General features: G+C 42.3%; 1 protein-coding gene and 1 non-coding gene across 3 annotated transcripts; one reads left to right on the top strand and one right to left on the bottom strand.

Moving 5' to 3' along the window:
- Positions 1 to 18,964: 18,964 nt before the first annotated feature.
- On the top strand, positions 18,965 to 62,683 carry zfand4 (zinc finger, AN1-type domain 4). Of its 2 annotated transcripts, none has more exons than XM_052041428.1 (10): positions 18,965 to 19,087; positions 21,893 to 22,204; positions 40,544 to 40,619; positions 41,060 to 41,127; positions 45,824 to 45,908; positions 46,509 to 46,656; positions 51,224 to 52,417; positions 57,558 to 57,612; positions 59,361 to 59,487; positions 61,690 to 62,683. In XM_052041428.1, exons 2-10 carry the CDS (start codon positions 22,021 to 22,023, stop codon positions 61,823 to 61,825), a joined length of 2,073 nt encoding a protein of 690 aa, XP_051897388.1. In that variant the 5' UTR covers positions 18,965 to 19,087; positions 21,893 to 22,020; the 3' UTR covers positions 61,826 to 62,683. The 2 variants fall into 2 exon arrangements, with proteins under 2 accessions (XP_051897388.1, XP_051897385.1); XM_052041425.1 differs by having other exon boundaries at positions 45,824 to 46,010.
- Positions 39,615 to 39,688, bottom strand: trnat-agu (transfer RNA threonine (anticodon AGU)). The gene has a single exon. It is a non-coding gene; the product is annotated as a tRNA-Thr (tRNA).
- Positions 62,684 to 68,672: the final 5,989 nt, after the last annotated feature.

Genomic DNA, 68,672 nt, shown 5'->3' with positions numbered 1-68,672 from the left:
TGCAGATGTTTCTTTATAGTAACATCATAAAATGAGCATCTTCTGTAAAAAGTGGAGTTTGAGATGAGTTTGAAATGAAATTGAGGCAGTTTATTGCCTATTTGGTATCGCTGAATTTACACTGAATGAAACTTGCAGTAGAAATTACCAAATAAAATTGCAGTTATTTCTTTTGGTATTGGACGAATAAATTGGGTCTGTTGGCATTTAGTTGGTACTTTTAGTATAGAGACAGCTGATATTCAACAAGACCTTCCATTTTAAGGTGGGATAAAATGTACAGAACCACACCTGATCTTGTTTCTCAATCTACTTGAAAGCAGCTGAGTTAAGGGTGGTGCGGCAGAGCTGAGCAACTGGACCTGTTGCCTGACTCCTGTGCAAGATGTATCAGTAGTGTCAAGAATTTGCTGCAAGAGAGCCTCTCCAGAGAGAGAAGGAAAAGGTTTCTTACATGTATGCCAAAATCCTCCTGTATGACATTGTATTTTTGGACCTTTAGAGAGCTAGCTTACAAGTGTTGGTGAAGGGGGAAATTTGGCCCAGACAACTCCCAGCAGATTAATCCTAACAGCCTGCATGATAACACCTCATCCACCACCCTAAATATTCATTCCCTCCACTGCTAGGCACACTGTGGCTCCAATATGTACCATCTAGAAAATGCTCTGCAGTTACTTGTCCAAGTTTTCCAGCCAGCACCTCCTAAACCCATGACCTCTACTGCCAAGAAGAACAAGGGAACACCACTCCCTGTAGGTCTCCCTCCAAGCCACACACCATCCTGACCTGGAAGTATCTAAGGGGTGACTTTAGAGGTGTTTAAAATCGTGAAGGGCATAGATAGAGTGAATGCACACAGTCTTTTTCCCACGGGAAGGAAACCAAAAACATGGGCTTAAGATGAATGGGGAAAGGTTTAAAAGGGACCTGAGGGACAACAACTTCATGCAAAGGTTGGTGTACATCTGGAACCGGGGAAGTGTTTGAGGCAAGTTCAATAATGACATTTAAACGGCATTTGGATAAGTACATGGGTAAGAAAGGTTCAGAGGGATATGGGCCAAACGTGGGTAAATGGGCATCTTGGTCGGCATGGACAAGTTGAGCCGAAGTGCCTGTTTCCGTGCTGTGTTACTCTGATATACCCCACTATATTATGTTTGGCTTATGCAGATAAATATGTCTCATGGTCAGATCAGTTTCAAACCATATGTCTTGAGCAGCCTTCTGCTGTGGGGAGTGTTCTATAGACAGCACTTTTTTTCTTCACGAAGCTGTGCTTTTTAAACACTGATCACTTCTTGCAATTTACATTCGAACCGGTTCTCCTGAAGACTGGTTCTCGTTTGAAGTAATGCCTACTCAATCCACAATTTCTTAACTCCTGAATCCCTAGCAATCATGACTCCTAAATGGAGGACATTATTCCCTCATATGATGTGAGCATCACTGGGAAAGTCACCACATAATCCATTCTAAATTGCCCTCAGGTGGTGGTGAGTGCCAGCTTGAAATCCAACAGTCCTTTGCTATTAGATGCAGAGTAATTTGGCAATTTGCTTGGAGACAGCTAAGGGCAACCACATTATCCTTGTGTAGAGTTATATATAGGTCACACTGGAAAGGAGTGCAGGTTTCCTCAAGACTTTAGTGAACCAGATGGATTTTTACAACAGTCTCAAAAGTTCCATGAATACCATCACTGATACTAACTTTTTACTTTGATTATTTCACTATTCATTTAAGCTTCTGAATTACTTGCCAATAACCTGCAAAATCATTTTCTAAATCAATACCTAAGCAAGTATTTTCACAAAAAATACCAGTGGCTCTTACATATTGCAGCAACTATGTTACTATGTACACAATACCCCCATTCTAATTTACAGGTATTAACAAATGGATTAATTTAAAACAGTTGGGATTGTGATTGAATATTCTGCAGTGTATGGGCTTCAGTTTAGGACCTGCCACGGGAATACTCTTATCGGGGTGGAGTTGAAGACTACATTTGTTCTCTTTCGCCTTTCTCCTTGGCAGTTGTCTACTGTAACTTCACTGAAGTCTACACAGGGGTTGTCATTTGAAAACCTATAGTCTTGACAAGTTGGGACAGATAGGGTTAATCAACAAACTGGGTGGAGATGGTTTGGCCTAAGCACCAGTCCCTCCTGTAAAACCGCTTAAGATGTACAATTCTAAATAACGATCTGGATTTTTAAAATATATTGAGATATAAAAATGTTATATGAATTCCTGGAGACAATCACTGCTTTGGAAAATGTAGCTGCCAAAACTACAGTATCAGAGAACAAAATGAATGGAAGGAATAAGGTGAATGGGCATTTACTGTTTTCACAGGCTTACTTGAGTTGAATATTCTGTAGTTATGAGTAGAACCATGGGATTTTTTTTTGCATCTATTGACCATCAGTTTGCCATCTCATCTTGAAGGACAGCACATTGGATAATGCACTCATCCACAGGAATTAGGAAATCTAGCAAAGTTATTGTTTATTGCTGAGAGAATTGAATACAAAAATAGGGAGATTATGTCAGGTATTGAAACCACATCAGGAAAGCTGTGCACAGTATTGGTGTCCTTGTTTAAGGAAAGACGTTAATGCATTGGAAGCAGTTCAGTGAAGGTTTACTAAACTGATAACTGGAATGGGCCAGATTACTAATGAGGTGGGCACTTGACTCAAACATGCAAGATCTAGAGGGGTCCTGCCAGGGTGGATGTGGAGAGAATGATCTGGGAGTCACTGCGTACAAGTAAGTGGTCGCCCTCTTATGACCAAGGTGAGGCAATGTTTTTTCTCTGAGGGTTGTGGGTCTTTGGAATGTTCTTAATGTAATCTTATTAACTGATTGAGCTGGCTTGGGGATGTTACATTTCTTTAAGGAGGTAATGAGTGCATTCATTAATCTTTCCTCCTCTACCCGCCTGGCAATCTCTTCCTTGACAGAATAGTATTTTGAGAAGAATTGATCCCTGAATTGCAGTGTGGATTCTGTCCATATCGAGGCATGGTCTTCATTGCTCACCAGGGAGCAGCACCAAACACTACACATGGTCTTCAACCTCATTGAAGTCTTCAACTCCATCATTTGGGAGATACTGTGGAACAACTTCCTCAAATTTAGCTGCCCACAGAAATGCCTCTCAGTTTTTATGTTTGCTTCATGATGGCATGCAAGACAGAGTACTAACCAACCAGCAACATTTCTCACTCTTTCTCACTGCAATGTTCTACCTCACCCCCAACGAGCTTCCTGTGGGATTGGAAATAATCAGAACTAATAGGAAGCTGTTCAATTTACAGCGACCACATTCTAGAAGCAAGGTAACCCGAACCTCTTGAGCTGCAGCATGCAAATGACACCTGCAGTTACACATGTTCATAAGCCCACCTCTAGGCCATTGTCAACTCATTCACTGATGTGAGAGGTTAGAGCACCCACTGATGGCATTGCGGAAGTCAATTGTCTGACAAAGGATCTGTAAACTACCTTGGAATGATTAAGATATAGATGCCAGCTAGAACTCTGCAGTGAAGAGTGTGGTCTCTGTAATCAAAGCATCTCTCATGCTCTTAACCAGTACCTGCCTTGTACATCAGTGGGTGAATTAACTTTGCCTCCACAGTTGTGAATGATGAGCTTTTGACGGAGAACTTGGAACACGAAGAATCATTTGTAAACACAGTGAACTTCCGTGTTTATATGAAAGGAACCTTCTCGTTCAGCAACAGCTCCTCTTTCAGCCCCTCCACTGCCTGTGGTATCAGGATGTTTGTCTGACACCTAGTGTTGAATGAATAGAAATTACCTCCAGTTGAATATTGGGAAGATTTGGGTATTGTCTTCGCCTCCTTCATGGAGGTTCATTGATCTGACATATTTAGTTCTTCACAGATGCTGCCTGACCTCCTGAATATTTTCACCAATTTTTTGTCTTATTTCAAGTTACTGATCTTAAGTCTAGTACTGTACTACAGTCTGGAAAAACAGTCAATTTTTTTTTGCCCTTGGCTAATCTTGTATCCACACTGTTTTTTCCCATGAGATCCAGTTTTGTTAACCCTAACCCCATTATTGGGCTATGTAAATTTACCATGGCTTGTATCAATTTTTGATTAAACTTTTGCAAAGCTCTTCATTAGCATTAAATGCGCTATTTAAAAAAAAACCTGAAGGTTATTTTATAAAATGTGCACCCTATAGTATCAAAGGCGCCATTTACAAGAGAAAATAAGCAATAACCAGTAGTTTGTGTAAAAGGTTGATGAGAGTGTATGAAGTTTAAAAGTCTATACCTCTCAATTGGCATTAGTTGATAAGTTGTTCATCACCTTGGGTCTCTGGAGGCCCCTGGACAAGTGATGTCTTCATTCAGTTCTCTGTCCTGTGTTCCCACATGGTCCTTAAACTTCAGGAGAGGCCACTTGATTTCGTTGGCTATGTTGGTCGAAGTGCCACAATCATTGCAGACCCCAGGTGTCCATTTTGCTCCAGGCAGGTCACCACCTCTTGGTAGTTTGGCCATTATTTACTGCTGTTCTCCTCGCATGAATGATTGACACCCGTCCTTCCCCACTCTACCTGCAGAACCTCTGATCTCCTGAGGAATTGCACAGATCACATCGTCTCCACCAACTTATTGACACAGGCTTTGTCTGGCTCTGTCTTTGTATTATTTCTAAATTGCAGACAGACAGCTGATTGTATTATCAGTTCCTGAACAGAAAGGCTACTTTAATGAAAAGGCATTTATAGCTCATCTCAGTTCTGCAATATTCCCCTGGGTAATTACAGAACTAAAGATCCTATCACAGTTAACAGAAATAATGTGGATGGTTTACTTATTAGCTGCACAATCCTGTAAACCTTATTTTGCTAAGCTTCCTATCATGTCCTTATAGTTTTACAAGTGTTCACAAATAAACAATGTGTTGAATTCGTACAGCAATCACCACATGGGAGATAATCCTGACCCACGACGTTGCACTCTCATCGTCCTGCTGTTCTTTCTTTCCTTGAATGATTTCATCCCTGATCACATTGTGACCGTTGATATTACATTAATATTTTAAAATATTTTTCCTTGGTATTTCTTCCTGCTCTGCTGTGAGACAGCACAGTGACCAGCAGAGCTGCTGCTTCACAGCTCCAATCACCCAGGTTTGATCCTGACCTTCGGTGCTGTGTGTGTGTGGAGTTTGCACGTTCTCCCTGTCACCGCGTGCAGACAAAGCAAAACACAATCGCTCGTTGCAGAATTGGACAGAAAATTTCACAGGGTTCTTTCTTTAAATAATCCTGTAATTGCTCATTGCAAATTTTTAACTCTCCTTGCTGTCCTTGGTGAGGAAACACATGCTATTCAATCATTCATTTGATTCAAAGGTACTCAGGTGTTTCAACTTTTGTCCATTATTTTAAAATGAGTTTGTCTATGGACTGTGTCAGTGCATTGATGATTCAGTCTGTTAACACCCTCCCTCTCCTGAGACACGTTAACTATTTCACAGTACACTATTGTCAAGTAGCAATGCCTCTTCATGACCCGGTCTTCCATGCACGTTTGCTGTGTTTTACACAAGCTTGTTGTCTTACAATCATGTTTGCACATTTTGCTATCCTAGTATCATGCCACAGGTGGAATCAGTGTTCAGGTGATCTTCAAATGAACATGAAGAGTCTGGAGCTCTGATGTGGGAGGCACAGTGGTGCAGCCAGTAGAGCCACCGCCTCACAGCTCCTGTACTGCTGGTTTGATCCCGACCTCCAGTGCTGTCTGGCTGGAGTTTACATCCTCCCTGCAACCACATGGGTTTCCTCTGGGTGCTCCCGTTTACTCCCACATCCCAAAGACATGAGGATTGGTAAATTAATTGGCTGCTGTAAATTGCCACTAATAGGTGTGTGGTAAAATCTGGGAGGGAGGGAGGGGAGTTGATGGGGAATGTGGGAAGGATAAAATGGGTTATGGTAGGATTGACATAAAAATAGGTGCTTGATTGTCATTGCAGACCTAAGGGTCTTATTTCCATGCTGTATCTCTCTGATCTTGGCTTGTCTCTGTTTGTCTGAGGCAGTAGTCAGGTTCATCAAAAGTAATTCCTTTAAAATGTGCACAGACAAGGAAATAAGGGAAAATAATTAGTTATTCTTATCCTACCCCTTTTATTGATATTGACTTGAAATTAAAATTAAACATCCGTTGGTGAATTATATTCAGGCAGTTTAATCCCATTCAAAAACAATTCAGGAAATCTTCCCCCTTGGCAGAGTAACATCCCCCTTTGTGATTGAAATTATCACTTCATCTTATTCAGAAGCTCTGGGAAAAACTTTACTGTCCATTACACCTTTAAAGCATTAATTGGATATTTCCACAAAGGTCCAAACTTCTCTTAATTAAGTAGTTTAAATCCCAGAAAACGCCAAATATTGCAAACTGATGTACCATTGTGACTTTTTAATTTCAAAATCCCAAATGTAAACATTGTTAGCCTGGTGGATTTTATCCAAGTTCAGTTCTATTTGAACTCTATACCTTGTTCTTCTCTCAGTCTTGACGGAGGGTTTTCGACCTGAACGGTGAATTGTTTCTCTCTCCACTGACGCTGACTGACCAGCTGGATGTCTTCAACATTTTGTTTTTTGTTCAGATTTCCAACATCTGCAGTTTTTTTTGATTTTCAAACTCATCAGAGTGCACTTATCTCAAACGAGATTTGATTATTCCTTCAGACTTCAGGTAACTTTCTCCTTGTGATTTGTTTTGGGAGACAGAAGACTGCAGACGCTGGAGGAACTCAGCAGCTCAGGCAGCATCTGTGGAGGGAAATGGACAGTTGACCCTTCACTGGGGGGGGGATATAGACAGTATAAAGAGGTGAGGGGGTGGGGTGGGGCAAGTGATAGTGGATCCTGCTGAAGAGGGATTGATGGGCAGACAGAGTCAGGTGGGGGAGGGAAGGGTGGAGATAGCGACAGGCTGGGAGGGGACAGGTGGAGGTAACTAAGGGCTGCGGATGATGGAATCTGACAGGAGAGGAAGGTTAAAAGAGGATTAAAGAGGAACCAAATAAGGGAGGTGGGGCGGGCAGATGGGAACAGTGGGGGGAAGGGACCCAGTGGGAGCGGTGTGTGGGAGATGGAGATGGCGTGGGGAGGGGAAAGAAACTGGGTGATGGGTGGCTCGAAAGAAGGGCGTGTGAGAGAGGAGCTGGGTAGATCAGGAGGAGAGAGAAAGGGGCAATTAGGGGGAGCGGGTTACCTGAAACTGGGGAATCCAATGTTCATGCTGTTGGGTTGCAGACCCACAGGTGGAATATCAGGTGCTGGTCCTCCAGTTTGCCTTGGCCTCCTCCACTGCCATCATGAGGCCACAGGACAGACAGGTCCTATGGGAATGGGGAGGGGAATTAAAATGGTTTGCAACTGGGAGCTCCAGATGTCTGTGGCAGACAAGAACGCAGGTGCTCGGCAAAGCAGTTGCCTAATCTGTGCTTGGTCTCACTGATGTGGAGATAATTTGGGAAGTGTGTGCGCTAACCACGTTAGTGTTCCCAAAATGCATCACTTTTCATTAATCAGGATTAAACTCCATCTGCCATTGTGTTGTTTGACCTCTGCAAATAACTGATTACATTTCTGACCTCTTGCTTTGCTTGTTGAAGGTCAAAACATTAATGCCGGCGACTAGTAAAAGAAACTAAGTCCAGTGTGGCTCTGTCTGGAGGCGCAAGTGGTTAATCTGTCACTGTGTGCCTGTGTATTCACTGACAGCAACTGTTAAAGCCTTGCCCAAATTTTCCTCAAGTCAAAAAATGTCAAAATAATCCTCTCAAATGCCACAAGATGCCAAATGATTCAACTGTTCCAATATTTAATGTGCAGGGATCTTGTACTGGGAATTAGATTCCCACATAACTTCCAACATTAACAGAAATTGTGTATCACCAATATGAAGTTGCAGAGGTGTGGCAGTGGGTTCCTGCTATGACAGGACAAAGTCGAGTTTATTCTCATGTGCATAAGTCCATGTGTGCACAGGCGCAATGAAAAACTTACTTGCAGCAGCATCACAGGCACACAGCATCAGATAAGCAGCATTCACAAGAAAAACATAAACTAAGCATAAACTACACATTTTTTACAAGGAAGAATACAATTAGAACAAAAAAGAAGTCCATTTTAGTGCAAAGTGGTCATAGTGTTGCTAAACTGTAGTGATTAGGGTTATGTCAGTTGGTTCATGACCAAATTGTTGAAGGGAGGTAGCTGTTCTTGAACCTGGTGGTGTGGGACTTCAGGACCACCTGCCCAATGGTGACTGCGAAAAGATGGCATGGCCCGGATGGTGCGGATCTTTGATGGATCGATTTCAATCAGGTGACAACAGTCTTTACTTTATATCTTCTGTACTTGGTAACGGTCTTTTCACCAGGGTAGGGGAGTCCAAAACTAGGGGGCAGAGGTTTAGGGTGAGAGGGGAAAGATTTAAAAGGGACCTGAGGGGCAACTTTCTCCACACAGAGGGTGGTGAGTATATGGAACGAGCTGCCAAAGGAAGTGGGTGAGGCAGGTACAACAGTATCATTTAAGAAGCACTTGGATAGGTACATGGAGGGGTGGGACTGAGAGGGATATGTGCTGAACACAGGAAATTGGGACCAGCTGGGTGGGCACTGTGGTCAGCATGGACTGGTGGGCTGAAGGGTCTGTATCTGTGCTGTGTTGCTCTATGACAGTCAGGAAGGACCTTATTTCTTCTGAAATTAATTCAATAACAGAAGTCATCAATTAAAACAGAATATTTCTCAAAACATTGGCAAAATAAAAGAAACGAAAGAGCTGGTGCTTAAGACAAAAAAAACAAAATCCAGGCACGAAAATAAAAAAATACAGATGCTGGAAATCTAAAATAAAAACAGAAAATGCTCAGCTTGTCAGAATCCAACAAAAGGTCTTTGACCTGAAATGTTGCCACAGTTTCTCTTCCCACAGATGTGGCCTGACCTGCTGAGTATTTTTGGCAATTTCTGTTTTTATTTTAAAATTCAGGAATGCATTTTCTTTCTTTAGGAGCCTTTGCAAACAACCATAAGACTTAAAATAATATTCATTGTGAAATAAAACCTCGATACTAATGCCAGAGCTAAAGAAAAGAAGTTGCTGGAGCCTCAGACTGGTCTAATGTTCATACAGCTTTGTAAAGAGACATCGTCTCTTAAATATGGGAGATTTCACAACTTTATTTCACATTAAGTGGCACAGGATCCTTCCCTAAGTCACATCCAAAATACACTAAATTAATTTAGAAAGGAAAATATTCAGGGATTAAATTGGCAGAACAATTCAAAACGTGGAAACTTCATGAAGGCTTTTGAAGTTTGAAACAAAGGTCAGCTGCAAGTTCTAGATGGTATCGCTTTGTCAGGCAGATCCCTGGGCTGGTGGATGACTGACTCCCATTCTGGTTTAGTGGGTCCTGAGGTGACTGATGAGGCCAAAGTGGGAACTGTTTCCACCAATGGGGCAGGAGGTGTCTATTGGGTCACACAGCTGGGTGGTTTATGAGGTGGTGCACTCCTTGCACTGATTACACAAGGCCTCTGTGTGCTCCTGATGCAAGGACACGAGCTTCTCAATACCGTCCCCGATGCTGCTCCTCTGTGGGTCAATTATTTCCAGGAGTCAGTGGGATTTTGCATTTCTTCAAGGAAGCTTTGAGCACATCCTTTAATCATTTCCTCTGACCACCACCACACCATCACCCCCCCCCCCCCCTGTAATGTCTTCCCTTGACAGAGCTTGGAATAGTGTCAATTTTGGGAATCTGGTGTCAGGCATGTAAATGACATGACCTGTCCAATGTAGCTGACTGAATGTAACCAGGATCTCCGTGCTGGGGCTGTTGGCCTGGGAGGGGTTACTGACACTGATGCATGTCCTTCCATTTAAGTTGGAGGGTTTTGCAGAGATATGTAAACACACAGTTCAAACATCCCACATCAACAGGAGCATTCAAGTTTTCTCCCTTACTAACCTCTGACAGAACTCTTTATATAACCCGTTTGCCCTACAATCCAGGGTAATGTAACAGACAGCCACAAGTAAAACGCTTTCCCAAGGATACCCTTTATTCCCGGCTCTTGATTCCATTTACGTGTGAAATACGTGTCAGACTTCTCTATGAGCATTGCTTCCCGGTAATCATTCCAAATGGTTGAACTCCACTGACTACAGACCATGTCTCCAATCCTGTGTGGGTGGTATGGGTGGGGACTAATCCCTCCTGAACCGTGGACGTTGTTTCCTCTAAGTGGTGCGTGTGGTGTACAGGAGATCTCATACCACTGACACTGTCAGGATTTTTGAAAGTGCCGTGACCAACCACATTTCCCAGTACTGGCACTGAGGCCTCAGGGATAAGTGACCCTTAGATCATCATTATAACATGGAAGACTACAGCACAGTACAGGCCCTTTGGTGCACAATGCTGTGCCGACACTTTATCCTGCTCTAAGATCTATCTAACCCTTCCCTCCCACATAGCCCCCTATTTTTCTATCATTCATGTGTCTATCTAAGAGCCTCTTAAATGTCACCAATGTATCTGCCCCCACAACCTCTGCCGGCAGTGCGTTCCACGCACCCACCACTCTCTGTGTAAAAAAAAATTAACCCTGACATCCCCCTTATACCTTCCTCCAATCACCTTAAAATTATATCCCCTCGTGTTAGCCATTGTCGCCCTGGGATCTTCTTCAATCCACAGAATCTCTAAGTTCACTTATACCCCCACTAAACCCAGGTGGAGATCTCTTTACCATGATCACTACTTCCTGTTCTGTGCCTGACCTCTCCATTAGCTCTGAAACCCTGAGCTTACAGAAAGACTGGTCTGTCCTTCCTTGTGGTTGCTTGATGGCTTTCCTGAGCACCTCTCTTCATCCTCCATCTCTGCTATTTCAGCCTGGCACTCTTTCCATACATATTTCATGGCTCACAATTCCCGAAAAGGCTATTACACTCTGCTGTATAACAGGTGTAGAACATCCCATTTAGATTTTCAGGGCAGAAATGGGAAGATTTGTGATGAGCAATAAGGTGAAAGGTCATCAGAAGAGGTGGCAAAATGGTGGTGTGGTTACATTCAAATTGACCATGATCTCAATGAATGGCAGGCCGAGTGGGCTACTAACTTATGTGCCCATGTGTAAAATTCTGTACCTAACAGCAGCAGTTAATGGGTAGCCCACAACCCCTGGTCTCTGTAATTCCTCAGACACAGATGATGTTGTCTTCAATCTGTCCTCTCATCCCACGCGCTCCCTAAACTTGTGTGAGCCCAGTGATCCCCACCTGCTTCTCTTCATCCCTCAACTCTTAGGCAAGGTCACTCAATCAATGACCATATATGGACCTTATCAGAGTCCACTTGATTTTGTTGGTACTGGTGTAAATAAAACTGCCACAGTCACGTAACCCAGAGGACCTGTTAACTCCACCCACTGGTAGTTCGGTCATTGTTTATTACTACTGCCCTCAGACAGATCAGTCACACCTTCCTCCGCCCTAGTCGTTCGGCAGACTTCTGACGTTGTGAACAATTGCTCATATCCTCTCATCTCCGTCAACCTAGTGAGCACACAGGCTTGGCCTGGCTCATCTTTCTAAATAACAGACCAGACAGACAACTGATTGCGTTAACAGCTACTGCAGAAAGGCTACTTCAACAAGGAGGCATTTTCAGCTCATCTCAGTTCTGCCACCTCACCTCGGGGAATTACAAAAGCAAAGAACCCTATGGAAGTTAACAAGAAGACAAGCATGTGTATGGTTTACAAATCAGCCACACAATCTGACAACCCTTCCTGTACCTAACTCTCTTCATCAAGACTCATGATGAGAATTTTCGTGCTTCAGTCTTTCTTCTTCTCGTAGAGTCACACAACACAGGTAGAGCACTCTTTCCCAAATAAAATTCACCACCTCTTTAAAGGGTCAGTCTCCTCCCAAGAGGCACCCTGTACCTCTCTAACGCAGCTCTGATGCTGGCTCTTGACCCAAAACGTCTACTATCCCTTTGCCTCCATAGATGCTGCCTGACCCACCGAGTTCCTCCAGTAGCTTGTTTTCTGCTCCAGATCCCAGGATCCACAGTCTCTTGTATGTCCTTGGTTTAACATATCTATATGCAGCCATAACACTTTTATCCAACGTTCTACAATTTCTTAGGAGATCTCAGCACTAAAATGATCTGTGCACAGACTCCTACCTCACAGTCTCCGGGTTAGAGCAATCCCTTTCTCAGTGTGGATGTTAATCAGCAGCCATCCCCGAACTCTGATCTCACCATCCTGGCTACCTGGTCCTGTCCTGTCCGTGGTGCCAGCTGTCAAAACTGGAGCAGATCGTGGACCTTCACTTTGTGTAAAAGATTGAGAGTTTATTAAATATAAGTAACTGTTAAATCAGGAGTAGAGTTCAGTTAATTTCATTGGCTCTGAAGCTCAAAAATGCCTCAGCCGCTGTAGATCCCAGGTGACCTTGTAGCTCCATCCCAGACAGCACCAACTAGTACTCCCACCTTCCTCAGACAAATTCCACCCCACTCCTTCCCATCCAAGATTTCCTGTAGATCTCTTATCTCATAAACAATTGTTCATATCCCCACGTCTCTGTCAACCTAACAGTTTGGTCTGTCATGTCTTTTTTCGCAATGTTTCTAAACTGTAGACCGATGACTTGATTGCATTATTGGTTCATACACAGAAAGGCCATTTTAATGAAGAGACATTTACAGCTCATCTTAGTTCTGCAGCATCCCCTCAGGTAGTTACAAAACCAGAATTTTATCGCAGTTAACAGAAACACCAGCATGTGTAAGGATTACGTGGAGTGATAGAAAGATACAACACAGGAACAAGCACTTGGACCTACCCCGCTGAACATCAATCATTTATTTACACTAATCCTACATTAATCCCAATTTTTTGTATTCTCCCCACACTCTCATCAACTCCCCCCAGATTCTACCCCTCACCTACACACCTGGGGCAATTTACAGTGGCCAATTAATCTACCAACCCCCACGTCTTTGGGATGTGGGAGGAAACCGGAGCACCCGGGGGAAACTCACACGGTCACAGGGAGGACGTGCAAACTCCACACGGACGGGATTGAATTTGGGTCAGCGAGGCGGCGGTTCAAACTTCAACTTTGTCAGTTATTCAGCAATGGAAACAGGCCCTTCTGCCCACTGAGTCCGCACTGACCATCAAGCACCCATTTACACCAATCCCCTGCTGATCTCTTTTTATCCTCCCCAGATTCAGATCCACCTCCAGATTGTACCCCTCACCTACACACTAGGGGCAATCTACAGTGGCCAATTAACCTACCATCCTGCACATGTTTGGGATGTGGGAGGAAAACATAGCACCCGGAAGAGACCCATGAGGTCGCAGGGAGAACATGCAAACTCCACACAGACAGTACTGGAGGTTGGGGCTGTGGGGAGCAGCCGTACTCACTGTGTCACCCATTACATATTAGCTACACAATTCTACAACTTGAAGCTCCCCATTATGCCTCCTGATTACAATTCTGCAGCCAGTCACAAACAACAGAGGGAAGGGTTATTCCATAAACGCCACTAAAAAGCCATGATTCCTCCTTATTGGCACTCTGCCGCACACATTTCAATTTAAATAGCCATGAAAACAAACTGACTGTTGTTGGCAAGATGTATTATAAAGAATGGGTCTGATGACAACTCAGTTAAACATTCGGAACTTTATTTACTTTAAGAATAAAAGACTTTTCATAAAAAATACAGTTGGTAAATGTTCATTTACTTGGCTTGGTGTAAAATACTCTGGTTGGGATCTTGGTAACATTTAACACATGATAATAGTTTTCTCAGTTTCAATGCTTTGGCTTTAAATCCCAAATTCACGCAGCTCTGATTTAATCCCAGTTCCTGACTCATGAATAAATTCAGTGGCGGGATGAGGCTTCATTCGTGGTGATGAAAATCTCAAAGTTCCAATCATGGGCTGCCTCAGGGAATATGTACAGAAGCAACCAGTAAGAAACCGTAGCATCCTGCTCTACAATAAGATAGCTTCCTTCCAATATTTGTCCTGATGCAGGGTTTTGACCCAACATGTTAACAATACCCTTTCCTCCCACAGATGCTGCTTGACCTGCTGAGTTCCTCCAGCAGATAGTTTTTAGCTCCAGATTCCAGCATCTGCAGTCTCTTGTTTCTCCTTCCAAAATTTTCCCTTCTTTGCTCATAATGGTTCTCCTTAACACGGTGGTAATCTTTGACTCTTCTGTATGAGAAAGCCGTGGCTGCTCACAGCTCTAGTGAACCGGGTTCAATCCTGACCTCTGCTGCTGTCTTGTGAAGCGTGCACAGGGTGCTTAGCTTTTCAGTTGAAATAGATTCATAGAGTTATACAGCATGGAAACAGGCCCTTGGGCCCAACTCGTCCAAGCTGACCGAAGTGCCAATCTACAATAATTCCACTTCCCTGCCTATGGCCCATATCCCTCTGAACTTTTATTATCCATGTACCTGTCCAAACATCTTCGAAACTTTGTAATTGTACCTGTTTCTACTACTTCCTCTGGCAGCTCATTCAACATACACATCACCCTCTGAAAAACCTGCCCCTCAGATCCCCTTTAAATCTTTCCCCTCTCACCTTAAACGTAATGCTATTACAGCACCAGCGACCCGGGTTCAATTCTGGCCACTGTCTGTAAGCAGTTTGTACGTTCTCCCCCGTGTCTGTATGGGGGTTTCCTCCGGGTGCTCCGGTTTTCCTCCCACATTCCAAAGGCGTACGGGTTAGGAAGTCGTGGGTGTGTATGTTGGCGCAGGAAGCGTGGCGACATTTGCGGGCTGCCCCCAGAACACTCTACGCAAAAGATGCATTTCACTGTGTATTTCAATGTACATGTGACTAATAAAGAAATCTTACCTTAAATCCTTGCCCTCCAGCTTTAGACTCCCCTACCCTGGGAAAAAGCCTGTGACTATCTGCCCTATCTATGCCCCTCATAATTTTATGAACCTCTAAGAGGATGCCCCTCAGCCTCATTTACTCCAGGGAGAACAGTCCCAACCTAAGCAATCTCTCTATATAACTCAACTCCTTCAGTCCAGGCAACTGTGAATCTTTTTTGCACCTTCTCTAGCTTAATCACATTTTTATGCGACTTATTTTCTGTCTGGAGTGACCGTGAGGTCAGACTGGAGAACTTGCTGTGGGATGGAGTCGAGGACTTTGTGGTGAGGACATAACTGTCAAGCTCAGAGTTGCTTCCATTGCACTCACTGCCTCTTTTATAACCTGTTCCAGTGGGGACAATCTCCTGTGTGCTTGGGCCATTGATGGGTTCAACAGTGCTCTACTTGCCATGGTTATCAGTGAGCTTCTGGTTCTCCTGCTCACCTTCCACCTACCTTCTGGGCCTTGGGTCGCAGGTTTCCCCGGGTACCTGCAGAGTGTTGGTGAAGATTACAATTCATGGACATCTTGCATTTGTGGTTAATTAGCCTTTGGATTTCCTGGTCATTCTCATCAAACCCCTGCTGAGAAAAGGGAGGGGAGATGGGGAGCAAGGAGGTGGTAGGGTGGGTTGCAAGGCAGGGTGCAACAGAGAGGGTGGAAGGAGCACAGATTGGTAGGAGGGAGGTTGGGACGTGAGGGAGTAGGGGACGTACTTACACAGAGGGGACTCGGGGATGGGGATATTTGACCAGAGCTGAGGTTCCACTTGTTTGTGCACACTTAGGTTGCACAATTTGTGTCCACAAGAATGAGGTACCTATAAGCTCTTAACTGTGCAGTGAATATAGCAGGACATCTGGTGAACAGCAGAACAAAGAGTGAATCTATTTAAGTAGGGACCGTTGGAGATTGAGAAACTAAGAGAGTAGAGGGATGGGAGGATGAATTAGGGACAGAAAAATATTTTGATTTTTCCTTACAATGCAGAACGAGACCATTCTGCCCATCAAGTCTGCGCTGACACTTAAAGCAATTCTACCAACCTATAAGCCCACTTATTCTCCTATAACCTATGTCTCTTGCATGCCATGACTGATGCTTCATACCACCCACTACATTTGGGGTCATTCACAGAAACCAATTAACCTACCAACCTGTCTGTCTGGAGCACCCGATGAAAACCCATGTGGTCACAGGGAGAATGGGCAAACTCCACACTCACAGCACTGGAGGTCGGGATGAAACCCAGGTCATTGGAGCTGTGAGGCTCCAATACTACCTGCAGTGTCACTGTGCCGCCGCAGATGCAGGAAAAGAGACCAGGTTAATCTTTCAAGAGGGAATGGAAAATAAGATAAATATTCAAAATTTAACATTTCAAAATTTAAAGGCAATTCACTGTAGGCAATGAGACTCAACATTGTTTGCCTTCTGGCCAAATGAAGTTGATTGGTAGTCATAGCGTCATACAGCACGGGAACAGGTCCTTGGGCCTAACTCGTCCATGCTGACCAAGTTGTCTGCCTAAGCCAGTCCCATTTGCCTGTGTTTGGCCCATATCCCTCTAAACCTTTCCTTTCCATGTACCTGTCTTAATGTCTTTTAGGCATAACTGTACCTGCCTCTAGAACTTCTTCTGGCAGCTTGTTCCATATACCAACCATGCTCTGTGTGAAAAAGTTGCCCCTCAGATCCCTTTTAAATCTTTCCCCTTGCACATTAAACTTATGCGTCAAGATTTAGACTCCCCTATCCTGGGAAAAAGATCATGACCATTCATCATATCTATGTCCCTCATGATTTCAGATGTAAGGTCACCCCTCAGCCTCCTACACTCTAGGGGAAAAAGTCCCAGCCAATCCAGCTTCCCCTTATAACTTAAGCCCTTCAGTCCTGGTAACATTCTTGGTGAATCTTTTCTGCACCCTTTCCAACTTATGACACCCTTCCTGTAGCTGGGCGACCAGAACTGCACACAATACACAAGTATGGTCTCACCAACGTTTTGTAGAGTTATAACAGAACCTCCCAACTCCTGTGCTCAATATCCAGAACAATGCAAGCATGCCAAGTACCTTCTTCGTCATCCTGTCAACCTGTGTCTCTACCTCCAGGTTTTATTAGGAAGGACATACATGCCATGTTGATTCGACGTTCTGTGACAGGTTCAGTGTACATTTAATGTGCAGATGCTGCAACCAGGAAAATCACAGGAAGATGAAGTGCCTTTCTCTTTAATCCATTGGCAGGACAAAATGGTGACCATCTTCTTCACCAGGTTCTTGGCTAGGGATTTAGACCTGGGAAGCTCAGTATTTAGCAGCCAACATCTTCTGTCATGGTGCAACAAACAATCTGCTGGAGGAACTCAGCGGGTCGGGCAGCATCTGTGTGAGGAAAGGAATTCTTCAACCCACCGAGTTCCTCTGCAGATTGTTGCTCCAGATTCCAGCGTCTGCAGTCTCTTGTGTCTCATCTATCATGGTGTTGTCACCAGAGTGATTGGAGAAGTGTTTGATGGCTCTGGGCTTGTACTTGATGGAGTTCAAGAAGGATGAGGGGGGATCTCATTGAAACCCACCAGATACTGAAAGGCCTGGATAGAATGGATGTGGAGAGGATGTTTCCATTAGTAGGAGAGTCTAGGATCTGAGGACACAATCTCAGAATAAAGGGACGTCCCTTTAAAACTGAGATGAGGAGGAATTTTTCAGCCGGAGGATGGTGAATCTGTGGAATTCATTGACACAGAGAACTGTGGAAGCCAAGTCATTGGGTGCATATAATAAAGATTGAAATGTTCTTGATTGGTAAGGGGGTTAAGGGTTATGGAGAAAAGGCTGGAGAATGGGGCTGGGAAAATAAAATCAGCCACGATTGAATGGTGGAGCAGACTCGATGGGCCGGATGGCCTAATTCTGCTCCTATATCTTATGGACAGGAATTGGCCACAGTGGGAATTTCAGTTTGGTTTCTGCCGTGCACCATTGATGCAGACCGCTTTGTGCACTGGAGGGCTGCAGATCTTCCCAGATAGGCGGCCCCCTGGACCTCTTGCCACTGAAGGTGGAGGTCCCTAAGACAGGGGATCCTCACCACAGACCCCCCCCCCAATGACCCAGTGGGAGGGGATCCCCCTCAGACACCCCCCCACCACAAGGGTCCCCACCACAGATACCCCATGACCCATGGGGGGTGGGGAGTCCACCCTACAGACCGCACCCCCCTCCACCACAAGGGTCCCCACCACAGATACCCCATGACCCACGGGGGGGGGTGGGGAATCCACCCTACAGGCACCCCCCCAAGGGTCCCCACCACAGATACCCCATGACCCACGGGGGGGTGGGGAATCCACCCTACAGACCCCCCCCCCCACCACAAGGGTCCCCAACACAGATACCCCATGACCCACTGGGGGTGGGGAATCCACCCTACAGACCCCCCCCCCACCACAAGGGTCCCCACCACAGATACCCCATGACCCACGGGGGGGGTGGGGAATCCACCCTACAGACCCCCCCCCCACCACAAGGGTCCCCACCACAGATACCCCATGACCCATGGGGGGTGGGGAGCCCACCCTACAGACCGCACCCCCCACCACAGGGGACCCCCACCACAGACACCACCCCCACCCCCACCCCCACCGACCCACTAGGGGCGGGGATCTCCCAGACCCGCCCCGGGCCCCAAACCACGTGCTCCGGCTCGGGGGGCGGGGCGGGGCCGCGGTCACGTGCTCATTGTTGTTGGAGATGGGGGGGTGAACATCCGGGCCCCGGCGCGCCCTCCGCCGAGTCCCGCCCTCCCCTCCCCGCCCCGCTCCCATTGGCCGCAACTGGCGCCGACGTTCCAGGCGGAACGCTCGGCGCGCAGATGCCTCTGTCTGATTGGCCCGCTGAGCCGTCGGTCACGGACGCGTCACAAAGTTTTGTCTCCTCCCTGGCGGCGGCAGCGGCGGCGCCTCCGCCCAGTGAGCGCCGGGCCCGGGGATGTGAGGGAGCGGCGGGCCGCCGGAGCCCGACCCGGTGAGTCGGCGGGATCGCGGGGCCGTCAGACCGGGTGTGTAGCAAAGCATCAGGCCGCCCCCCGGGGGAGGTGCCATGGCGCCAACTTGGTAATGACCCCCACCCCCCGGGGTAAGTGGTCAGAGGGCCAGCCTAACACTGACCCCTAGGGTAAGGGGTCAGAGGGCCAGCCTAACACTGACCCCTAGGGTAAGGGGTCAGAGGGCCAGCCTAACACTGACCCCTGGGGTAAGGGGTCAGAGGGCCAGCCTAACACTGACCCCTGGGGTAAGGGGTCAGAGGACCGTCCTGACACTGGACCCCCCCCCCCCCCCCCGCGGTAAGGGGTCAGAGGGCCAGCCTAACACTGACCCCCGGGGTAAGGGGTCAGAGGACCGTCCTAACACTGGACCCCCCCCCCGGGGTAAGGGGTCAGAGGGCCAGCTTAACACTGACCCCCGGGGTAAGGGGTCAGAGGACCGTCCTAACACTGGACCCTGCCCCGGGGTAAGGGGTCAGAGGGCCAGCCTAACACTGACCCCTGGGGTAAGGTGTCAGAGGGTCTCCCTATGACTGATCCCCTGCCCCCTGGGGTAAGGGTTCAGAGGGCCAGCCTAACACTGACCCACTGGAGTAAAGGGTCAGAGGGCTTCCCTTACACTGAACCCCCGGGGGAAGGGGTGAGTGGGCCACCCTAACACTGACCTGGGGTAAGGGGTCAGAGGGCCACATTAGCACTGACCTTTGTGCGCCCCCTCCCACTTCCATCCCTTCTGGCCACCCTAACACTGAGGGCCCCCCCCCCCCCCCCCGGGGCTAGGAGCACAAGGGCCACTCAAAGCTGACCCTGTGGGGAATGGGTCACTGGGACACCCTTAGATTGCTGACCTAGTTGTGACAATTCAGTAGAGGTGTTTGAGTGCCCTCCAGATGTTCTGACCTGCCACTGATCTCCTTGGGGAAAGGGCCAGTGTGTCACTATGGTACTGTGTTCCACCAAAACCCCTGAACTGCACAGCCTGGCATTTTCCCTCATTCAGCTTTACAGTCAAATCAGGAGATAAATTCTGATTCAGTAAGGAATGGAGAAAGGCACCGCATAACCAGAAGTGAGATGTTATCCTGGTGAAGCTACAGTGTAGGTCTACAGTAAAAGCAAGTAATCCCACAACCATGGATCAGGTTGGAGCACTGTGGGCCTGGTATATTTAGTCATGAACGATGGTGGAAAATGCATAAGTACATATATGCACAGGTAGAATGAAAAACATACTTGCAACACCACAGGCACGTAGCATCAGATACACATTCACAAGAAAAACATAAATTAGAAAGAAAGAGCACAATTAGAACAATAAAAAAACAAAGTCCATTTATAGTGCAAAGTGTTCATAATGTTGCTATACCGAGGTAGTGATTAGGTTTGTGCAGGTTGGTTCAAGAAACAGTTGAAGGGAACTAATTGTTCTTGAACCTGCTGGTGTGGGACTTCAGGCTTCTGTACCTCCTGCCTGCTGGTAGCTGGCAGTGCTAAAGACAAGGCTGAAGCATTTGCAACTATATTAAGACAGAAATGCTGAGTAGATGATCCATCTTGGCTCCTGACGCCCCACCATTACAGAGCCAGTCTAATTTTCTTGTGAAGCAGGCAAGGGTTGAGAGCACTGGACATGGTGAAAGCTATGGGACAAGAATCTTGCTTGTAATAATAAAGACACGCTTCTGATCTATGACTGCACCTCTGGCTTGCTGTTCCAGAACAGTTAAAATGCTGGCATTTGCCTGACAATGTGGAAAAGTTGCCTGGTATATGCAGTCCCCAAAAAGCTGGGCAAATCTGTACAAATTATTTATTGTCTGAAAACAAACAAAAAAGAAAACAAAATCAAAAAAAATTGCAGATGCTGGAAATCTGAAATAAAATCAGAAAATGCTGGAAACAGCAGGTCAGTCAGCATTTGTAGAAAGAGGAATGATGTTAATGTTTCACATAAGAGACCCCTCGTCAGACTGGGAGAGATTTTTTAAAAAATTTAAATTTAAATTTTAAATTAAAGTTAATTAAAGTTGCAGCAAAGGTGTTGGGAGGGATGGATAGGCCATTTCTGCAGTAACTCGTATGTTTGTGATTTCTGGCTTAGTTTTTCTCCCTGTATTAATGATGCCTGATTGCTGGGAATGTTCCACAGCCATGCTATTAGCAAACATTATACAGACAAAGAAGCAAAATCACCCTCAAACTGTCCTGTTTACCCATCCTATCATGTTTATTCCCTTTATCCAATCCATTCCTCCACCACCTTCTCTGCAACTTAAAATGGCCTGTTTTTATCTCTTTCTCCCAGTTCTTACAAAGGGTCTCTGACATGAAACCTTAACTCTGTTTCTCTTTCTGCAGATGTTGCCTGAACTGTTGAATGTTTCCAGCATTTTTTGTTTTTATTTACTCTGATTAGTCTACTCTCAACAGATTTGGTTGTATCATGCTGTTCTTGCGTGCAAGTGCCATCTGTAACATGAATCAACACCTTGTTCACTAATACTTCATTTAGTAATTGTGTGTTTTATTGTAATGTTGTAAAGTGAAGTGCCTTCTAATCAATTAATTTCCTTCCCCAAATTATTAGTGCACATTGGCTGCAGTTTAAAAAAATGGATGATGTACGAGTTTGATGTTTTTTTTGTTATCATGTTGTTTGGGAGCTTGAATGTCACACCAGCATGTGCGTAACCAGTTTTGTTTCCATACCCATTATTTTATGTAGCTCAGGAAGGGAGATCAGTGTCCAGGAGAAGTAATTTTTGTTCTTCTTTTTCGATCCCCAGAAAGAGCACTTGGTCATGGTCATTGTTAACCAGCCTCGAATGCTATTTGAATGTGATTTCAGTCTGCAGCTGATGGGGGACATGCTTTCATCATAAGCTGTCCTCTGAAACCAGTGGATTGCATTGAAATGGAAAACAAAAAGGAACCTCCTTCCTTCAACGAGGATAATTCTGGGCCTATAAGCTATAAATTCCCTTTTTACGAGACAATGGAGCTTTTCATTGAAACGCTCACAGGAACTTGTTTTGAACTCAGAGTGTCACCTTTCGAGACTGTGATTTCGGTGAAGGCCAAAATTCAAAGACTAGAAGGTACAGACTTTTTTCTTTCATCTGTTCATATTCTCTTTTGGTAGATCACATTTTCCAAACCGTTCCTAAGTAAAATGGAATGCAGCATAATGTTTCAGTGAAATACACTACCTTAAAAATTGTAATTGAAAACTGGTTAATGCCTTCAAGTGGGTACTTTACAAAGTTTTGGTTGTCTGGTCAAGGCTGAGTTGGTGGTTCTCCTCAACACAAAGGTTCTGTTTCAGCCTTAAGAGTCATACAACGCTGCGACAGGCCCTTCAGCCCACCAAGTCTGTGCCTACCAGCAAGCACCCACCTGTACTAATCCAACACCAATCCTATTTTATACCCCTCACATTTCCATCAACTCCCCCAGATTCTACCACTCACCTACACACCTGGGAACAATTTACAGTGACCTAACAACCTGCTCATCTGTGGAATGTGGGACGAAACTGGAACACTCAGAGGAAACCCACAGGGTCACTAGGAGAATGTGTAAATTCCACATCAGCACCGGAGGTCAGGATCGATCCTGGGTTGCTGGAGCTGTGAGGCAGCAGCTGTACCATTGTGCTGCCCAAAAGCATTGTTCAAACCTGCACTGTTGGGCAGGAAACACCAGCTGGCCCACAAAAACTGCAAGATCACTCCACATGGTGATGACCTGAGCATCATGAGTAGTTGCTTGTTTTCCCCTGCCCCAACCCCAGAAGCAGTAAAAATAGAGAGCCAAGTAAAAACAGTGTCAATGAGGGAAGAATTGTCCAGGGAAATTACTCTTCAGCATCTCATTTGATGAAAACCAGATTAAGAGCTCGCATGGAATGAATATTTTCTGTAAATTCACTTCTATATGAAGTGATGTCTATCCTAGTAAACACTTGGTCAGTTTCTTCTGCAGGCACTGATTGGCCTCAGTTGGGAAATTAAACCCACTGTACTTCCAACTCATTCAGCATGTCCAGTACATTCATATCACTGTCTTCAATAATTCTCACTTAATTTGCTGCTTATGTTAGATTTGGCCCTCAATTACTCTCATTTAAAAAGCTGAAGCATTTTTTATATTTTCAGCAGACCAATCAATCGGTCAGCTTCATTGAGATACTAATTATGAGTGACAGTATATTATTGTCGCTGCATTGTCACAGTGGAGCAATTCACACTCGGTCACATTGAGAATGTAAACCTTTGCTCTGGCCTATGAGCTTGCACATCTTGATTAGTTATCTTCAACTAAATTTAAATTCAAAGTTCAAATTTAAGGTATATGCATGAGCCTGTCTGGCTGCAACTGGCCTCATTCTGCATTGCCAGTTATTGTGTGATCACCTTAAGGTATTACCAGCTCTCATTTTGTGCAACCAGGTTTTTGTTTTATTTTGAGAATGATCAGGAAAGTAAGAAAACTAAACGCTGTGCACTATTAATTCCCCTTTGAAATGTCTCATTACAAAGCTCCCTTGTTACTTTGATACCAGATATACAAAGCCCATGAGTTTCTGTGCCCCAAATTAAATACTTTTTGCTGACCAGGTTCTCTCTCAGTCTATTCATACATTCTCCATGGTGTCTCATCTATGAAGCATGTGATTGTTCCCTGACTTGCTCCATTTTAGTTTCTTTGGTCCGTTCATTTTCTTCACCCCATGCTACTGTATCAGTCTTCCTACTTCCAGAATATATTTTTAAGAATTACTTCCAACAACTTTCTCAAAACCTTTGATTATCCACATGCTGTGCAATTTCCAGCATTTTTCCCCCCTAAAATGCGAGGGAAAGGAATTGCTCTTTCGCTGTTCATATCCTTTGGACTTTTGTTCAGCCCACAGTAGTCAGTCCCATGGGTCTTCTTTGCAGCTTTTCTTGTAGAATTGAAAAGTAGAGTATACAAAGTGGCAAGGCTCACGGTAGACCAGAGGACTGGGAATTTTTTAGGATCCAGCAGCAGAAGACTAAAATGCTTATGAGAAGGGAGAAAATAAATTGTGAGAGAAAACTTGCATGCAGTAAAGAACAAACAGTGCAAGTTTCTATTGATGTATAAATAGGAAGAGGGTGGCTAAGGTAAATATGGAGCCTTCAGAGAATGAGGCTATAGTGAATTAATAACAGCAAGCAAAGAAATGGCAGAAAAGTTGTATAAATTTTTTGCATCATTGTTCACCGTGGAAGACATTGCCAATGTAGAACATAGAACAGTACAGCACAGGAACAGACCCTTTGGCCAACCACATTTGCACCAACATGGTGCCAGTCTAACTAATCCCATCTGCCTGCAGGTGGTGTGTATGGCTCTGTTTTCTGCCTGTTCATGTGTCTGTCTAAATGCCTCCTAACCGTGGCTATCATATCTGCTTTTACCACCTCCCTGGCAGCGTGTTCCAGGTACCTACCACTCTCTGTATATAAACAAAAACTTGCCTCTCGGATCTTGTTAAATCGTTCCCTCCTCTCACCTTAATTTGATATTTGATATTTTCAATTTGGGGGAGGGGGGCAGAGGGGGAGAGATTCTTCCTATCTACCCCACCTATGCCTCTCCTAATTGTATATACTTCTATTCAGGTTTCCCCTTGGCCTTTGACGCTCAAGAGAAAATAAAGTTTGTCCACCCTCTTTTTGTAGCCAATACTCTCCAATCCAGGCAACATCCTGGTGAACTTCTTCTGCACCCTCCCCAAAGCTTTTACATCCTTTCTGTGGTATGGTAACCAGAATTGCACATGATACTCCAAATGTAGCTTGACCAAAGTTTTATACAACTGCAACATGACTTCCCAACTTTTATGCTCAATGCCATGACCTATGAAAGCAAAATAAAATATCAGGTGGACTTAATTTCAAACAACGTGGTAGAACTTACAAAAAAATCCCAATTACAGGGGATAAGGTATTAGAGAAACCCGGGAGCCTAGAGCCACTCAAGTTGCCAGCACCCGATGGACTGCATGCTAGGGTTTTAAATTTGGTGGAATCAATAATCAAGGAGGAAATTGCTAATCATTTAGAAAAACTGTTCAATTAAATCTAGTTAACATGGTTTTATGAAAGGTAAATCATGTTTGACAAATTTAGTTGAATTCTTTGAGGATGTAACAGGGAGAGTTGAAAGAGGAGAACATGTAAGATGTAGATTTTCAAAATGCATTCAACAAGGTGCCATATAAGAAGCTGGTGCATAAATTAAAAGTCCATAGTTTCGGAGGAAGAACGTTTGAACAGATTAAAAACTGTCTCATAAAAAATGGAGAGTTGGAACAAGTGGGTCCTTTTCAGACTGAAACCAGGTAACTAGTGGAGTACTGCAGGGATCAGTACTTGGCCTGCAGTTGTTCACTATTTACTTGAATTACTTGGAGGAAGGAGCAGTATATAAGGTTTTGGAATTTGCTGATGATATGAAAATAGATGGAAGGCCATGTTGTGAAAAGGATACTGCAATTCTGCAATGGGATATAGATTGAATGAGTGGCCAAATTGAGTTTAACGTGGGGAAGAATGAAGTTGTGCATTTTGGTAAGAGAAATCAAAAGGCAGATTATTATCTAAATGGAGAGAGACTAAGAGTGAGTGAAGTACAGAGGGATCTAGGTGTTCCAGTGCATGAATCTTAAAAAGTTAGTAGGCAGGCCCAATAAGTAGTTAAGAAGGCAAATGCATTTGGTCTTTGCAAAATGGTTGAAGTTTAAAAATAAGGTGGTTTTGTTGTAGCTGTACAGGGTGTTGGTGGGGCCTCAACTGGAATACTGTGTATGGTTTTGTTCCCCTTCCCTTAAAAAGATATAGTAACATTAGACACAGTCCAAAGGAGATTCACCAGACTAATTCTTGGAATAAGAGGGTTGTCCTACTATGAGAGCCTGAATAGTTGGGGCCTATATTTCTTGGAGTTTAGAATAATGAGGGCTGATCTTAGGATCTTGTATGTTTGACCTTGGACGTTGGGAGAGTCTTGAGCAAAGGGACGTAGCTACAAGAAAGAGGATCAGTCATTTAAAACTGAGGTACACAGAAATTTCTTCTCGCGGAGAATCTCTGGAATTCAGTGCCCTGGTGGGTGGTGGAAGCTGGACCATTACAAGTATTTAAAGTAAGATGGATAAATATTTGATAGATCGAGGAACAGAGGTGTATGGCGAAATGGCACAGAAAAGGAGTTGAGGCTGGCATAGATTATTAAATGGCAGGGCAGGCTTGAAGGGCCTGATAGTCTACTCTTGTTTGTATTTTCTTGTGTTTTTGTGTTTCAGTTGAATGTCAGCAGAATTTTCCCATCTTCGGTCTCCTTCAATCATCTCTGCTGCTGGCTTTGTGTCTGGAGTCACTGAGCTTTTTGTTTCATCTCTGAAATATCTGCTAACTCTGCCTAGTTCTGCTGCGGAAACTACTTGTAGTTGTCATCTAATCTAGGCTGCATTTCTGTAATTCTCTTTGTTGGCATGTAGAAAATTCAGAATTTACCCTTGTTAAGTCTGAGCCATCGCAGAAACCTATTTAAATCAATGCTTAACTTGCTTTAACAAATCAGGACACATTGTCACTGGGCTTACCAGTGCGTTTATCTAATTTTAAGTTTAATTTTAGGCCAACGCCCAATGGTTCAGCTCTAGAAACATATTCAGCATGTTAAGAGGGAAATCTTGTGTGCACAATTAGCTGTTTTAGTCAAACTCACAGAATTGTAAAAATTGGCCATAATTCCCAACTCCTCCTATACATCCATGGAAATATTCTTTCACATATAGAATCCTCTGTTGATTACAGATTCCATAGATCATTTTAACAATGACAAGGAACACTGTTGAATAATGCCTGTGCTCAGTGAATGAATCAGTACTTGTCTTGGAAGAAGCACAGAGTAGCAGTGGCATAGAATAACTCTAAGCTTGGAGACAAATTTGCCCATTGCCAAGAGTGTTTGGTAACTACAGTGATGACAGGTGGTTGAATCTTGAAGACACAGCACCTGGATTGACTTGTGTGAGGTGGTGTGAATTCGAACACCAGGGGAAAGTCCCATTCCCTCTACCTTACAAATCAAACTGTTGATTATGTATCTATCCATGACAGTATTGGTAGGATTATTCCTCATTTAGTCATTGTGGAAAAAAATGTCTTGTTTAAAACTGCTGTCAACATGAGTATAACTTCATTTGTATAACGCCTTTTGACGTAGTAAACATTCCAAGTGGTTCAACAATAATAAATCAGTGGAAAAGACATAGACACCAACCTACTGAAGGAGATACTGGAGAGATGACTCAAAACTGGATCAGAAAGGTAGATATTTTGACATGTCTTGTTAGCAGAGACCATTCAGTTCTATTGCTATTGGGATTGTCCATCAGGGTTCTGACATTGTGTCCTGAACTTCATATGTGGAGTGGATGTTTCCTGTACATGGTTTCTTTTAAAGTAGGATAGCTGTTCCATATCACCCACCATGTGGGCTCCACAGAACAAGCCCTTGATCCAGTGGCAAGGGAGACCAAGATGACTGGAAAATAGGTTATGCTGCATGGGTATTAATGCTTATACTAGGGAGGGAGCAACACTGCATCTCCTGTCGGGAAGTGAGGCAGGGCAAGTGGCTGAAGTGTCAGTGGGGGAGCACTTTGGGACCAGTGACCATAATGCTATTACTTTTAAAATAGTTACGGAAAAGGACAGGACTAACCCACAAATTAAAGTCCTAAATTGGGGAAGGCAAATTTTGGGCAAGAACTTGCAAAGGCTGATTGGGAGAGGCTGCTTGCAGGTAAAGGGATGTCTGGCAAGTTGGAGGCTGTTAAACGTGAGATAGGGAGAGTTCCAAGGCCAGCATGTTCCTGCTAGAGTGAAGGGCAAAGCTGGTAGGATTAGGGGACCCTGGTTCATGAGGGATATTGAGGCTCTGGTCAGGAAAAAGGAGGAGATATATGTCAGGTATAGGCAGCTGGGATCAAGAGAATCCCTTGAGGAGTACAAAGGATATTGGCTATACTTAAGAGGGAAATCAGGAGGGCTATAAGAGGACATGAGATAGCTTTGGCAGATAATGTAAAGAAGAATCCTAAGAGATTCTATAAGTATATTAAGAGCAAAAGAGTAACTAGCAAAAGAATAGGATCAATGTGGTCATGTACATGTGGAGCCTCAGGAGAAGGGTGATGTCTTAAATTAATATTTCTTATCTGTATTTACTATGGAAAAGCTCATGGAAGCTAGGGAATTCAGGGAAAAGCATACTGATGTCTTGGAACATCTCCACATTGCAAAAGAGGAGGTGCTGGTGGTCTTGGAGCACATAAAGGTGGATAAATTCCTCGGGCCAGACCAAGTGTGTCGACCTAGAACATTGTGGGAAGGTAGGGAAGAAATTGCGGGTGCCCTGGCAGAGATATTGGTATCACTGTTGGCCATGGGTGAGGTACTGGAAGACTGAGTGTGGCTAATGTTGCGCCCTCCATTATTTAAGAAGGGCTGCAAGGACAAGCCAGCGAACTGCAGGTCAGTGAGCCTAACATCAATGGCAGGAAGGTTATTGGAGGGAATTGTGTGAGAAACAGGATCTACTGCATTTGGAAAGGCAAGGACAGATTAGGCATAGTCAGCATGTCTTTGTGGGGGAAATTTTCTCATGAATGTGTAATGAGTTTTTTGAAGAGGTGACCAAGAGGATTGATGAGAGCAGGGTAGTAGATGTTGTCTACGTGGACCTTACCAAGGTCTTTGACAAGGTCCTGCTTGGTAGGCTGGTCTAGAAGGTTAGATCACATGGGATCCAGGGTCAGCTAGCCAACTGGATAGAAAATTGGCTTGATGGTAGGAGTCAGTCAGTGGTAGTGGTGGGTTGTTTTCCAGATTGGTGGTCTGTGACCAGTGATTGGTGCTGGGTCCACTGTTGTTTGTCATCTATATAAACAATTTGGATGAGAATGTAGTTGACGTGATTAGTAAGTTTGTGGATGACACGAAAATTGGTGGTATAGCGGACAGTGAAAAAGGTTATCTGAGTTTACAACGGGATCTAGATCAACTGGGAAAGTGGGCCAAGGAACAGCAGGTGGAATTTAACTTAAGTGTGAAGTGTTGCATTTTGGTATCTTAAACCAGGGCAAGACTTGCATAGTAAATGCAAGGACCCTGGAGAATGTTTAGAACAGAGAGACCGAGGGGTATAAGCACATAGTTGTGTGAAAGTAGCAAAACAGGTAGACAGGGTAGTGAAGAAGGTGTTTGGCACACTTGCCCTCATCAGTCAGGGCGTTGAGTACAAGAGCTGGGATGTCATGTTACAGCTGTACAAGACATTGGTGAGACTACACTTGGAGTATTGTGTGCAGTTCTGGTCGCCTAGCTATAGGAAGGATGTTATTAAGCTAGAAAGGGTGCAGAAAAGATGCGTAAGGATGTTACCGGGACTGGAGGGCTTGAGTTATAAGGAGAGACTGGGGCTTTTTTCCCTGGAGTGTAGGAGGCTGAGGGGTGCCTATATAGAGGTGTATAAGATCACGAGGGGCATAGATAAGGTGAACGGTTGCAGTCTTTTTCCCAGTGTAAGGGAGTCTAAAGCTAGAAGACATAGATTTAAGTTGAGGCGGGTAAAATTAAAAGGGGTAACTTTTCCCACACAGGTTGGTGGACGTGGAATGAGCGATCAAAGGAAGTGGTGGATAATTACAGCATTTAAAAGACATTTAGACAAATATGTGGATAGGAGAGGTTCAGAGGGATGTGGACAAAATGCAGGCAAATGGAAGTAGATTGAGTAAGCAACTTGTTCGGCATGGATGAGTTGGGCAGAAGGGCCTGTTTCCATGCTGTGTGACCCTATGATGTGTAGGTGGCACCAACATTTGTACGCTTCCTTGGCACAGCCCCTCCAGGTGCAGTGTTCCTTTGGTACTTGCACGCCAATAACCTGCTCACTAGTATTCAAATTTGGCGTCTTCCTGAACCCCTCTGCTCTTGACCATTTTAAAGGTTCAGATCCAGTTACAGCCGTGACGTTAGGGCAGAATGCTGGATTCTAGACCTGAGATGAGAATAACTGCCTTTTGACACCAAGGTGGCATTTGATTGAGTGTGATACCAAATACCATCGGTAGTCAATTGAATCAACTGTCTGGTGTCATACTCAGCATGCAGGTTGGTGATCATGGTAAATGGAAGCCAGTTGACTCGGCAAACCTTACAGCAGGTGTTCAGCTCTGAAGTCCTACCATCTTCATCTGCTTCCTTAATGTCCTTCTTCACAAGTGTTCAGTTTGTATTTCATCTGATAATGAACATTCAGCAATACTTGGGTAATGCTTGGGCTGGTGAGTAACAAGTAATTATCGTGTCTCGCAAGTGCCTGGTAATAATATCTAAAGCAAGAAAGCCCATTTTTGCCCCATGGCATTCAGTAGGATTACAGTCATTGTGTTCTCCAGTATTAAGATCCTGTGGTCACCACTGACCAAGCACTCAACAAACTTGCTACTTGTATAACAACACTTGTGGTTAAGTATGGTGGCTACAAGTGCAGGTCAAAAGGAGGACTTTCTACAAAAGCAGCTTGCCTGATATTCTTGAAAGTCTTTCCACCATTTAGAGGATATGTTGGAAGAATAATGGAATATTCTCTGCTTATCTGAGATGAGGACAGTGCTAACAACACCAGCCAAGACAAAGCAGCATACATGCTAAGCACCACATCCACTATCCTCAACACCAGTGCATCATGCCTGCTGTGGCTGTCATTTAAATACATTGTAGCAACTTTCCATAGCACTTCCATAACCTCAACTTCTACTGTCCAAAAGACAAGGATGATAGGTGCATATGAGTAGCATCACCTTTGAGTTTCCCTCCAAGTATCTCTCACCATCCTGACTTGGAAATGTATATTACCTTCCTTTATCATTGTGTGTAAAGTACTGATGCTCCTCTGCCTACCCGCACTGCAAACAAGAAGGTGGACCGACCACCATGACATCCATAATCTTATGCCCCACCCAAATTGCTGTGCTGGCACTTATCACCAAATCCCTCCTTTAATTTCTATCCCCATACATTTCTGGCTCTTTGTGAACCACCTCACCCCAAATCCTGGATTCCAATTACAATCCAAGTCTTGCCCTGACTTTCTCAGCTAGATATCCTTTAGACTTCACTCACACCCTCTAACTTACTTCTGATCTTTCGTGATTTTGATTTCCATCTCTTTTATTTTCACTGCACTCCTTTCCTGGTTTAACTTTCAATTGCATATAACATGAAACCATGTTCATGGCACCTTTACCTGACAATCTCACTTGAATTCAGTACTGTCTTCATCTGGATCACAGAGTACCATTGCTTATGGATTCATTGTATTCCACACCTTTCACATCTCCCCTCCAGCTCATTTATTTCTAAGTCTAGTGAGGAATAATTTCCTTGTCTCAGAGTTTCCTTGTGTTACTGACAACCACACATCCAACTCCCAATGCTTAACATTACAGCAGCTGAAGAGCCAGAAGTGTAATGTATTATTCAAACTAGTCAACAGCTTCCATACACTTGTGTTGCCAATCAAATGTAGCACATGATAAAACACACCAATGACTATAATCAGAATTAGTTCAAACAACTCAAAGATTCACTACATAGTTCAATTACCTAACTCTTTAGTTTCACAACATATTAGTTGCACATCTCCTTCGTTCATAACTCATAACTTCCAAATCTCGTATTTGTATTTAGATATTACCCACTCTAGGTGAACCTGGCTACAGTTAGACTTGGCGAGTTCTTCTCTGAGTCCCTGACTCAAGGTCGCCTTCAGTGATTGTTTTTTTTTCTGTAAACTTCAGCTTATCCAAATTTGTTGCCTGTTTCCTAATTCACAAGGTTTTCTGCTTGCTGACCTACATGAACATCTGGTCTGGTTACACAAGTAATTAATATAAAATCTTGCTCACTTCCCTCTATTATGTCATCTTTCCCTGTCTCTCAAAGTTCTTCAGCTGTATGTGGCGCCGAGGTGGAGATGGTTGAGAGCTTCAAGTTCCTAAGTGTAAACATCACCGATAGCTTGTCCTTGTCCAACCAGCTAGATGCTATGCCCAAGAAAACATACAAGTGCCTGCACTTCCTCAGAAAGCTAAGGAAATTTGGCATGTTCCCATTGACTTCCACCAATTTTTATAGATGCACCATTGAAAACATCCTATCTGGATGCATCACTACTTGGTATGATGACTGCTCTGCCCAAGACTGCCAGAAATTGCAGAGACTTGTAGACACAGCTCAGTGCATCACAAAAGCCAGCCTCCCCTCCGTGGATTCTGTCTACAGTTCCCTCTGCCTTGGAAAAGCAGCCAGCATAATCAAAGACCCCTCCCACCCCGGACATTCTCTCTTCTCCCTCCTTCCGTCGGGCAGAAGATACAAAAGCTTGAAAATACACACCACCAGGCTCGAGGACAGCTTCTATCCTGCTGTTATAAGATTCTTGAATGGACCACAATCTAACTTGTTATGACCTTGCACCTTATTGGTTACCTGCACTGCACTTCCTCTGTAGTTGTGACACTGTACTCTGTATTCAGTTATTGTTTTTACCCTGTACTAGCTCAATGCACTGTCGTAATGAATTGATCTGTATGAACGGCATGCAAGACAAGTTTTTCACTGTACCTTGGTACAAGTGACAATAACAAACCAATACCAATATATGTTAAAGATGAACTCTTGACCTCACAATCTGCCTCATCGTGGCCCTTGCACCTTATTGTCTACCTGCACTGCACTTTCCCTGTAACGCTATATTCTGTACTCTGTTATTGCCTTTCCCTTGTACTACATCAAAGTACTTATGTTTTGAAATGTTCTGTATGGATGTATTACAAAATTAAGTTTTTCGCTGTATCTCAGTACATGTGACAATAATAAACCAATACCAATAATATGTAGCAGTTCCAAATAATAGTGATTCAAAACGTTAACTACTCATTTTTACAGTTCAAGTTTTAATGTATTCAGCTACACTTTAGAGCAAAGAGGCGGAAACTAATCCTTCAAACAAGTAAATAATACGTCATTTATAGAAGTACAAATCTTTGTTTCTATTGAGAGCTAAGCAACTTAAAAGAATGTGAGCCTTGAACTTAATTAGTGCCTTTTGCAATATCAGGATGTCCAAAAGTGCTTTACAGCCAGTAGAGTACAATTGAAATATAATAACTGCTGTAATATAGGAAAAGCAGGAATCAGTTTATGCTCTTCACAATCCCTTGGGATATGTTTAGAAATGTGAGTTGAAGGATAGCTCGCCAGGTATAAAACTCCCATTTTAGGCATAAACAAAAATGCTGAAAACACTCAGCACATCAGGAAATATATGTGGAAAGAAAAATAGAGTTAAAAATTCAGGCTGAAGATGCTTTGTCAGAACTGGATAGAAATAAAAAGAAAGTTAAGATGCAGAGAAGGTGGGAGGGACGGGGGGAACATGGGTAGGGCAAGGTCAATTTCTCTGACCTTGGGGCCAGGGGTTGCTGTGGGGATGAGTTAATAGGACAGGGGTAACAAAGAACTATGATGTGTTGCAAATAGCAGGTTAACGTGTGCTAATGGTGATGGGAGGGGGAGGGGGAAAGAAACTGAGCCAATTTCACAGATGGATAACTTGCAGCAAAAATGGCCAGTTCTGATACAGGTAGTGAGTTATCGGAAGTTGGAGAATTCAGTATCGAGTCCGGAAGGCTGCAATATGCCCAGGCAGATGACAAGGTGCTGTTCCTCAAACTTGTGATGGGCCTCGTTATTACAGTCTTTGTCTGGCCATTTTTGCTGTAAATCATCCATCTGTAATATTGACAGTTTTCCATTAGTATACCCTAACCTGCTATTTGCAGATTGGGTGACCACTTCGTCGAGCACCTTCGCTCTGTTCACTGCAACAGCTAGGACCTCCCGATGGCCACCCACTTCAATTCCACATCCCATTCCCGTACTGACATGTCTATCCATGGCCTCCTGTACTGCCACATTGAGGCCAGGTGCAGGTTGGAGGAACAATACCTCATATTCCACCTTGGGAGTCTCCAATCTGATGGTCTTAACATTGATTTCTCTAACTTCCGGTAACCTTCCCCCACCCCACCCCGCCACCCCCTTTGTCTTCCCGTATTTCCATGGGTCCCTTCCCCCACCTTGATGACCTGCCCATCTCCTCTCCTCTCCTCTCCTCCCCTCCCCTCCCCTCCCCCATCCTTTATTCCATGGTCCACTGCTCCTTCCTACTGGATTCCTCCTCCTCCAGCCCTAGGCCTCTTCTATCACCTCTCAGCTTATTACATTGTCGTCTCGAAATTAAGTTCTCACAGCTGTCCGCTGTAAAGTAACACAGTGCCACGAGGTCACTTAGATAAAATGCGTTTATTAGCAGTGCACCGCTAAGGAGAGGTCTCTTCAGCACTCGTTAAGAGTCGCTTCTGGAGGTCTCCCCGTACAAAGGAGCAGACAGAAATTTATACAGATATTGTCATGCACATTTAATGCATGCGGCGCCTTGAGTTTCGGTCAGGCCACAGAGATCCCGAGACAGACATCGCACCTATTGTCCAGCATAATTGAGTTATAATCAAGAAATTCAAAGACAGGTATCACCCTGCATTGTTTAGGACAAGCTTCCTACTCATTGTTTATTGCACCCAGTACCCCTATTGTCTAGTATAACGGGACTGAAACCAAGGTTCTGGACACAGTAATTAACACCTTATCCATTGTCAGCAGCTTGCGTGCTCTTGCGAGGTATTTTTTCTATCAGCTATAGGTATGGTTACACTTCTTAACCCTTCCTCAACATCTTCCCCCCTCCCCCACCCACTACCTTCCCCCCTCACCTGGACTTGCCTATCACCTGATCTCACCTGTCCCCTGCCTACATGTACTCCTCTCCCTCCTTCTGGCTTATTCTGGCTTCTGCCCTCTTCCTTTCCAGTCCTGATGAAGGGTCTCGGCCCAAAACGTCAACTGTTTATTTCTCTCCATGGATGCTGCCTGACCTGCTGAGTTCCTCCAGCACTTTTTGTGTATTGCTCCAGATACATCCAGCATCTGCAGAATTTCTTGTGTCTCTATTTGCTACATTTCACACTTCTTTGCCCATCTAACAACCCATCCCTACAGCATTCCTGGCTCCAGCCTATCATAGTTACTTACTTTGTCTATCCATCCCTCCCACACCTGATCTGCAACCTAAAACTGACTTTTATTAGATTTTACCCCAGTTTTGATGAAGGGTCTTCAACCTGAAACAACTTTTTCTTTCCACTGTTGCTCCCTGATCTGCTGAATGTTTCTGGCATGTTCTGTTTCTGTTTCAAATTTCCAGTATCTGCAGTTTTTTTTTATTTTCAGCACTTATTTTTAAATACTTCTTAGACAGATTTCAGAATTGAGGATGACTTGCTATTTTCCAATTAGTTTAGGATTTACTTCCAGCTGAGAGCTGCTGGTAACTCAGGTTAACATGCCAAGATGACAAAGTGACACTGTTTCAGTGCAGGCCCAATTTATCTGTCTGGATTTTACGCTGTTGTCAGAAGTGGGATGTGCCCTTAGTTGATGGCATCCATGGTCCCAAAGGCTGAGCTTTTGCTAATGATTATTTTTACTCCTTTCCCTTATTAGCTTCCTTTGTTTTAAACTCTTGCCATGCAAATTATATTGAGTTCCCCCTCCTCTCACCCCCACCCTTGCAACAACCACTGCTAAATGCTTTCAAATCATTGAGCTCTTGGCAGTGGTTTCCAGGGTGGACTGCACACCTCTACCATGTAGGCGCCTTCAGAAGGTCTGACATTGATCCCTGAGGTAATAATTACAAGGCTATTTCAAAACCTTTTTAAGAATCTTAACATCAGTTGTGTGAAGAATTTAATTTCCCCTTTTTGTTTTCTTTTCCTGTCCACTGCATGTATTATACAGTCTACAATGGCCAAGAAATTAGGATAAAATAGAATGAGAGCAAACAGGCAAGGGTCATAAAAGTAGATTGTAAAAGTTTCACTAGTTATGTAGAAAAGGGATGAACAGAATTAATGCAGGAGGCTGGCAAAATTATAATATTGGAAAATACAATATATTCACACTGTGGAAAACAAAGAATCGGCTAACTTAAAGTAGCAAAACTTTTATGAGAATCTGCAATCTAAAGAAATTAGCCTTAGTAAAGCCAATAAAGCTGGGGGAATTAATGGACCAAAAGCTGATGGCCCACATCCTTGAGTTTTAAATGGTGACTTTGGAGATTCTGGATTCTTTTGGCTTGATCTTTAAGAATTTCATGGATTTCAGAATGGTCTCTGTTTTGAAGAGTGTGAGAATGGAATTGGAATTGGTTTATTATTGTCACGTACTGAAGTATAGTGAAAAACTTGTCTTGCATACAGTTCATACGGATCAGTTCATTACAAAGTGCATCGAGGTAGTACAAGGTAAAACAATAACAGAATGCAGAATAAAGTGGAACAGTTGCAGAGAAAGTGCATTGCAGGTAGACAATAAGATGCAAGGTCGTAACAAGGTAGATTGTGAGGTCAAAAGTCCATCATACCGTACTAGGGAACCGTTCAATGGTCTTATAACAGTGGTATGTGCTTTCAGGCTTTTGTATCTTCTGCCCGATGGGAGAGGGGAAAAGAGAGAATGTCCAGGGTGGGTGGGGTCTTTGATTATGCTGGTTGCTTTACCGAAGCAGCGAGAAGTGTGGAGTTCATGGAGGGGAGGCTAGTTTCTGTGATGTGCTGAGCTGTGTCCATAACTCTCTGCAGTTTCTTGAGGTCCCGGGCAGAGCAGTTGTCATACCAAGCCGTGATGGATCCAGATAGGATGTTTTCTATGGAGTATCGATTAAAAAATTGCTGAGGGTTGATGGGGACACGCCAAATTTCTTTAGCCTCCTGAGGAAGTAAAGGTGCAGGTGAGCTTTTCTGGCCGTGGCATTCTACTTAGTTGGACCAGGACAGGCTAATGGTGATCACTCCCAGGAACATGAAGCTCTCGACCTCAGCACTATTCGTGTAGACAGGAGCATGTGCACCGCCCCCCTTCCTGAAGTCAGTGACCAGCTCTTTAGTTTTGCTGACATTGAGGGAAAGGTTGTTGTCATGACACCATGTCACTAAGCTCTCTCTCTCCTTTTGTACTCTGACTCATCATTATTTGAGATATGGCCACAATGGTGGGGAACCATTACGGCCCACTACGAATGGGGAACCATTGGCCTGATATAAGTAGTAGGGAAACTACTGCATTCTATTAATAAATTGTGTTTAATAGGCACGGCACTTGAGAAATTGCTATGATGGGACATATTTCTAAAGGGAAGTGGTGTGTGACAAGTAGGAATTTCTTGGGTTGTAATTCACAGCGTAGGTATATAGTGAGCCAGTACATGTGGTGCATCTGGATTTTTAAAAAGCACTCGGTAAGGTGCCGCACAAAGTTAATGCACAAGGTTAGATTCATTGGTTTGCAGGTAACGTATTAGCGGTGGACTGAGGTTAGTTAATGGAATAATTGGTCACCTTTGGGTTGATGGTCTGCAAATAGTGGGATATTTTAATGATCAGTAGTTGAACCTCAGCTATTCACAGTCCACGTCAATGGTATGATTGAGGAGGACCGGTAATGTATCCCAAGTTTGCTAACCAAATACAGGTAGACAGGGCAGAAAGTAGAGGAGGACATTGATGCCACAAGGGGATATATAATGTATGTGAATGACCAAAAATATAGTATCTAGAGTGTAATTTGAAATATTGTGGAAATTATCCACTTTGGAAGGGAAAGAGACACAAGCCAAATAATTTTTATAAAAATTGAGGCTGGGAGATGTAGGTCTTAAGTGGAGCCTGAGTTTCCTGGTGCACAAATCATAGTTAATATGTAAGTACACCAAGCACTTGGAAAAGCAGATGGCTTGTTATTTCCCCTTCTAGAATATGTCATAACAATTTCTCAAGTGCCCCATTAACCACAACTTATTGCAAGGAGGTTGGAATACAAGGAAAGAAACCACATCTGGCATGGTATGTTCCGTTTTGTTCTCCCTTGCTAGGAATAGACATGCATGTGTTGGAAGGAGTAACAATATTTACTAGACTGATTTGTAAGATAAAATTGATTCATCTAAGCTATTCATTAGAACTTGGAGGTGATCTCAGTGAAACATTTAAAATTCTTTCAGGCTTAGCAGGGTGGATGTTGAGAGGAATAGGGATTACTCCTAGAATAAAGGGTCAGTCATTTAAAAGTGGGAATAATTGGCTGTTTGCTTTGACTGCAATTAAGTAATACAATCCATAGTGCTTTCTGACATGTATACATGCACAAATTAAAAGATGAAGGGAAGTGCTTAGTTGTCCTACATCTTCAGAAGTTTTACTCCTGTTCTATCCCATAGTTGGCATTCAAACACCTGAAGGATCCAGGTTGAGGAATTGCAATATCCATGGTGTATGAGAATATTTAATGGGATAGCTAGTCTTAAATATTACCTTAAAAAATACCTTGGGATTGAAAATTAATTTTTAAAAGTGGGAAGTGTGCTTCATTTCAGCTTTAATTACTAAGGATTCCCTTTCAAAAAAAAAACTTATTTTCCTTCGCATCTTTCCCTCTTAATCTAATCTTTGCTTCTTTCACTTTTTGTCCATGAACTTAAATTTATTCAGACTTCTTGGTGATGATATTCTTCAACCTGATTGGTTGAGGAGACAAGTTGTTGCCTCTGTCACCTGATGGGAGTACCACTTTAGACAGGCTTCTGTTTTTTGTGTAAAGGTCCATGACGAGTTTGTGGACAGCCGTAAGTGACTGCAAAATCTGGGTTGTAACATTTATAATTTTTTATGCTCCTTCAAGACTTAATCTATTGTGTGTGGGGTTGGTTAGTTCTGACTTGAGCATGCTGCTTCTGTTTAGGATGAACATAATCCTATGCTGTATTCACCTGAAAGCTGTCTCTTTCAGGTGCGTCTGGAACTGCACCAGACTTGCTCTACGCTCTCTGAATAAGCCTGATGAATGAGGCTACAAATTGTGGCGGGATATACTTCTGCCACAGGTGTTAGCTAACAATACTTTATAAGATATAAGATAAGATTTCTTTATTAGTCACATGTACATCGAAAAACACAGTGAAATGCATCTTTTGCGTAGAGTGTTCTGGGGGCAGCCTGCAAGTGTTGCCACGCTTCCGGTGCCAACATAGTACGTCCACAACTTCCTAACCCGTATGTCTTTGGAATGTGGGAGGAAACCGGAGTACCCGGAGGAAACCCATGCAGACACGGGGAGAACGTACAAACTCCTTACAGCGGTCGGAATTGAACCCGGGTCACTGGTGCTGTAATAGCGTTACGCTAACTGCTACGCTACTGTGCCTGCCCACAAATAAATGAGGCACTGCTGAGATTCGAACTCAGGATCTCCTGTTTACTAGACAGACGCTTTAACCAACTAAGCCATGGCGCCAGCTAAGAAATTGGCACTCAACATGGGGCCAATTATCCTGTTTACAACTTTTGTCAATCTATTAACGTGGTTATTACGATGGTTAATCCTATTTATCATAAAGCCTTTTTTGTGAAGAGAGGACTTTTTTTCCCACAAGGACTGTGGATGGTTGGTTACTACTGATGGTGTGGGTAGATTCCTGTGCAACGTGGATTATCGAGTATGTTATTTATTGAGTTTAGTTTGCTTATATACAGTAAAGCCAGTTAGCCATCTGTGTACTTCAGTGTGCACATTACCTTTCTCTCCCTCCTCCGAGAATGTTGTCTGTGCTGCTTCTAGTGTTTCTTCTGAGTGTTGTTCAACACATGGATTAATACTGATTCATCACCTGAGCAGGGCAGGAGGTGGTAATAAGTCTGAGGTTTCCATACTGACGTTTGAATAGATGCCTTGGGATTTCATGGTTCTGATATTGATTGGTCTCGGCATTCACTTCCACATGACTCTGGGTCCCTCTGTATCTGATGGATCTGCACTGCCAATAGGGAGGCATCCCCACAATCATGATAGAAGAGGTTGAAGCTTTGGCTGATGAATGCAATTTTTCAGTGTGTTATTTCCAATTTTAGCACCTGCCCTTAGATGTTAAAGAAGAAGATTTTAAAGCGTCAGTCAGGCCTGTTTTGTCTTTGTTACTTTTACCTAAGTTGTTTTAAGTAACCCTACAAAGTCCTTGCTGACATTTGAGGTTGGTGGTAAAGGTGTGAAGAGGAGTGAATGAAATGGACTGATTCTCAATGGGATTAACTATGACTCTTTTATCTCACCATTTAATACCCATTGGGTTTAATAGAACATCTTTTTTCATAGGTATTTCCATAGCACAGCAACATCTCATCTGGAACAACTTGGAACTTGAAGATGAATACTGTTTACAGGACTACAAGTAAGTTGTGATTATTGGTTTAAATGAAAACACTGTTTTTGTTTTCTCTTGAGTCCTAATGTGATGATTTTTTTTATTAATAAGCATAACTAAGGCACATAGTGGGAACAAAGGCCAAGATCAGCATGAAACAATTTTGTCACTTTTCTGACCCTTTTCCTCCTGGTCAGATTCTTGCAAAATATGGTCAAAAGTCTGGTAGTCTGTGTTGTAACGATACAGACTTCCCCATCTGTTTTCTCCTACCAGAATGACACCATGTAAAAGCAGCACGGACATCTGAATTTTTCCAGATGCTACTTAAGATTTAAAAAAAATCTTTTCTATTAATTGGGAATAGTATGGCTTTGTTCAACAAACCAATGGATCAAGCAGTACAGTTGCAGTGTGGAAAAGAAGTCACCATCAGTTTATCACAGTTTGCTGTCTTCTATTTGCAGTATATCAGAAGGTTGTACTCTTAAACTGGTGCTTGCCATGAGAGGGGGACCTATAAATACCAGAAGGGGTAAGTAACGTGTGCCAACATTAAGGAAAATTAAATTGTTTTCTTTTTTATTCGTTTACTTGGCTTTCGGATTTTCTTCAGCAAGTATGATGATGAACATCGCCTGTGGCCGTTGATGGAATAAGCGCTGTTGACCGGCACGAATTAGATGATGTATTTTTTTTTTGAGGAAGAGGTGAAAACTGAGGGAATTGGATTCTGTTGATGTAGAGTTGTGGGAACAAATTTTCAACTTTGTTTGGAAATTGATTCTTACTTCTCCGTGTGAGCCGAGTATTGTTCCTGTCACCACTGCCACCTTCACCTTCCGCACTATGTCCTTGTTTGTTATCATTGGATGCACACTTGCACATAGGAATCATACTCCAAGCTTTTAGAAGAAGTTTTTGTTTCTTGATGCCTTGACACACCTTAGGATTCCATACCTCTGAATAACTCTGCTGAATCTCTTTCCCTCACTTCTTTTACTCTATTGCCCGCTTCTCTCCTTGTTCACTCCTGCCGTATCTGTAATTCAGACTAATTATGGAATCAGACAGCACAGAAGGAAGTCATTCAAAAGCAAAAACCTACATTTGCTGGAAATCTGAAATGAAAACAGAAAAGTGCTGGGGATATTCAGCAGGTCAGGCAGCATCTGTGGAGAGAGAAAGCTACAATTTAAGATTGATGAACTTTCAAAGAACCAGAAAAGTGAGAAAACATATGTATGAAGTAGCCAAGAGGGAGTGGGGTGGGGAGGGCAAAGGTGGAGGTGAAGCTTGTTGTTGTTATTGCCATCTAAGAAGGGGTGATGAATGCTTGTTAATTATTGCTGATCTGTCTGGAGGAGGGGAAATAAAGGGAGATGAATGAGGGTAGGAGAGAGAGATTTTAAAAAAAACTGTTGGAGATGAGATGCAGCATACAGCAGTTGCTGGAAATCTGAAATCAAAGAAAATGCTGGAACAGGTGAGAAGTCATTCATCCCATTTTGTTTGTGCTTACTCTTTGAAACATCCCTTTAATTAGTCCCAGTCTCTAAATCTTTCCCCACAGTCTGCATGTTAAAATACTGCTCAACTTCCAGACTCTGCTATGTCTGTGCAGCTGATTTGGAACAAGGAGTTTCTGTTGCCTGCTTGGGCCTCTACTGTCAAACCAGCTGATTACCTACCGGAGTACCATATTTTCTTCTGTATGTTAAACGCCAACTCCAGTTACTAACCTCGGCTGACAGCTTAGTGGAGCAAGTAGGTACTGTTGCATTGTGTCTTTCAGGTGAGACATTGAAATACGACTGTGCTTATTCAGATGAGTGTATGAGATCTAATAATGCTGAGCAATGGACACTCGGAAGTCTGTGCTTTTTGTCAGATGGCACTATCACAATTTCAGTGGAGCACTTCTGCCTGTGACTTGCACAGATATGACACCCATTTTGTGTTCCATGATTCAACAATGACTACACTTCAGCAATAGGTCAGTGCTTGTGAAGCACATTGGGATGTTCTCAGAATTACATAAACATAAGTGGCTAAAGATTAGCTTGCAGCGTGCTGAAAACAAGACGTGATGGAAAATGGGTTTGACCCAGAGTAGAACCTGATGTAATCCTGTTGGCAGCACTTTTTGAACTTCCTACCAGATGTTGTAGACACCTAAGGCAACTTTGGGAAGCTGAAGGAGGAGGCAGAGAAGTGAACATGTTCAAAGATCCTAATTTCGTCAAGTCTGCAGAGACATTTGTCATTATCTCAGCTTCACTGAGAAGCAACATCTCTGCAGAGTCGGGTTTACGAAGGCATTCGTTATTCATTCTGCCAGCAGACCTCCATCTGCTTTCACATGCCTGAACTGCTTTGGCTTTGGAGGTCAAAGTCACTGTTACTTTTATGGTTTTCTGGCTCGGGATCACTCTAGATGGCCAAGGATGATCTATGCCATCTCTCATGGTCGCTGATGCTGTCTGCTGCAGAAGGGAGATCCATGCCTGGGTGGTCCTGGAGAGGGACCATGTGATGTCTGCTGGCTCCCTGGAGACCTTCTAAGGCCAGTGGCTGCCACATGGCAGAGTGCATCCTGGACAAGGATGATGATATTTTAATTTGAAAATTATGTAAATATTTGAATGAAAATGATGTAAATATTGTAAGAATGTTAATAAACTTCTTTTTAAAAGAAGGGATTTTCTATACTTTAGTGATGAGGATGGGGTTTTACAAACTTGTAGATTTGCACCTTTGATCAACTGCACTTATGTCTTATAGAATCGGGACTCTGTAAATTAAGAGGGTTTATGCTTGCTCCAGAGGTCAGTGCTATGCATCTGGAAGATTGCATTCCTCCTTCATGCTTAGTAAGTCCACTTTGCTAGATGCCTTAGCTACCCTGAGTGCTGGATCTTGAGTGACATGGATTATCCATGACTCTGGCACTTGTGCTTGCTTCATCCACTCCAGTTGACCATTCCTACAGTAAAAGTCTCAGCACAGTCAGGATCTCACTGGAGAATGCTGTTGGAGATAGTACTGTCTGTACAGATGTGGAGGTGCGGACCAGTATATTCCAAGCATGTGCAGATACTGAGGGTTTGGTATGCTGGATCTTGCACAACTTGCCTATTTGTAGAGCTCAACTTTTGGCTGAGGCAATACAGCCAGGGCAGGATGCACCATCCCAAGAGAACTAGCAGGAGAAAGATGAGCCTGAGGAGCAGCAGTATGATGCTTGGTACGTGCAGAATTATCCTGATTCTGGGGTTTATCTTGCTGTCTATCAGATCACTTAACTAGCGGGGAGATTCATGCCAGTCTCCCAGCAAAGCAGTGCATTTTGTTAAAATACCCATAGTGCATTTTGCCCAGCCTTTTCGATTTGCAAAATTTCACTTAAAAATTGTTTTCCAGGATTGCATTCCTTTTATAACTTCGTAATTTGTATTTCGTATTTACCGTTTTTTTGCACTTTTTTTGTTTGTGTTTACTGTATGCCTTCTGTTCTACGTATGTCCTCTGTTGTGTGAGTCTGGGGGAAACGACATTTTGTTCCGCCATGTGTTTTTATAGCATGGATGAATGACAATAAAGTAACTTGAACTTGGATGGCTGTATGAGTACATTTGCACAGTCGTATTTAGTGGAGTCCATTTCACGTGAGAGAATTGCACAATGATCTAATGAATTTTGAAGTGGATTTCTTTCTTACCGTAATTCTCTTTGTCATCACATCACTAGCCCATGCTTTTCTCTCTTTGCAGCTAGACCAACAATCTCCATGCTGGTTTACCTGCATTCATTATTTCAAAACTTGTCCTGTTTTTGAACAGTTCTTGCTGAGCTCCATTGCTTTGCCATTGAATTTAAAATTATTGTCATCAATATCATCCTTTCCTATATCCACAATTTATTCTCGCTGCATTTACCTTTCCTGTCCGTCCTTGGCCTTCACTGCCAGGGTGAGGCCCAAAACAAACTAGAACCTCATTCTACCTGGGTAGTCTACAATCCAATGGTATAAGCATCGAATTGTCCGGTTTCAAGTAATCCCTACCTCCTGTGTTCCCCTCCCTCCCTCCTTTCAATCCACCTTGAAGCTTCCTATTTTGTTTCCTTTCCCATACTGCCCCCCTCCAGCCCCCATCACCAACTTACATCCCCTTCCCCCTCATGGTTCCATCCATGTATTACCCACACACTTCACCCACTGTATCCCCTGGCCCTTCTGGTTCCATCTGTGCTTCATCTCTCCCTTAATGCGTTCCATTATCACCTCATCAGGTTCCAGCCTTTGTGTCCCCACTTATCACCCAGCTTCTGTCTCTCTTTCCCACCCCCCACCCCAAAACCTGGCTCCATCTGACTTTTTCCTTGTCTGCATCCACTTATCACCCACTTGCCTCTATCTCCCAGCTCCACCCCACCTGGTTCCATCTGCCTGTCATTCCTCAACCCCTCCTTGTCCATCTGTCATCTACTGGCCCCTGTCTCACCCCTGCTGCTCTCCTCTTTCTATTGGCTGTCTTCCCTCTCCATTTTAAGTCCTGATGCAGGGTCTTGATGCAAAATGTCAACAATTCTTCTCCCCCCACAGATGCTGCCCGACCTGCTGAGTTCCTCCAGCTGTTTGTTATTTACCAGATTCCAGCATCTACAGACTCTTTTGTTTCTGTAGTGTCATGCGATGATCTTGTCACATAATTGACATTTGACTGGTTTAACCAGCCAAGAAATACAAATCTGCCTTATCAAATATCAGTCTGCAGCTAGAAAGATTGACATAACTGCTGTGGTCTGGAATATGAACTTGTGAAACGCAAAGTGATCTGTTTGCATTGTGTCGAGCTGATAATGAATGATGTTATTGAGATATACTTAGTCCATGTTATAATGGCTTGTGAGCGTGTGAATATTTAGCTCCTTTTATGCCTTTTCCTAATAGCACAGTGGTTAAGTTACTGTTCTGGCATCCAAGGCCCTGAACTATTAATCTGGAGGCATACGTTTGAATCCTGTAATGGGAGCTGAAGAATTTAAATTCAAATAATTAAAAATAAATGAATAAAAAGCAGCCATCACTAATTATAACCTTGAAACAACCAGATTGTTGTAAAAAAAAACAACTGTTCCACTAGTGTTCTTCAGGGAAGGAAATTTGCTATCCTTACCCCCTGTACTTTGTTAAAATACTTCCACTTACATCAATCCATATCTTGTAGTTCCAGTGGAAGATCCGACTAGAGATATGGCTGAATACATGGAGACCAGTCGAGATGACATCTGGGATAAGATCCCTTCTAACAAGCAAGTGACCTTTCTAGTATATCGTGAAGGGGACCAGTTAAATTTCTTTCGAGTTGTAGATCGTGGGGATGGCACTTTAACACCACTCTCCGAATCCCTGAGGTGTGTGAAAATGAGTAGACTGTGAAACTATATTACTGGATTCAAGGAGATTCAGCAACAATATTTAGCAAGTATTTCTTGAATTGCTGACATTAAATCTGGAAAAACTTGGCTGTGACCAGGCACTGATTTGCTTTCCATGTGGGAGTGGGATTATGAATGGGATTTTTTTTTGAAGGGAGATGATTAATTTAAAAAAAATTCTTCGACTGTGCATGACTCTGACAAGCCATTATTTTTTCCGCCCCTAGTTTTACTAATGTGGTATTAGACACTCGTGAAGGGCATTAGTGAACAATCCTTCATTTTGTAAGGTCAAGCCACGATTGCTTGCTTCAGTTTCACTTGGGGAGACTTGAACACAACCTCTGGGTTGCTAGTTCAAAACTATACTGTACTTCATAGCCATTTTCTGCATCATCTTTGATGTGAAAGAACTTGTTAATTTGTTTTAATGTTGGTGACATAGTAGATTTTAATATTTTTTTCTGATTCAAGTGGAGGCTCAATGTTCAACCTATACGCTGATGATGAAGATGAATGTGAGGCGTCTCCGTCTGGGCAGCAGATATTAGAAAATTCTATCACTATGAACAAAATGAAACTTCTGAAGGCAAAGATGGAAAATATGAACCTCAGTAAAAAGGTAACTATTAGAGGAAAACTAGTTAATAATTAGACCCTGTACAATAGATCTCTATCATTGCCGCTTCCTTTTCTTGATTAACAAGACTGGGGCTAAAGTAACTTACTAACTTGAAGTCAACCATGAATCATTCTTCAGCATATTTGAGTTTGAGTGATCATTTTCTATTGTAAAGAAAATAAAGTGTTAAATTAGCAAGATTAGCAACAGGAAATTTGAATTTAAGAGGAAATTAGGCCACATGGGGAATGAGGAAATGAAGATTCATTTGCTAAAAATTTGTAAAATAAATGGGAGACTAGTTGTATTGAATTAGGGATTAAATTATTCGCTATTAGTGTGATGACTGAAGTAGCAACGTTACAATTGATCATTGTCAGGATGTCTAAGCAGTAGTTGGAGGTTGGAATAGAATTTTTTTTAATCCTGCTTGGATCTCTCTTTGCCAGACATGCAAATGTTCCTACAGCTGGGTTGTTAGACAACCTTTGAGGATAGGATCACAGTTTTTCTCCTGCTCAGTTTGGGGGCATTGAAACCAACTGCTGCTCTAAGCAAGGCCACTTAACCCAGGAGTGAAGTTCAGTGTTCGGTAAATGATGTCATCTTCAGGAGAGGGGTGGTAAAAATATTGATTCCCATTTGAGTCATTACGTTTTGGACTGCAGTGGATTAGAAAAGTCCTTGTGGGAAGTATACCTCCATCTCAGAGATACGAGATTCTGCAAATGCTGGAATCTGGAGCAACATGCACAAAATGCTGGAGGAACTCGGCAGGTCAGGCAGTATCTATGGAGGGAAATAAACCATTTATAAAATTTATTTACCTCCATAGATGCTGCCTGACCTGCTGAAAACCTCCATCTCAGGCAGGATTGGATTCAAATGCCTCGGTGTGGCTAGTAAACCAGTCTGACCTTTCACATCAACATTTCAATATTTGTAGCTTAAAAAAAGCTTGAGTGACTAGCTCATGAAATGAAAAACTGTATAATCACCAGTTTTTGCTGGATTTTGGAAATGACCATGTGTAACTCTTAACATTTATATAACTCCTTCATAAAAGTATTGAATATTCTACCCAATTTGGTGTCATCCACAAATGCCTTAATAAAAGTTTTGTAGTCACCTTGAACAATCAGTTTGTCCATGAATTGGGAATAATATTCAGTTGGTTTTAGTGAATGTAAAATTTGAGCTGCAGGTAGTTCTGTTGTAACATAATTACCTTCTTATCACATTATAGAAAGTCGCGTTATAGCAGAACAGGCTGTAGTTGTCCTCAAAGCACAGATTTAAATAGGTTTTCCCAATCGCAATTGTGCTATAACCAATGCAGTCTGCATAATGCAAATAGTGTTCCTTTATTCTTCAATTGCATTATGATGAATTTGCGTTATGGAAACGTGCATTATAGAAACGTGTGTTATAGCAGAACTACCTGTATTCACAAAAATAACAATCTTGCACATGCTTCATGACCTGCATAACAGATTTTTTTAATAAATGCTTTTAGTTGGTTCCATCCAGTTCTATTAACTAGCCATTAAAAATTATAATTCATCAGTTTTTAAGAGTAATTTTAAAACATACTGCAAACATCCTAGCTACATCATTTTCCAGTACTCTGGAAACACTTGATCAGGTTATCAAAAGAGCATTGGACAAATACATTGGGGAAAATAATTCGCCTGGCTGCAAAGAAGGAGCAGGAATGGGACAGGCTGGATTGCTGTACTAGGAGCCAGCATAGATACGACAAGTCAAATGGCCTCCTTTCATACATAATGATTCTATACATATGGATCCATCATATTCTCAAAGACTTCACTCTGTTGCCTTCCCAAAATTGGGATTGATCAGCAAGGATTTCCATTATGATGATTCTCTTTGCTTCACGTGTACCACTTTAATATCCTCCTTCATTTCTCTGCCAGGTTCTGTTACCTACGTGTTTCTGTTCTACTCTGAGAAAGCAAATGAGATGTTATTAGGAGGAAAGAAAATGAGTTATGGAAAGATAAATAGGTCATGGGTAAAAGAAACAGGAAATTGAAGAAGGATCTGATCGGGTGAAGGGTGGCTATTATGAATGGCAGAAAATGGAAACTGCATCCTCCCAGTACTGGGATAACGGATGTTCACAATTTATTTTAATAATATAAGCTTAGGAACAAAAAAAAATTTAAATTTATGGATAACACTAAGTTGGGAAGAATATTCAATATTGTAACAAATTACAAAGAAGACAATAATAAACTTGTGGAAGGGGCATATAATTGGCAAATTAATTTCCACATATGAGGTGTTGCATTTTGATATGGAAAAAAATATAGATTTCACTTTTTGGAAAAACAAAATCTTTTGTTGTACCCATATTTATTTCCTTAATATTTTTCTGTGTCCGTGTTTTAATAATCCTACAATATCTGCTTCCTTGCAGTGCATTCTAAATACCCTGTTTATTTACATTCTAATTACATTGTTAACTTAAAATTCATCCCTGGTCAATAGCACTTAATATACTACATAGGAGCGGCATCAAGTTGTACTCCCCCTTCAGTTTTTGGAGGCAGTATGCATTGCACTACACATTCAACGCTATTGACTGAAATTTGTAGACGTGAGTGCTTTGTTGTACAGTTTAATTCATTTTAATAGCAATTTCTTCCACTTAACTATAAAAGATGAGTAAAATTTATGTTCTGGAGTTTTCCCCCTGGTCCTTTATGCCCTTGGTTAAGTCTGTCCTGTGATCTCCTTTTCTGCTTTGTTTATACCATAGAGTTTTTTTCATTTCTTATGGTTCCCTCCCCTGTCTTAAAGTTTTTGCCACCTCCCTATTAATCCATTCGGCTGATTCATTAGTCCAATTCACTTCAGCCCATTGGCACAGCTACTTCCTGACCCGTACTGGTAAAAAGGCCCATGGAAGGGATCCTGTCTGGAACTAACCCTTTAGTTGCATGTAAATCCTGCCCCTCATGAACCTTCCTTTCCTCTGATTTGTGACTTTCTAGTGTTACATACCAGCAACAAAAGAAACACACCAAGTCATGTATAAGTGTTAGAAACTATTTTATTAATAACTACTTACCAATGATAATAAGAAAGAAAAAAATGTCAGATATTAAACATTAACCCCAAAACTAAACTTGAAGTGTGTGTGTGGCAAATTCCCAAATTCCAAGTCCAGGAATAGTTCTCAAAAGTTCAGTTCAGCAAGCCGTAAGGTGAAACATGAGCAAAGGCTTTTGCAAAACCACGTTGACTGAAGAGAAAATGTAGAGAGAGAATAGAGAGGAATTACGAAATCCAAATGTTCCACAATGGAACCCATACGACACCTCAGTCACTGATGATCTCCACTGCTTTGTTCTGAAGTATCTGCCACCCCGAAAGGCATTCGAGACGTGGCCGTCCACAGAAGTACCTGTTTCCTTCTACAGGTTAACGACAAAGTGGACTCCACTGGATTATTCCAAAAATCCATACGTAGATTGTAGTGACAGACAGAGTTACTGTTTTTCATCCATCGATAGAGACCAGTAGGCAGTGTCTCTCTCTTCCTTTCTCTCTTTTCTGACTACCAAAACATCAGCACGTCGTTATCTCCTGTTGTCGTCGTAATGATGCCACACACACACACACACACACACACACACACACACACACACACACACACACACACACACACACACACACACACACACACACACACACACTACTGTACTATGTCTTAAAGGGACGTTCACCAAATAGCAACCTAATCTGTAACACTAGATAAAATGGAAACCTAATGTTTTGGATGCCCATAACTTGTAATCTTTGAGTTAGTAACTGAAGGCAGTGAGATTTCCTGCAGGTATGGTAACCAAGACGAGACTGCCTCACTGTTCATTAAGTTATGGCATCCTAATCTGCTAATTGATAGTCTGAATTTAAAATTAAATAGTCTTCATTTGCATTTTTTCCAATAATTACTTTGCAATCAAGACTATTTTCTTGCCCTTAAGTTCTTCCTCTAATGTCACTTAGCTTCGCTTTAAGTATGCGTTGCTTCATTAGTGCTCTTTGCTGTTGATAGAAGAAAGAAGTAAATTAAAATACCAAGAAATGAGGAATGTGGCTAATGGAAATGCACATAGAGTAGAACTCTTAAAGAAGCATAGGGAGTAGTACAAGCTGGGAAAAATAACTACAGACAAATTTTAAAAAATCCTATGGATAATCACCTGGCATTTACAAAAATACCAATAATTACTTTGCAATCAAGACTATTTTCTTGCCCTTCAGTTCTTCCTCTAATGAACTTAGCTGACAAAGCTGTTCCTTTGTGCAAACTGGAAAACACAGCCTTCAAAGTTTTTTCCAATATTGTTGGTATGGTGGTAGACAGGATATCTATATCAGTGTCGGGCCGACAGTGAGTGAAGCAAGAACAGTATTTTAAATAAGCAAAGCTTATAAAAAGATCACTTGTTAAATTGAGTCGTAATTAATACTTGAGGAAAATGTATTCTTGAGTGATATTTTTTAAACTTCATTTTCTGTTTTTTTGCAAAAGCCCAAGAAGATTGCCAAGGTGAAGCCAAGGCCTCCCATGGCACCCAGACCGACAAGTAGTTCAATTACTGCAGCTCGTCATCGCCTTTTCCGGGTTCTCCCTCACAATGGGCAGTCTCTCAATCATACCTTGTACCTACCTCCTGTTGATCAGCATCCAGCTTTTTCCTACCATAATGTGTTGAGTCCCAATTTTGCTTCTGGTATCAGCTTGGCCCCATCATCATCCAGTGGCTTCCTCTTGAAGGACGATGAAATTGCTGACTTCACTCCTTTGCTCCAGAGTGCTATTCCGTCACCAGGCAGAATTCTGCAGGAAGAATTGAAAAACCCACGGCAACAGAAGATGCTTCCGTCACTTGCTCCTCAGGACTACAGGGATGCTCCAACAGTTTGTACGGATTTTGTAACTGACTGTACGGCAGGTGGCTCAGGACTAAAATCCCCAGATACTGAAGTGACTCTTTCGGAAGAAAGAAGAGTACCTGATGATGCTGCGACTGATCTTGCCTTGTCCATAGATGCTGATCGTGCAGAAGAGGCCAAGCTACTGAATGAAATTGGACTTAAAACTTCACCGAGTGAACTCGCTGAGGAAGAGTCTAAGCCTCCAGAAAAGGATGTTGTGGAACCAAATATTATTAGACCAGTTTTTCCAAATCCACTGGGATGTGTTCCAATGGAATCTGGGAAATCAAGTTTTGCTGAGTTACTTCCAAAGGATAAAGTAATGCCACCCACCAGATATCCTGCAGCAGTCTCTCACAATTCCTTAATTACTCTTGCATCTCAAAGACCCCCAAAGACCTTTGACATAAATAACCTAACATCTGCTTCACAACAGCTACTACACTCGCTTCAGGATAGTGATGGTTTTCCCAGTGTTTCACTGTCGAAGGGAAGCAGGTTTCGAGGACTTAAACTAGATTCTCCTGGAAAGAAAACTGACCTCATCTCTCAAACTGAGATGAGCGAGATGGCAAACAAAGCAACGATGGAGCCTTTGGACTCTGCAAAAAATATTGGCACATTTGCTTCGCTGGCTCGAAGCACATCCAGGGACAGTATGCAGAGTAACTGTGGGACAAGCAGACAGTGGACGTCTGGTATTGCACTACCTGCTAGCATTCAGAATTTTCATGAAGAGATTTTTGGAAGCATTGCATCACCAGATCGTGTTTCAAATGCATTTGTTGTAAGTGAATTCCACTTTTGTTTTGAAATTAGTTTAAGCAAATGTAGCTATTTTACTTCCACACAATGCACCCCAGGTCCACTTAAGTTTGCACATCAAAACTCCCGTGCAATGGTAACGCAAACACAGGACAAATTGGCAAAAAGAGTTCCAGTTGCGCCATGCTGATCCTGCAGTGTCAAATTCTGCCTGTGTCAATCAGTCAAATGGATTTCTGCTTTTTTTTAAGTGAACTTAATCAGGTGAGTTTGCATGGTCCTACACTTCTGTGCGATCCTAACAAGTGCACAGTGCATGACATCCCCGAGCTTCCTTTTCTTCTCCCGTCACCAGCATACGCAGATTGTTAGAATAAGATCTATGTCGTATGTTCTTCAGGTGGTTAGTATAAAATGTAACAAGTATCACTTCTGTAATGCAGCTTTGCTTTAATGAACCTTTTCACTGCAGTGTTTATTCTACCAATTTCTTTAAATCTTGTCCCCTGGTTTTTGACCATTTCATGGAGAAATAGTTCTTTACCTTTTATTCTATCTAGGCCCCCTTAATCTTATACACATTAATGCAGTCTTCCCACTGTTCCAAAGCTCCAGCCCCAGCTTATCTGATCTTTCCTCACAGCTAAAAATTTCCAGCTCTGGTAATCTCGAGTAACCACGTCTTTCCTGCAACACAGTGAGCAGAACAGATCGAAGTGTTCAAACTGTGGCCTAACTAGACTTGTGTACAATTCCATGCCTCCAGCTAACAGAGTGTGCTAACAGAGGAAAGTATCCCATGTACCTTTTAAATCATTTAACCACTATTGATTTACCTAGCCGTATCTGTGGACATACATTCCAGAGTCTCTTTTCTCTGCCACAGCTCTCAATATCCTGCTGTGTTGTTCTGTGTTCCTTTAGTATGTTGCATTACCTCACACGTCTCTGGATTCTATTTGACATTTTTCTGCCCAACTGACCAGACTATCGATATCTTCCCGTAGTCTAATGTTTTCTTCCTCACTGTCACGGCCAATTTTTGCATTGTTGGCAAACGTCTTTTATCGTTTTCCCCCTACAATTAAGTCTAAGGTATTAATATACATCACAAGTAACATGGCTTAAAGTATTGAGCACTGTGGGACTCCACTGGGACAGTCTTGTGGTCACACAAATACACATTACCCATTAATGACAACTGGAAATGGTCAGCAGTCAGGCACCAAGCTGGGGATTCTGTCTGACCAGAGTGTTTCAGCATTTTAGTTTTTATATTAGTTTCCTAGATCCAGAGTTTTTTGCCTTTTTGATTACCATTGCCCTGTGCTTCCTGCAGCTGAGCCAATTTAGATTTAATTTGCCACTCTGTGGGAGTATTGTGTGCAGTTCTGGTTGCCGCACTGCAGGAGGGATGTGATTGCACTGAAGGGGGTGCAGAGAGATTCACCTGGATGTTGCCTGGATTGGAGCATCTCAGTTTTAAGGAGAGATTGGATAGGCTGGGTTTGCTTTCCCTGGAGGCTGAAGAGGGACCTGATAAAGGTATACAAAATTATACATTGCTTAGTTTGTGCAGCAAAGATTTCAGTGTTGAGTAGTCAGTTCCACAATTTTGACTCTGTGATAATCAAGTAATGGCAAAGTATTTCTGATGAAGAATTGGTGGCAGGAATCTGCTATCAGTCTCCTGAGTGCCATCCATCAGGGTTTGGAGTGGGTGTTGGAGGAGGCTGCCACAAAGAATGGTGAAGAGCAAAAGTGGTAAGGTCAGAGGTCCTCTGAACTAGGAGACTAAGGGAGTTCAGCAGGAAGTTATCCCTCTCAGTAAGAAATTATTGGTAAGGAAATGGATTGCTGTGAGTCATTGTGAGATGCTGTCTGATTTTTTTTTGCTGCTCCACCATTAGCTTTGCAAAAGCTGGACCTTGCCCTTGACTTCTCTTTGAGCTTCATGACATTACTGCATTTACACTGTTCAGATAAATTTGAATTTGCTGCAGAAATTTGGAGTTGATCCCTTATGATCTGTGACAAGATATCTATTCTTCCGATGGCTCGCAACAGCTTCTTCTCAAAAAGTGATCAATTTAAACTTTCTTCCAGGTGATGGGTGATAGTTGTTAGAGTCAAAGAGTAGTAGAGGATAGGAAACAAGCTCTTTGGCCACCATGTCCATGCCAACTGTTTTACCTGTCTAGACTAATCCCATTTGCCTGAGTTAGGTCTGTATCCTTCTATGCCTTTCTTATTCAAGTGCCTGTGTAAGTGCCTCTTAAACATAGTGATTGTCTCTGATTCCAGCACCTCCTCTGGCAGTGAGTTTCAGATATCAACCACTCTGTTTATTTAAAAAACTTGCCCCTCTAATCCCCTTTAAAACTCCTTCCCTCCTTCCTCTCATCCTAAAACTGTGCCCGCTTGTTTATGATACCACTACTGCGAGAAAAAAATTCTAACCATCCATCCTATTTGTGCTGCTTATAATTTTATACACCTCTGTCAAGACATTCCTCAGCCTCCTTTGCTCCATGGAAAACAAGTCCAGCCTATCCAATCTCTCCTTATAACTGAAGTCCTCTAAACCAGGCAATGTCCTGGTGAACCTCCTCTGCATTCTCTTCAGCACAATCACATCCTTCCCATAGTGTGGCGACCACAATTGCACACAGAACTCCAAGTGCGGTCTAACCAGTGTTTTGTAAAGTTGCAATGTGATGTTCCAACTCTTGTATTCTGTGCCCCAGCCTATGAAGAGAAGCACGCCATATGCCATCTTCAGCACTCTATCTACCTGTGTTACCACCTCCAGGGATCTGTGGACTTAAACCCCAAGATCCCTCGGGCCATCCACATCTCTCGGCCCTACCATTTACTGTATATGTGCTCCACTATTTGACTTCCCAAAAGGAATCACCTCATACTTCTCAGGACGAAATTCCATTTGACAATGCTCTGCCCAACTTTCCTTCTGATCTGTATCCTGCTGTAGCCTCAGGCTTCCTGCTTCACTATCCACAACACTACCAATTTTCCTGTCATCCACAAACTTACTAACCATTCCTCCTATATACAAGTCATTGATAAATTATCACAAACGACAGAGGTCAGAGTACCGAACCTTGCTGTAGACCACTGATCACAGACTTTCAATCAGAAGAGCATCCATCCACCACTCCCCTCTGCCTACTATCACCAAGCCAATTTGGATCCAATTAGTTGGCTCCCCTTGGAACCCATGTGCCTTAACCTTCTGGACCAGCTTACTGTGCAGGACCTTTGCAAGGCCTTGCTAAAGTTCACGTAGATAACGTCTAGCACACTGCCACCATAAATCTTAGTTTACAAAAAATTAGTGTGATGGGATTTCCTGCACTTAAAGCCATGATGCCGCTGCCTTTCCAAATGCACATGCACCTTATCCCTTAAAATTTTCCCTAATAATTTCCCTACCTGTAAGGCTCACCAGCCTATAGTTAATTGGTTTATCCCTGTTGCCCTTCTTCCATAAAGGAACGATCTTGACTATCCTCTGGCTTGTATGGTTAATGAAAATGCAAAAATCTCCATTAGGGCCTCGGCAATCTCCTCCCTCCTCATGGCATCTGGTATAGATCTCATCTAGCCCTGGGGATTTACCCACCCTTACGTGTTCCAGGACATCTAACATATCCTTAATATTGTCATGCTCCAGAATATCAACATACCCTTCCCTGAACTTGCTCTTTTCCATGCCTTTCTCCTTGGTGAATACAGACACCCACATTCTGGTTCCACACACAAATTACTCCTTTGGTCCCTAAGGGGAACTACTTTTTCCCAAGCTACCCTCTTGCTCCTAATATATTTATAGAGTATGTGGGATTCTCCTTAATTTTGCCTGCCAAGGATATTTCGTGGCCTCTTTTTTTTGCCCATCCAGTTCTCTTACTTAAGTTCTCTTCTACACCACCTATATTCCTCAAGGCATTCACTCAGTTGCAGTTGCCTATACCTGTCATGTGCTTTTTTTCTTGATCAGACTTCCAATATCCTTTGTCATGCAAGGCTGCCTAATCTTGCCATCTTTGCCTTTCACCTTTACCAGAACATGCTGGCCCTGAAATCTTCTTTTAAAGACTCCCACTTGTCAGATGTTGTTTTGCCTGCAAGCATCTGTTCTTGGTCTACTTTCACCAGGCCCCCCTCTAGCGCTATTGAAATCAGCCTTCCTCCATTTTAGGACCTAAACTTTTCCCTTTCCATAACTATCTTGAAACTTGTAGAATTATGCAAACTCATTGGGGGATTTTAAGAGGGACTTGGATGGGCACATGAATGAGAGGAAAATAGAGAGATATGGGCATCCTGTAGGTAGGAGGGAATAGCTATGTCGGCATGACATTGTGGACCGTAGGGCCTGTTCTGTGCTGAACCGTTCTATGTTCTAACTATGGTCGCCGTTCCCATTCAGTTACCCCAACGACAGCTGCCGAGTTTCATTTCCTAAGATAAATTTGAGTACAGCCCTACTTCTAGTAGAACTCTTTACAGATTGTCTGAAAAGACTCTTGGAGGATGTTAACTTTTGAAAATCCTTCTCCTTTATCATTTTTTGCTCTTGATTTATACTCATTCCTCAATTTTTATTCCCTTTCTTGCATTTAATTTGACCCTTAATTCATGCTTATTTCCTTCTCATCCTTGCTGCGTTTCTTTTTCTACACTTTAATGAAGGCAAAAGGCTGTTGCCCTGTCATTGACTTAAGGTCCTACATGTCATCCTCATGCTGTTATCATCTTGCACTTCCATTAATTTGCAGAGCAGAAATTTTCAGAGTTGACGGGTGAGGGAAATAATTAATGAGCATGCTGTCAGTTGGCCCATTCCAAAAAAATTTGGATTGATGTACCATCAGGGTGAAGGTCAGAATCCTTACATATGTTGAGTGAATTATATTATTGTTGTGAACACTTCTAATTTATAGCCTTATTTATCTTTGGGAGAATTTTCTAAAGTTATAATGGCATGTCTTTTGCCCTGAAACAGTCCGAGAAAGGACAAGTAATAATTAACTATTAAGACAACTGATTGCAAATTATCGTAGCTTCTCACTGTTTCACCCTGGTCAAATTTCCAATATATAAAGAGTACAATGTTTTCTCTTCTCTTTCACCTCCAGTCTCCCCTTGGATTTTGTGCAACTGGCAAACCAACAACAATAGGAAGGCGAATAGGTAAGCCAATTCACCTGGTAAGGTGATGTGACTTTGACTTCTTATGGATAGTTTTTATTTTGTGCTACTTCTCCTACCTTAGCCTCTTCTTTATTAAATATTCAGGTGTAGTGATCCTCACCCCTCCAGCATCACCTTGTTCTTGTGTTTGTTTCAATGTTTCAGTTCACCTTTAACTCAGCTATCGCAGTACATTTTGACTGATGTTGGTATTTTAACCATCTGATGTTCATTTGACTTTTTAAAGAATAATTAGAATGAATTATCCATTTAATTTTTCTTGAGGCGGAATTTCCAGCCTTATCTGTGATAGTTGTCAATTTACATAAGAGTCATTTGAAAGGTAAATTAATTCTGTTCTCAGTATCCACATTACTTATTCCCCATTGCCCTCCAACAAGGCTGGGGAAAAAACCTGCTCAATGGTTCGCATACCATTTAGCTCATTTTGATAATTTCATCAATAGCTATCTGCCAAAGCAAAGTTGAATGTAGATTTCTAAGGAGCAAAAGATGGGAGCTTGCATTAAAAAAAAACTCTAAAGATTGAGGCATGATAAGGGTGTATAATGTAGTAGTCTGGAATAGTAAAATAGTTGTGACGGTTTTAACATCAGTGACCACCTTGATTTCAAAGTGTGATCATTTGGGTTAATTTGCATCAAATAAGCATTAAGCATTCTCCAGGTTAGCTATTAATAATTTGTAGAGATGACATGTTTGTTATGGCCTCCTAACCTGAATATATTGGGGATTAACATTGAGAAAACAAAGGTATTTCACCAACTGGACAAATCCACACACCACTTTAAGCTTCTGTTGTATGCTTATAATGCTGCCTTGGAGCTGTGGAGAAAGATTTTAAAAAAAAATACACAGCTCTGAAATTGCCCTCTTTCAGTCGCAGTGCCTTGTCACTGTGTAGGCATTGGGCATTAAAGGTAGTTAGTCTGTTCTTGCATTTAGAGTGGAGTTACTACTTTTGAATCTACAACTATTCAGATTAATTATGCTATTAAAATATTAAAAAACAAATTGTGGAAAACGTGCTCAGTTGATTTAAAAAAAATACAAATGAGCTGAAACTAGCTTTTCCTCTTCATTGTAGTGAATGAAACACTGAATCTGTGCCAGATGTTCAATGCGCAAATTTTCCAGTTTAAGCTTGGAAAATGCAGCATATTGGTACTTTGCCACCGGACTGCATGAGGAGTCTATGGTCAGAGAGTGATCAAAATGGCAGCAGCACGGACTTCTCAAGAAGTTCAGGGTTTTCATGTTTGTGTAAGTGGTCCTTGAAGTGATTTGGGGGTTGTCAACATGTCCACTCTGCAAACAAATGTACATCACTGGAACAGAATTTATTCCAGTTAAGAAGCAACCAGTGAGGTGATTTGAAAAAAAATCTATTCAATCCGGGTATTAGCCTGTAGTTAGTTTAATGTGAGCAAATTAAATTTGTTCTTTTCATAGGATACTTCACATTGAGTGACAATCTACCATTAAGAATGAATGAAAAACAGGGCTTTCCACAAAGTCCCTTCCTAAGAATGGTTGTTTGTCTTGCATATTTGATAGGAAGTATTTTCAGCATCTCCCTGATACCCAACTCAAAACAGAAACAAAACTTCTTGTCATTCATTTCTCAACTGTTTGTGTCCTTACTTGATTTCTTAGTGATACTTGTTCTTCAGTTAAAATAACACAGTGAACAATGTTACCTGATTTGTTCTTCAAAATGTCAATAGGTGCATCGGGTACCCCTACACATCATTTTCCACCAGTAAAGGCTCCAACCCAGACAAAAAAGAAAAATGCCAAGCACTGTTTCCTTTGTGGGAAGAAAACTGGATTGGCAACCAGCTACGAGTGCAGGTAAGTGATATTTTTGTGATGGTCAAATGCTGAAGTAGACCTGTCTTTCAGATACGTAATTGGATGTGGTATACTTTTCTAAATGGGAAACTTGGCATTTGTTCTGATCCGGTTTTGGGCAGTTGGAATGGAGATTTCCCATTGTTAACACATTGATGATGTATAATTTAAAATGAAAAGATTACAACAGGCCTGTGAAAGCAAAAGACCAGATGTACATTTTAGATATGTACCTTTGAAAATATCATAACTTTCCTATTTACACTTGCACATTTCCAACACCTTTACAGTGTACAGATTAGAATTACTATTTTTCCTTTTATCCAGTCAAAATTATTCACTTAAAACTAAAAAGTGTCATTTTGTTTCACTTCCCAAATATTGGAATTTTGCTTCATGCATCATATATTTGGGACTTTACAGACAGTAATTTCAATCTATTTAAAATGTTGGACAGAATTGTCTGGGGAGAGGTGAAGTTCCCAATTGTACTTCAGCTTGTTGCTTGTAACTTTAAATCAACACAAAGGGGATGCAAGTTGTGGTTGATAGGCCTTTGGGTGCTTGTGATGTAAGTCCTGTTTTCAGTGTTTAATTTTTGAATGTAGAGGGATTCATGTTATTGAATAGTTTATAACGTGAAATGTTTACAGTCAAATCACTGTTTTCTAGATATATTTTTATATGTCTTTAATGAGGTGAGTGATGAAAAGAGGAATGTAACATTTCTATTTCAGATATGATGTGCTCTTAGAGCAGCAAAAGGCAATAATCAGTGTCACTTTCAAAGATGTCAGTTAGAGAGTCGTAAGTGCTTTTATTTTAGGTAGGAATAGCTGTTTCAGCTTATTACACCTTATTAAGATGAACTAAATACAAGAACGAAGCAAATAATACCTTGTTAATATTCAGTTATATTTTGTGCGCACATTTCTAATCCCTTTTTAAATTATCCTGGCCATTGTGGATTGTGGAATGACAAGCTGGTACGGATGCTGTGAACAGAATGAAGAAGTGTATGCACCTTTTAGTATTAAACTATCTCAGTTCGATTATCACAGTTCAGCTGCATGCTGGAGTGCCCTCTGAGGTTGCAAACTCATTTTGGCGTACTTTGTGCAGAATGCCATTTCATTTCCCACACTTGCCAATCTGAAAACTATGCATGTGGTTGCCAAATCAAAGAGCAGTTTTATGCTGTGAACCCAGGCTCACTTATTGATCAGATAAAACAAATTAAACCTATAGGGCACTTATACCCCAGTGAAAAAGGTGCCTTCCACATGGTCGCTTTGGCCCAGATTTATGCCCACGGTTTTGCTACTGAAAAAATTGTGTATCAAGTCATCGAGAAATGCAACTTGGAAAAAGGCACTTCATGCCAAACATGAACAGCCCACTTGCACTAATCCTACATTTAATTCCATTTGTTATTCTCCCCACATTCTCATCAACTTTTCGCTGATGCTACCACTCATCTACACACTAACGGCAATTTACAGAGGCCAATTAATCTACCTCTGAAGTTAATCATTTTTGTGATTGTGTGGCACTTTAGTCTAAAGGTGATTATATTTCAACTTAACTATTTGATTCCAATCTAAATAATTTTTGTTTGATATTGGTGTGCTCATCACCCCCGCCGCAGGGCTCAAATGGTTGAACATTCTGTTATTAAGGAGCAAGGCGTTGCCAATCAAACTGATCTGCTGCAGTGTATTCCTCCACACTCGTGTTTCCCCTAAGGCATTGCATCTCACTGAAGGTGCAGTGATATTTTAGTAATATTTCTATTAATGTTTGCATTTATTAATATGATTTTTTAAAAGGCCTTGTATTGGAGAAAAAATTCAAAACATTGAGGATATTCCAATATTGACTGAAAGCCCCTGTTGGCTGTTTTTATGTGAATGACATCGCTTAACACATGAAGTAAGGAGTAAGAAAATGGTTCTCCTTGCTCTTTTACTTCACCCCCCCACCCCACCCCTACCTCCCAAACTCCACCTAACTCCCTTGTGTTTTAAGATGTTTGCTGTTTTACATTGAATGAGTACAAAGATTGAGGTGCTATTTGAAGTATTAGCAAGCAATATATTTTGCATATTGCTTGCAAGTAAACCAACCAGGTATTCATAACTGTGTACCTCAAGATTAAAATACAGATTGTTTGAGCACTAAATTGTGTTCTTCAAATTGTAGGTGTGGAAACAACTTTTGTGCAACTCATCGCTATGCTGAGACTCACGAATGCACGTATGACTACAAGACGGTGGGAAGGAGATATTTACAAGAGACCAACCCTGTCGTTAGTGCACCAAAGCTTCCAAAAATCTGACCCGTGTAGAGTTGTGTGCAACTTGTAAGACTGTGCAAAAAGAACGATATATTTAACCATTTTGCATAATTTTGACCTTGGCCTGGAAAGACAAAATTGCCAATCAGAAGCACATAATTGATGCTTGGTATTTATGTATTATGTAAACACTATTGTGGGTTTTTAGTTTGCATAATTCTTTTAGTAAATTGTCAATGTGGGGAAAAAAATGAAATTTCCTGAAGATTTATGCTGTGAGTTTGGTTTCCAATGAATGCAGATGTTTTAATTTTGTATTTGGTGCAGACAATGCTTCACTAGCAAATCTTGCAAGAATGCACTTTATTAAAAACCTGTCACTACTGTTTGACTGAAATAAATCCCAAGGGAGGACCCTTTTTTTTTCAAAAAGATGGCATGTGCATTAGGTCTTTGTAATATAACATTTTAAGTACGTGTCTATTTTAACATTGCAAGTTCTCGTTGAAAGTATATTTATTTCATGGTGAAAAATTTGCGCCTCTGCTGCTTCTACAGATGTTGACACCATTGATGGCTGGATTCAGTGACAACTGTACTTAGCTCCCATACTGGGTTGGTTGTGCAATATCTCTTTAGTTGTTTTAAAAAAAAACTTTCAAGTTTTATGCACTGTATCAAGATAATTGACCACCTGACTGGAAACGTGTTCTGAGGTAATTTTAAAACTTGTTCTTCTGTCTTTGACTGGTCCTCAGAAATAATCCTCTGCCTAATTCTTTGCTTCAGTTACATATCTCACATTTTGGCAAAATGAATCTTTTTTGTAATCTCAGTTTTTTAAATACAAGACTCTACACACTTGTTTTTCTTGCAAATAAAAATTAGTGCTGTTAACAAGATTTGAATAAAGATTGAATAATTTGCACCTATAATTCTAATGTGCAGACAGCATCTAGCCAATATTAAACTAATTTATATTAAAACAATGGTATTTTGGCATTTGTACTGTAATGGTATTTTGAATTTGTATCTAGTTGCTTGATCAGTCCACCCTATTTATAATTGAACACTGCAGGAGAGAGGTAATCACCAGAGATTTGTAGCCTTACCACTCATTAAATTCATAACTGGTACGAGAAGGAGGTGGTTAATGTGACCTGTTATTCTTTAAATTTGGGCTCTAGATCATGGTGTTATTTAAGATTGGTGTCATAACAACAATTTACTATTTCAACACCATGTCTAAAATTCTAAGTTATATTTGTAGTGCCTTTTTATCAACTTTAGTGGTACCCTGAGTGTTATGGCCGTAGCATGAAACACGGTATTTGTGTTAAACAGGGCTGGTTTGTGTCTAATTGCACCATTTAGATATTTTATAACAGCAATGCCTAACTTGTCCATTCTGTAGTCAGAATGTTTTTGTATCTCACCTACAACACCTACTCCCGCAGTGACCTGCCTGTTTTTCTTTTCTTTTCTCTCCTTTCTTCCTTCCCCACTGATCATGTGAGCCTCCAGATCTGGCAATTACTTTCTCTGACTGTGGCTGGTTTGAGGCATTCAGTGCTTCACATCATCTTTGCTGTAAATCTTGTCTTTTATTTCTTTCTGATTTAACTTTCTGTAGTCGGTGTCTTTGGTTTAAAAAGCATCAGTGGTTTAAAAAAAAACACTTTGATTCCTCAGAAACCCATCAATCGATTGGCAGTTGGGTAGGAAGCATGGGGTATGTACACATGGTCACAAACAGATCCAGTAGTTACCTCAGAAGTAAAGTTTAGGATAGCTGCTGTCACTTGGGATCAGTTATCTCCAAGAAACTGCCGACCATCAGTGAGCCTTGGAGAGAACCATCTCCAACCAAAGTCTCCGGGACACCTTTGCAACCAGACTAGATTCGCAAGTGAGCAAGACCTTCCTCAATTAAATATTTAATGGAAGGATTTGTTTTAATATCAGTCATTATTTAGAATCTGATCTATTTTCTATTTTGATCTTGTGTCAGTTACCATAATTTACATTTGGAGTTGAAATTGGTATTGGTTTATTATTGTCACTTGTACCGAGGCACAGTGAAAAACGTGTCTTACAAACTGATCTTACAGGTCAATTCATTACACAGTGCAGTTACATCAAGTTAGTACAGAGTGCATTGATGTAGTACAGGTAAAAAAAAATAACAGTACAGAGTAAATTAGCTTCAAGGTCTTGCTTCAGGAAAGAGGACTTGAATGCTTGTTGATTCCTCACAGTCTTTCAGCTCCCTTGTAGATTATTGTCACTGTATTAAATACAGCTGTACCTGCCATCAGTTTCCAATCCTGTCTTAATGATTCTAAACTGATTTGATGTATTTCTTTTGGCTGGGGTAGAACCTATGGTTGGCCACAGAATGCGGCAAGCATACCAATGCTGGTTATTAACATAGGCTTCTAGATGTAATTGGACAAAAGCAGATGCTGAGATGTTCATTTCCATGCTGCTGTTGTGACATTTTCCAAGAGCCTCCTGTTACCTATGCCCATACAACAGCCTTTCCATTAGAATAGAGTAATAGGGCAGGAAAGGCTAGGTTGGTTCATCAAGGTGTCCTGCCCAAGATGGTGCAACTTGCATACACGCTCTTGGCCACCCTTCTGTTTGGTCACTCAGGAGTTTCTTCATGATGACCATCACCTGTGAGAAGATATTGTAGAAGTGATATGAAAACTTAGCATTGGAATGAAACAAAGTAGCAGAGTGACTGGTTCCTGTGAGGACATGGAGTGAAGGAATAACAGAAAAGCCATCAACTATTTCTGCACCAAATCAGCAGGTCTGAAACTCACTTGATGAAATTGAGATGCTCCACCAGACCCAAGACTGCGATTGTAGTGCAACACTCTCTGTTTTGCTGCGATTCGAGGATAGACTCTACACTAACCTCCAAGTGTCAAAATACTTCCTGCAGTGTAAAGAAATATTACTTGGGTAGGTAGACGTAAAAGAATGCAACTGCTTGTTTGGCTGCTCAATCTCCTGAGAAAGGTTCTTCCCTTCCACGATATTTCCAAGACCCATTTCTATTTCCTTCTGTGATGTTTCATTATGCTTAGCTTGCACTCCCAGCCCCACAAGATCTTGATGTCTGTTCCCAGCATGCAAACCTTTGTATTTGGAGTGTTAATTTATTAAACCCTTAACTAAATTAACAATAAAATGCATGAACAAGCTACATATTAAAACGAAATACTTTCATGGTAAGATGTGTTCACCTTGGCTTTCTTGCTTCCTGTTTTGGATCTTGCTCTCTTAACTGTATAAATCAATAACTAAAAGAATACTTAGCAGAAATTTGCAGGGCTTAAAGGGAAAGAGTAACTAATCGTTCAATGCATCAGTACAGATGTGGTTGGCTCTCTTCCTTCTATGCTGTGAGACTATGATTTGTGAATGTTGTACAAGGTTTTTAGTTAAGCAAAGGAACGTTGATTTTACTTGATGCTGAATGAGGGTTACAATTAGACAGGAGACCATGAAGTACTGTAGGACTTTCTTACTGCTCAAGCCAAGTATGAATTTTTGCTTGTATGTGTATTTGTTTTCAGGCTCGCTGCAGCTTTGCATGTAGTGTTTTTTATCTACAGGATGAGGGTGTCACTGACAAGACCAGCATTTATTTTCCATTCAGCATCCTGTGCCTGTACATTTTTTCTTTAGGTCATGTTTGTCCCCCTATTTTCCAGGGTCTGCTCCTAGCAGAGTGCACGTTATCTACATGTGGAAAAGACCAGCACGGGACATTGGCACCCCGTAATAGGGAGAGAAAGGCATATAATTGAGGCATATAACTTATGCCACCTTTCTTTAGGTCACATTTAGGTAGTTGCTTTCACAACTCAAATAACCCGAAGCAACTACCCAATTAAGTTCTGTTGAAGTATGTGCACAGTTACATGCTCTGAAAAGTGTACAAATGTTATTGTATGTGAGATTGTGCTGAAGAACTAGCCAAGCCAGCAGGGGGACGTGGTTCTGAACCAACACGTTTGTACTGTGGTGACCTAATTTTGTACGTCAAGACTTGGCCTAAACTGACCAAAAGCGTTTTGAACTTTTAAACTCAAATTACATTGCTGATTTGAGTTTGACAAAAAATGACAGGGTGATATTAAAGAATGTCACCTTGAGTGTGATGTACTGTGGTTATGCCAGCCCACACCAGCTAGCACATCTTAGACATGTGGTAGGAAACCAGAGCACCTGGGGGAAACCCATGCAGTCATGAAGATAATGTGCAAACTCTACAAAGATGGCATCCAGGCTCAGCACTGAACCCATGTCCCTGCAGTTGTGACTATGCTACCCTGTATTTCTTTTTACATCATGGCTGAGATCTAACTTAGCACGGGCAACAACAAATCATGTCCTAAAAATTGCAAAACATTCCAAGGCATTTCAGGAGAGCATTATAAGCAAACCTTGACAAGTAAACAGATAAGATTTCCTTATTAGTCACAAGTACATCAAAACACACAGTGAAATGCATCTTTTTGCGTAGAGTGTTCTGGGTGCAGCCCGCAAGTGTCGCCACGTTTCCGGCACCAACATAGCACGCCCACAACTTCCTAACCTGTACGTCTTTGGAATGTGGGAGGAAACCGGAGCACCCAGAGGAAACCCATGCAGGCACGGGGAGAACATACAAACTCCTTACAGACAGTGGCCGGAATTGAACCCGGGTTGCTGGAGCTGTAAAGTGTTACGCTAACCGCTACACTACCGTGCCTGCCCACAGTACAGTAACAGTAGAGGAGGTAACTAAGAGCTTAGTTAAAGGCAAATTTTAAAGGAGGATAAGAAAAGAACTGCAGATGCTGGAAATCTGAAACAAAAATAATTTGACTCATTCTATCACAGACACCGCCTTTGTTCCACACCCCAGCCCCACCTTCCCTCCACCTAAAAACTTTGCATCTCTCTCTCCCAGTTCACATGAAGGGTCATAGACCCAAAATGTTGACTGTTTCTCTTTCCACAGATGCCTCCCAGCTTGCTGAGTTTTTCCAGCATTTTCTCTTTCAAACTTTAAGGAAGTTCTCAAAGGGAATAGAGAGGGAATTCCAAGTGGCTTTGGCATCTGAAGGCATGACAGCCAGTGGGTGAATGACTACAGTTGTGTCAAACAAAGGCTAGAACTGCAGAGTACAAAGACCCAAGAGAGTTATAGGCCTGAAGCAGGTTACACACAGGGGGAGCAACCAGACTTACATTATTATTATTGGTTTATTATTGTCACATGTACTGAGATACAGTGAAAAAACTTGGGTGCCATCCAGGCAGATCATGCCACACATAAGTACATTGAGAGAGTAAAGGAAAACAATGCAGAATTGGCTGTTTCCCAAGGCAGTAAGAAGTGTAGACAGGGTGTCAAGTGTAGGAGGGGAGGATGGTTTGTGTGACGTACTGGGCTGTGTTCACAACTTTGTAATTTCTTGTGGTCTAGGGCAGAGCAGTTGCCTTACCAAGCTGTGATGCATCCGGATAGGATGCTTTCTATGGTGCATCTGTAAAAATTGGGGAGGGTCATCAGAGACATGTCAAATTTCTTTAGCCTTTTGAGGAAGTAGATGCGCTGGTGCATTTTTTGGCCATAGTGTCAACGTGGTGATTTCATGAAAAGCACACAAGATTCTGGAATCTCTGATATCTCCCTGCAACCGTCTTGGTTTCAGTTGCAGTTTCTGCATGTAACTGAATTCCTTCACCCCCTGCCATCTTTGCAGAAGATCTCTGTACCTTTTCCGTGACCTTGACATCCTTCCCAAAGAGTGGGGCCCAGGAAAAGGGCACTATTGTCCAGGTGAGAGCTGACTGCCCTCTTTTTTGGACTTATGATTCTACTTAAAGTTTTTAAGATTTATGGAGAGGAATATAACTTAAGATGCTCAAAGGAGTCTTTGAAAAGCAGGCAGGAATTAAACGCAACTGCTAGATTACTGATTTTTTTTGTTCCGATTAAACTTTCCATTAAAAGTGAATGGAGTTGTTGGTCCATAGACCTCGCACAGTCTATAATGTGAGCCTTTCTTTCTGGTTTCCTTTTCACCAGGCTGCATGTACACTGTTGAAACAAAAGGTAGTTTTGGCTCTCCCATGCAGTGCACATCCAATGAGGAACAGGAAGACATGCCAAATTCTCCAGCGGAGCAGTACCCAAGAAGATAAACTCGGGGTAGTTCATGGTTGGTATAAGGAGAAGAATCATAGTCATAGAGACATACAGTATAGAAACAGGCCCTTCGGCCCACTAAGTCTGCACTGACCACTTGCCTTCATCTACCCGGTTATATTAATCAGACATTAATTCCATTTCTTTCTATTTTCTGCACATTCTCATCAACCCCAGATGCTACTGCTCACCTACACTCTTGGAGCATTTTGCAGTGGCCAATTAACCCACCAACCTACATGTCTGGGATGTGGGAAAGGCAGGGTTTTATTAATAAAGCTCCAGCGAAAAGCCAGTTCAGCAGAAGAGGGTAGCGAGACTAAGGGGAGGATTTTCGCTACATTTCACTGCAGTCAAATAACACAGAAAGCAATGAGATGCTGTTGCTAAATCTGGGTGGACGTATTCGCTAAGATTTCATTGCATGACCTCTGAACAGCCCACCTCACTCCTGCCCATTGGTCCATCCTCAAATTACACCAATTAGAAGAGGAGCCAAGTTCTTTACCCACTTGGAGCCAAGTCCAATGCCCAATTGGATTAATCATGACTGCCTGTAAAATAGTTTCTTTCCTTTCCCACAATTTTCATATCTGATGAATAAAATTTCTCAAAGAAAAGTACAAGAATAGTTTTCTGAATGTCTCTGATTGTTTATCCTGGGTTGAC

The sequence above is a fragment of the Pristis pectinata genome, chromosome 30 (genome assembly GCF_009764475.1).
Source record: "Pristis pectinata isolate sPriPec2 chromosome 30, sPriPec2.1.pri, whole genome shotgun sequence".
NCBI lineage: Eukaryota > Metazoa > Chordata > Chondrichthyes > Rhinopristiformes > Pristidae > Pristis > Pristis pectinata.
The sequence above is the reverse complement of the archived record's forward strand: the minus strand, read 5'-3'. Positions and strand labels throughout refer to the sequence as shown.

Bases quoted from the DNA above. Each gene is read 5' to 3' on its own strand.
- zfand4 (XM_052041425.1), top strand. From the start codon at position 22,021: ATGGAAAACAAAAAGGAACCTCCTTCCTTCAACGAGGATAATTCTGGG. The intron at 46,657-51,223 runs GTAACTATTAGA...TTTTTGCAAAAG, and splicing joins ATATGAACCTCAGTAAAAAG to CCCAAGAAGATTGCCAAGGT. The intron at 52,418-57,557 runs GTAAGTGAATTC...TTTCACCTCCAG, and splicing joins GTGTTTCAAATGCATTTGTT to TCTCCCCTTGGATTTTGTGC.